Source organism: Necator americanus, chromosome II (genome assembly GCF_031761385.1).
Source record: "Necator americanus strain Aroian chromosome II, whole genome shotgun sequence".
Lineage (NCBI taxonomy): Eukaryota > Metazoa > Nematoda > Chromadorea > Rhabditida > Ancylostomatidae > Necator > Necator americanus.
The window spans coordinates 16,483,438-16,553,867 of NC_087372.1; the positions used below are offsets into that span (position 1 = coordinate 16,483,438).

The window sequence follows — 70,430 nt, forward strand, 5'->3', positions numbered from 1 at the left end:
TGCCTTTTAAATCTAGGTTTGCATACTTAAATTCTGAACCATTTTTTTCTTGTGTAATTGGGCATAATTGGGATCTTTTGTAGTTGTTCAAGAAAATCCTTCTCACTAATCCAATAGTTTCTCCTGATTTTCTTAGCATCTCGCCAAAGATTTGAGATTACGAGATTATTATTACTTTTTGGTTTTTTAGTTCGCTTCGTTCTATCGAAAATGCTTCGCGCTATCGATCCGAAATCTCATTTTAACTATCTCAAAAAATGAGATTACGAGAATTGCCCCAACTTTCGTATAGCTGGTTTGGTTTGCCTTCTTATCCATCAAAATGGATAAGATCCTTCTTTTTCAACCCCCATCAAATTCCCACAAAACAAAATTTTAGAGGCGTTCTAGGAGCACAACAAATGACAACACTAACGGAAAAGGATTTCATTGGTATTTGTTGACTACTTACTTCTTTTGTTGTTGTAAAGACAGGATGGCTTTCAGTAGCACTCATATTCTACTCTCTTGTATATTAACACTCAGTCAATATTTTCTCTTGCGACAAGTGAGATGACAGCTCACAGTCGCCGCCTAGGTATATAATTACGGAGAAATATCCCCAGTACAAGCGCGGAATTAAATGCATTACGTTAATCGTGAGTTTTTTTGTCCCGTTGTATTCCAAACAACCGAAGTATATGGTCCAATGAATAATAGTTTATATACAAACGTCAAACTGGTTGCAAGATCAGATGCATTAGGTAACCGCTGGATGCGGGTTAGAGTCCGCCCATTCCGCGAGTAGGATAAGAATCCATAGAACATAGAACAATAGGCAAAATACGTTCTTGGAAGCTCCTTTTCGGTTTTTTTAAACAGACTATAATTCTTTTTCCGTGCAATTCTGCACGACTAAGATAACTTCATAGTCGTAGATGCATCAAAATCCTTTTTCTGTAGGCATAATCGCCGATCATCGTCCTATCGACAGGAGGGCAGTGCTCTTTTCCACCGAAGCTGTAGTGAATCTGGCCGAGATGGAGCATTAATATTCATAGTGACACAAGCCGCAAGGAACTTGTAAGGCATTTTTTTCTGAGTGTCGTGAAGCAAGAATCGATTGGGATCGTTTTCCGTGGCACAACGAAAGCTCTTACTCTACTCCCGCGTTACTAAAGGAGTGAAAATGGGGATCGTGCGTTACGATCAGATGGAATTGTGAACATGACGTTGGTAGCTAACTGTGCAATTTAACTAACAGAAACGGGAAAAAGAGTTCATCTCCAGATGAATTATGAGAATCTTCGCAATTCGTCTAGACAAACCCACTGTTTTCTCTGTTTGACTTCTATTGTGAGGATGGAACGACTTCTGGGAGATTGAGAAAGCACATGGATCAACTCAAAGAAGCATCCTTATCAGCAACGCCGACACTACTCTCGACCTCACCATCGCCCCGAAGGACAATAGTCGTCGTTACGAAGTGTTTGTGAGAATGTTGAGTGAACTACAACCAAAAAGCTACAACAATGGTGCCAAAATAAGTACCCAGCCACTGTCGCCCATCAAAAAGAAGGTAGAGAACCGCCCACTACCATAGACAGAAACTAATGGATCTACATTTAATAGCAAAGAATAGAAGGAAGAAGACTACTTCAATCTTAATATCATAGTTTTGAAAATAAACCTTCGCGCTCTAGTCGTCTCTCAAACGAATGCAACACAGTTCCTTTCCCACACAAACAGGTTCATCCTTGCGGGACCGTATGTAGTCGTGATGACGTTTCCTTTAACATGAAACGAAAATTTGAGGCGGATTCTGCCGCTGTTCGTGCGTATTTTGCTGTAGTTTTATTTCGAAGTCATTGTTTATTTTATTCTGCCTTCTTACGCCTCATCTGAATGAGTAAAATGGACAGTTTAGGATTTTGTCCTCGGTAAAGTTGCTGTTTATCTGTTGTGGTGTCATCACTATTATTCTTGCAGTTTTCTTGCCATTACATTGTCATTTCAGCGTTTTTTTTTTCAAAAACTTTCCCATTGTCACACAATCACGGGGGCATTCTTCACAGTGCATTTCGTGCGCCTTTTCGCAACAGTCGTCAGTGATCTTACTATTTTATGTTGCATTCGGTAGAACCATGCGAAGATGAATATGATGGAGTGCAATAGAGGTAGAACGAAGGAGTTTTCTTTCAGTCAACTAGAGCCGATATCACCTCCATACTCTCTTTGTTAGTTTTCGCTGTTTTCTCTTGTTTATTGTGCTCCAACGTTTCTTGGGCATTGATGTTCTAAGTCATCAAAAAGAATTAATTGGACGTTTCTCGTGTCTGTTCAAAACAGTCATTCACTCTTCACTCACAAATCCAAACCACTCAACTGCACTTTGTTTTCTGGAAATTCTTTCTTCCTTTCTTCTTTTCGCAGCTTTAGCCTACATGTCATATATCCTTCAAGACAGGCTTAGGTTTTAGGGCGCCGACTAACTAACTTAGTTATTCACTTCCAGAAATAGGTGCGCGGTTGAGTGCCTTCCCCCACCTACACTGCTCGTCGAATTCTCTTGGAGTAATAACCGTTCTAGTAATTTTTTGAAGAGTCCTTTTTTTTATGACGTAAGCAGTTTTTAAAGAATGTGGCGACCACGAATTTGGCGTGGCATGGATTTCCGTTGGAGTATACCTATAGAGGGTCGTAGATTATGAATACAGGGGTGGTTCCATTTCTTTGTTTATACGTACCATTTTTCAGCACTATGCCTACTATCACTTTTCGAACTATCACTCAATTGTCTTTCACGATGGATCTCGAGCCTTCCTTAACGGTGCGTGCTTATGCCGTAATTTAGAGCTAACTCTTATGGCTATCAAAACACTTGAATTAGAGTTTTGATAGATGATACAGTGTTCCCGTGACATATAACGCTAAGATTTTTGTTGTTGATTTTGCTTTCACTTTCATTTCTGCACGCCTGTCTAACAAATCGCGGCTGCGAGCATGGTTTAGATGTTTGATTCAGGTTGCTGAGGTTAAGAAAAAAATTGCTGAGGAAAAGGGTGACGACTATGCAGTGGAGCTCCAAAAACTGATCTACAATGGAAAAGTTGGATTTTCGATGTTCTTAATTATCCAAACTCAATTTTTTTCCTTCGAATGGTTAGTTTAGATTCTTGAAGATGTCATGACGATTGAGCAAATCGATATCGATCCTAATAAGTTTGTGGTTGTTATGTTGTCAAGGGTAAGCGCTTTTTTCGGCAGTATTGTTACCTTTTCTCAGGTGTTTTGAAGTTGCAGATTGTCATGTTGACAATTTTGCACATTTATCAAAATGGCCTGAAGCCCGGTGCAATTGTGAAAGCAGCTGCCATTAGAGTGGCGTTGGTGAATTAGTGGGTTGCGATCAAAGAGGGACCCGCTTGTGCTATTGCATCAGGGTTCAGGTCGTTTCAGCCCAGCTATATACACAAAATGATTGTTCTATTTTTCTGTAAAGATTAGAATTTTCAACTGCTGAAAATGTTCTTTTATTCAGTGTCTTGCAGATGTGTTCGGAATACTGGTAGAGGGCCTGAATGATTCATAGATTAAAGGCATCACCCCACGAATCTGAGCTAGTACGGATTTCAGGTGGAGTATTCATATATACGGGATCGTAGATTAAGGAGGGGGGGGATTCCGTCTATTTCTTTCTAAATGTGGTAAAAAACAGTCCGGAAAATAACGGCTTCGAGCGTTCCATCGTGCTATTTTCCACAACGAGTTCGACTGGAGCGCGCCAGCCGTGTGCACACGCCGCATTTTCCGGGCCTTTTTTTACGCCAAATAGCAAGAAATGGACGGAATCACCCACCTCTCCATAATCTACATATACGAATACTCCACCTGAAATCCTTACCACCTCAGATTCATGGGGTGATGCCTTTAAGGGACTAGAGGGAGGGATAAGAGATTTATTCTCTTGTTTGACTTTTATTTTTATCGTAAGAAGATGTGAAAGCGAGTTATAAATCAGTATGAGGAAAGTTGTACTTTTGCAAATATGCGTTCAAATTGTTTAAATTTCGAATTTTTCCTTGTTTTGTCGTTTTCTGCTGCCAAAATTTTTTCGCTCCTTCCCAGCTCTATATCTTGATTAAAACTTCATATTGTTGTTTTTTTTTCTGAAGAAATCTTACTTCTAGAGGAAGGCACCTGAGTCAGCGCCTGTCCCCGCTGTCGCGCCTGAGCCTGTTTGCGCCCAGACTCCAACAGTTACTCCTTTATCTGACTCAGGGGCTAGCACAGATGTAAACAAACAAAGCAGTCCATCTGGACCCGTTGCACCGGCGCCTGTTGTACTGCCTGATTCTGTTGATGAACCCAACCCTCCTGCAACGACAACCCAGGCGCCACCAACGCAGGCAACACTGACACATCAATGTAAGTTCTGGAGAATTTCTTTCATTGATGTTCTTTTGTATCTTTCCTGAATTCCCTCCGACATTTCTCCCTTTTTGATTTTTTTCTTGGAAGATTCGCATCTAGTTGTTTGTTTCTGAATAATTCATAGGGGCGAGTTTTGAGCAACTGCAGTAGTTTTCCACGGCGTGCGCAGTCGATGGTTAGAAATAGCAGAAAGCCAAACCAATGGCTGCGGGCATAGGTACGATAGAGTGTAGCCGGACTTTTCTCGAGGTGAAGAGTTAACAGTTCACCTCCTCCTCAAACTTCTCAGTGAAGGAGAGATTGTTTATGGGGTCTCTGTTTTTGAAATTTCAACTCCTTTCTGTACAACTGTGCTCATCTTCATTAAGGTCTACGTGATGAAATTTCGCGCACTCTGCCTTCGCATCCATTTTTGATTCAATTTTTTTTTGAAAATAGAAGGCGGTCATTATTACATTAATTATTTAAAGTACATCATGGAAAGGCAAGAAATTCCTTGCAACATAAATGTTTGCATACGAAAAAAATCCTCTGTTTCCGTAACTGTCGAGTCAACAGGGTTCACGAAATAATCTGGTTACATGAAAATACAAGGGTAGAGATAAGGACACGTAGTTGCTTGCTTCTAAATCTCTCATTCTATACAATTACTACACTTTTGGCTTAAACGCAACGGATCACGAAATTGGGTGTGTTAGATAGATAGAGGAAGGGGTGTAGATTAGGGAGTCTGGTGCAACTAAGACTGTTTTTGCGCCTTTTTCTTTTTCTTTTCTTTCTTTTTACTGGGGATTACTGAACGTTATCACGCTCTCAGTCGTGAAGAACGTACCTACTCTTGTCTTTTCATGAAGGGATCTCAACATGGTCAGTTTCGTGGTATGCTGTCAAATTCAAATAATTAACGCTTCAAACACTGATTTTTGCATTATTCACATTCCTTATAATTACAGATTCTTAAAGATCACTGGTTGAGGAAATTTTTCAGTCACATTATTAGTCATATATCCGCGATATTGTTGAAGATGGTTAAAAACATCATACTAGGACGGTTTTAATAAGTGAATATGTTATTAAGCTGTCCCGCAGTCATGTCGCTGCAAGTTAGAGTTTTGGCTATGTTTCTAACCTACTGCAAATTACGACAGTTTGCTCCTCACTTTTCTGACGTAGGCCACCGTGGAACGTCGAACTGTTTTGTTCACAATTCCTGTGTTTTGAATGTTTACATAACGTTCATAGTTTCATTTTCGGGAAGCTGTGACCAGATTAGCATGGTCTTCCAATAACTTTTATGTTATTGCTTTTTGTTACGGCTGCATTGTGTATTGCACTGGATTTTTTCTTAATAAACAAGCGAATGAAAATATAACAGTTTTCAACAGATTAAGCAGCGTGAAGAGAATAGTTACTAACAATTGTATTGTTATAGACGAAAGAATAAAGGAAAAGGTGCTTGGCGTTGATCAACCCTCTGGTAAGGTTGCCCTGTATTGAGTCTGTGTTCTTATCTTCATTGGAGCAGTAAAAGGCTTTCTCGACCTATATCGTGTCGTGCTATGTCTTCTTGATATTTGAGTTCACCTATCTCACCTGTGCTCCCGCTGTTTATCGATTTGCTCGAGCGCGCAACAACACGAGCATTCGGATATATTCCTTCCGTTGAGCGTGAATGGGTCATCAGAAACCCATCCGTTCCTCATAAACATCGTCTTGTCTAGATTCAGATGAAGACTTACATCAAATTCGGCCAGCATCCGTTTCGCCTGATTGATGCTTGATATTATCAAAACGATGTCATCAGCGAAACGAAGGTGGTGTAAATGCCGGCTCTCAGCTTTCACTCCCGTGTTATCCCATTCCAATCCTCGAATCGCGTTGTCGAGAGTGGTACTGAATATTTTGAGTGAAATTGTTACCCTGACGAACCCCTTTCTTCACGTCGATTATGACATGATTGGTTAATGGGGAATTTTTTTTTTGAGAAGTTGCTATACAATTCACATAGAACTTTATATGGAGAAGAGACCTTTTGGTTGTCCAAGGTCTCCACGACCGCTTCTGTCTCAACTGTACCGAAGTGTTTCTTCAAGTCGATGAAAGTGAGACACAACGGCATCTTTTACTCTCGTGATGCTTGTATGAGTTTTGAACCGTGTGCATGTGGTTGTACTGAAGCCTTTTTGAAACCCTGCTTGCTCGTTTGGCCGTCCTTCATGTGATGCTCTTTCTATCCTGTTTAGGATCACTCTTGTGGAGAGCTTGCGGATAACAAACAGTAAGCAAATTGAGCGATAGATGCCGATGTCTTGTAGGTCTCCCTTCTTCTTCTATGCAAGAACACGGCCTTGCTGGTCTTCCACTGTTTGGAACCTTGCATTCCGACAGGTGACGTATAAAGAGCCTCGCCAGGGTGTTGACGAGTACTGGCGGAAGATTCTTTCTTGCCTGCGGCTGGTGCAGCTCCACGTTGACATATCAGCTCTAGTGTTTCCGGAGACATTCGTTTCTCGGTGGTTTTATTCATATTTGTTCATATTCGTCGTCGATTCATTACGTCTATTAAGCCTACAAAAGAATCGAAGAGTTCGCAATCGATAATGGTTCCTGGAGTTCGATTTGTGAACTTCGCGGCTTTTTCTCCTCTCCGTATGAAAGAAAATCTGCCTCGAAGAAGGCGATGGTTCGATCTTGTGCGAAACTTCAGTACAACAGCGACATCTGTCAGGCAATTTCTTTTACTGACGATGATGACGTCAACTTCATTATGGTACCCTCAATCGGGTGGCTTCCAGGTTCGGCATAGAGAGGAGGATTTCTGGAATTGCGAGTTCCCATTGATGGTCTTATTCGTCACGGAAACGTAAGCTCGGAAAAGTTCTCCCCTGGTCATTCCATTGAAGGCCGTGGGTTTCGATATGAAGTTTTTCAGGATTGCGAAAGGAATGCTCCCCTCGATAAAAGCAAAAACAACGATGGCGAAGTTGGAACCCAAGGTGGCTTGGAAAACTGGTGTACGCTGGCTATGCGCCTCACCTACACCTGTTCCCAAGCTCTAAAGTCGCGCACATGTGATCCGTTGACACCTTACCTATTCTCGGACTCTCAGATTGTTCTAAGATCTAGCGAACAAAATGAACTACTCACTGCCCGACAGATGCGAATGGTCTCTTGCGGAGTTTTCCGTCCACTGTAAATGCTCTACTTTCGAAATCGGAAAAAAATTGACCAAAGCGTAAGCGACGAAGATTGTCAAAGCTGACGTTCGACCACATCTTCTTATTCGAAGACGTCCTATTCGGGCCGTAAGTTGTTCGTAAGAGTCGATGTTCTTTGACATACTCGCGTTGACAAGGACGCCAACTCCACCAACACCTCTACTTTCGCATGTTCCTAAGAACAGTTCTTCTCCAGTTTCATATATGGCGTTGAGAGGGTGGCATCGTCTCGTCTTCGATCAGTCCGATGACGTCATACTTAATCTTATTGGTATGCATCATCAGATCTTGGATGGCCGCTTCCGATGCAAACGTACGTGCGTTATAAGTACAGATAGATATAGATATAGATAGTCGTCCTAGTCCCTTTCCTTTTCGGTAGCCTACATGACTCCTCCAATCCCGTCTTTCCTAGTACTATGCTTTCCTCCAGAATCAAGAGACTTTTTTCTTTTACTGTGACATGCGTAAAATTTTAAAACCCATGGGCAGGTTGGAGGCCTTTAGTCCTTTGGTGAAAAATGAATTTTGGGGGATGTTCGTTTCCTTCTCGTACCTTCCCGTAGTGGACAAGCGGAGGTTTTTTGTTGGAGGCGACTCCAAACCCCTCCTTTGCACCTCCCAGTCACTTGATTGCTGGCCTTCGGCCGGACCGACGTGCCAGTTACAATAGTACTATGAGCCGATCCTGGCAAAGCAGAAACAGGAAGTCCATCCCTGAGTTTATCTGCGTCACAAGGCAAGTACAAGGTCGGTTTTAGTTCGTGATTAGTCCCCTAGGAACACTCCACGTAGCTTCGCGACTAACCGGCTGTGATCCCTTTAATGAAGGTGATCCGTGGGATATTTGACTTACTTGACTTAATCGGTAGTCAGGTATTACGGTTTGAGTGTGTCTTCCTCAAATATATCAGAGCAGATCCTGTTCGTTCTTTTTTTATGGCTCCCATAGGATCTGTACGTCCGTTGCTATTGCATAAACCGACCACGGGGACTTGGTCAATGAGTTGAATGCCGAATTGACTTTGCTGCATCTTTGCTAAACATCTCTCTCGTGGCTACTGTCGTTTTTCAGCATATGGTCCAAATAACAGAACTCATCAGTAGGTTTGTTCAATAGGTTGTCATTTCAGCCAGATTCCCGTTGACGGTCTCGAGGAAAACAACTTCTGCTTGCATTTATCACGACGGAGTCGCAGTCCTTAGATTGCAGCTAATGTCGATGCAAGGTTAACAACAGTTATAAGTTATAACTCCGCGCTGCTTGAAGCGAACCAGTTACCACATTAGCGGTGTACTCGAGATCCACCAGGGGACGTGCAGACGGTGCTAAAACGACATCGGCAGGGACACTGCTTAAATGTTCTTCGCATCATGTCATTGATGGCAAAGTTGAACAGAAAAGGTCCTGCCACGGCCCCTTTTCTCCCTCCGGTTTCCACTTCGAACGCCGTAGCACATAACTGGTTTCCTAACCGCGGCAGTTGTTGTTCTGTTTATATCGTTTATTAGGCGTACGGATTTTGCTGGAACTCCATCGGCGCGAATGACCTTGAGAAGATGGCCTCGATGAGGAGAGTCGAAAGCGATTTCGAATTCCGAAAAAGCTGTAAAGGCTTTGAATAACGCTGCCACGCTTCAGTCACAATAAACATTTGATCAATAGTCGATCGACCAGGGCGAAGGCGGTCTGGTTCGTCGGTTTCGTGGTTTCTTCGCGATGTTTGACTATCCGATCCAAGATGATCCACTTCAAAACCTTCCACATTACACGCAGCAGTGATATTCCTAGGTAATTCCTGGATTCCGTGACGGATAACTTCTTGTGGAGGAGAATTATGATAGCGGTTTCAGGGTCAGGTATCCCTTCATCAATCCATATTGAACAGAAAGAGACAGAAATTTGAGCATTTATGCGCTAATTCCATCATCTCGCCAGATTTTCCGATCTTCATTTTCTGGGTACAAATCAGAACCTCCGTCTTCATGTTGGTTCTTCGCTGACCGCATTTTTTGAACGCTAACGAAGTCAGGGACAGCTTTTCCTCGCCCATCCAGCAAGGAGTTAGGATGTGCTTTCCAAATGGACAGCGTTGTCTCCCCCACAGCGGCTCCGTTGGCAGTGTTTAGATCAAGCAAAAACCTTTTCATCTTGTCGAGAAGAGCCTATACTCTGGCTTAGCAGAGTATAGGCTCTTCTCGGGTCCTTGTCCTCCTACGCCTCTTCAAACTACTTCGCTCTTGACGTCCATTCGTTCTCACGACCACGTTTGGGCTGACGACGCAACCTCCTTCTCAGGTGCTTCTCTTGGCTGAAGGCATCAGTAGTGCGGACTACACACAGATTCCACTCACTTCTTGGTTCGTAATCCAATATTGATCGACTCATTGGCGGGCCTTCATTCTTCATATTCATCGTTTTCAGACATCCCAAGTCGAGCAATCGAATAGGAAGGTTTCGAAAAATCGACCTGTAATCATTGTCTCATCACTTACCGACTCTTACAGCGGCCCTACGTTTGTATATATTAGATTGTAATTTTTGTATATATTAGGTTGGCTGCTTATTTTCTTTACCCGCATACCCTTACCAGTCCCAGAGATTCTTATTCACACATTAATGAACATCCCTCAATTATTCACGCTTATCACGGTGTTCCATTTTTTGGGAAATTTCCTGGGACCTGAGACAGAGAGACTGATACTCAAAGAACAACTCAAAAGCGCCTTTAAGACCATTGAAGGAGTTGAACAGTTTTCGCTACAGGGTATGCTTAAATGTCCAGAACAAGTGGTAGTCTGATGTTGCGAGGCTTGGAAATAAGGTGGATGAAGGACCGTATCCCAGCCCAGAGCCTAAGTTGGCGGTGAGTGGTCAAAGCGCCTCTTTTCTCTTGCGGTGGCCAACTTGGGGTTGCCCCGTTTGCACTTCGGCGTCGACCGTTGGTTGCAGGACAGCAGTTCCACCACAGCATCCCCTGCGAGCCCGACGCGTACATGTCCCGTGTGTGGCAGATTTTCTGAAGAGAAGTTCCCTCTGTCGATGACGTCGATCCATTAGCATTGCAACAGTATTGTAGTATTGAAACATCAATTTTTTCAAGGTATAAAAACAACTGGCCTCTTTAATACATATATACATATATGTTTATATATATATTTATATATATATACATATATATATACATATACATGTATATATACATACATATATATATACATATACATGTATACATACATATATACACATATATACATGTATATACATATATATATATATATATAGTTTCCAGATTTGGATTTCTGTGCATATCAGTTCTCAGTTTGCGTTCATCATGCCTCTATTTTCAGCATTCACTTCTGATCAGGAGTCAGCTATCACCGCCATCCAGGCAATGGGTTATCCTCGCGACCAGGTGCTTTCTCTCTTTACAATGTCAAGTTAACCCTGTCTAGTGCCCCAGTAATGTACTTTCTTTGGCTAGGTCGTTGCTGCACTTCGAGCTGCTTTTTGGAATCCAGATCGTGCTGTTGAGTATCTTTTAAACGGAATTCCAGATGAAGAACAAATGCCTATTGAAGTCGGAGGTGAAGAAGAAGGAAGCGAAAGAGGTTCTCCGCTACTCTTTCATCTTTAACGGCCGTAACGCCGATTAGTGCCTGGTAATCACCACATTGTCAATTAGCGAGTTGGGTGGATACATCTGACGGACGGAATATAGCGAACTTCTTAGGGTCAATAACGAGAACACATAGTAACTACAAACGTATCTGGTTCGGTGTGATGAGAATGATACGACGAGGGGTTTCCTTTTTTATTTGATGCAAGGGGAAAACACGAGCCATACAAAGAAATAGAAGTACCTTCATTTTAGTTTCAGCGTCTATTCGCTAGACAAAATTGAGAGAGTACTTTGTTCCTACAAACTTAGTATACTTAATACTCAGTAACTTAATTCATTTTTTCGATTGAGGTTTTCAATCAAATGACCCTCTTTGACGGAATTCTTTTAATTTTCGATCGGATCGAATTCCTCCTTAACTCGCACCTCGCCCAATTCCTTAGCAAAAACGTTTTTTTTAAGGATAGAATTACAGTTTTACTTTGAAAAATCATTTAGTAATGTTTATCGTTTGCACTTCTATAAGATGGAGTGGGTGTGGCGCAGTCGGTTAGAGGTCCGTTGTAGCCACGATCGAGGGTTCGAAACCATCCTAGAGCAAACCAAACCTTTCATCCCTCCGGGGTCGATAAATTGGTAGAGGACTTGTCTGGGAGGATAAAAACATTGAGTTGATCATTGGCCCCCGCAAGTCATTCTACAGGCCAACACACGCTCCAAATTCTCAACGATTACGGATTGCAGTAAAGCGCGTTGGCGCATCCTAAGTGGATTAATACGCCAGTGACTTTATCCTTTCTGACTTCTCAAGATACGGAGAAAACAGCTTGTGGATAGATTAGTAATTTTTTCGTTTCCAAGAGAAGTAGCTGGCCGGAAGTCGGCTGCTGTTGGGAGCTTTTCATCTTGAGGACTATCTTCAAAATTTCGAGTATGAAGTGTAGTGACGAAATAGAGTATTTGTGCTGTGACGATGACAGTTTTCGGTGACCTATTATCTTCCCTGCGTATCGCCCACATTATAACCAATAATTCTAATTTCATCCCTAATAATCGGATGAAATCAGCGAAAACAAATAAGCGGTCTCACGAATCATTGGTAAAAAATGCAGAAGGTGTTTAAAAAAAAAAACTACCTTTTCGGTCTCACGAATCATTGGTAAAAAATGCAGAAGGTGTTTAAAAAAAAAACTGGAGCGTGCCGCTGTGAAATTTAACAAGGAAAAGGAAAAGATCCACGCTCACAAGAACTGAATTGTAGAGCCTTTTGCTTACCTACTTTGCTTGTCCTCTAACTTTTTTCTGATAAGAAACGGAATTCTCATGGACAGAAAGTTCCAAACATTCCGATATGTTGAAAATGTCATTATTGCCTTCTAACTTTTGAATTCTTAAAGGATGGTCCGTTGCATTCCTCTTGAGAAAAAGGGGAGAAAGCTGAAAAAAAGAAGCAGCGAAAAAGATTGCGTAATTGTGACACCTTCTATGATACAGAGGTGTTCAATAGCAGGTTATTATAACATTTAAGTATGAATGTTGCAGGTGAAAGTGCAGCATCTCAACTAGAAATTCTTCGTCAGTTACCGCAAATGGAGGAACTCCGAAATCTTGTCCGCTCGAATCCTGAGATCCTTCCTTCACTCATTCAAGTAATTCGGATTTTGCTTTCATCAAACATTTTGCCCTGCATTATATGTTTGCCATCTCTTTTCTTTTCTTTTTTCTTTTTTTTTTTGAAGTTTTATGAGTTTTAGCAAATCGCTGCTGTGAATCCGGATTTGATGGAGGTTATCCAGAATAATCAAGACGAATTTCTGCGTATTTTAAATGCCGCTCCCGGCTCTGCTGCTGCTCAGGTATCGTGCAAATGATCGTTTCCATCATAATGAGAAATTACTGAGATTGAGGCTTGAATTTTGCTTCAATATGTCTTGATATGTGCAAAATAGAGATATTGCTTACCATAAAAATTTGGACCTGACAACAACATCCCGGTTGGGTCCCTCAGAAGAGGTAGATTAATTGATGCTTCATATTCGATTCATAATACATTCTGTACTTTTCCTCGCTTTTTCGAGTAATCCTTTCCTTCTGTCTCCTTTTTTGTTAAAGTTTTATGGGCTCCAGCAATTCGTTGCTGTGAATCCAGATTTGATGGAAGTTATCCAGAATAATCAATCAATCGAGGAAAGAATAGTCGGGTTAAAGCGATATGAAGCAGGAGTGCAGTTATACGAGCGGCCGTCCTGGAGCAACGCGGTTTTAAACCGGTCGCAGCGTCCTGCGAGCGGTTTGCTTGGCAATTTGCCAAAGTGACGTGAAGTGGCGTTATTCGGATAGTTAATGGTTGCAATTTTTTGTTTGTTTTCATTTTTTTCCTTTTCTTTCTGGTTTTTTCGTCTTTTAACTTTCTTGTTTCGTATTTTTTATGTTTGCTGTATTTGCTTTTGTTTTGTGGATCTAAACTGTATCTGTATCTTTCTTAACTTATTGTATAGTTTTTGTTCATGTTTTACTTCTGAAATTTGGTTCAAAATTGTATTTATTTCTATGTTAATGTCCTTTTCCTGCTTCTATCTTCTCTCACTTACAAACAAAAAAAACACATTAACAGGGAACTAAATATATGAACAAAAACAGTGCACCAAATTAAGAAGAATACAAATACAATATGCATCTACATAACAAAAATAAATGCAGCAAGCATAACAAAAATACGAAAAAAGAAACCTAAACGACGAAAAAACCAGAAAGAAAAGCAAAAAAAAAATGAACAGAAAAAGTTGCGGCCAATGTCAGCCCCTTCACGTCACTTCACCTGATTTTGGCAAGTTGCCAGGCAGACCGCTCGCAGGCCGCTGCGGTTAAAAGCCGTATTGCTGCGGTGTGACCGCTCGTGTAACTACACTCCCGTTTCATGTAGTTTTGACCTCCTATATGTACTGTCGGCTACAAATCTCATGAATCGCAAGGACTAGTTTCGAAAACCTCTTGTGCGAATTGCTGTTGAATCCGCAAAATCGGCAGCCCTCGCAAGAAGCAACAAAGACAAACTTGTTTTGCCTTCATTTTACTCCTAATGCCTTCATTTCCACTGCTCGACATAACGTTGTTCAAGTACACTTAAAAGATGCAATTTTAGTGCTTATTCTCTACGCGGAGATCTAAAGTTAGCTTGTTAAAACAGATTATACGACAGATTCTGTATCTGTGAAAAATGTGTCGTTTGTCCTCAGTGAAAACAAGGTTGCAATCAGAGGTGGTGAAATATGAGAGAATGGTTGACATGCGCCTTGCATTGATGAAGCTGACACGAGACGAGCCGAACAAATAGCGGAAAAACTTCTCCGAAGTTGACTCCACAGGAAGGTATAGGATGGAAATAATAATATAAAATGTGTTGTGGTATTATGTTAGCGTAAGATCGTTTGAGTCAACCTCTGAAAACGGCAAAACAACCGAAACGTCTAACACTTGGTGGGGGTTCCACCTAAAAACCTACTACACTAGAAGTTGAATGTTAAGATTAACCACAACACGTTGCTTTCACCTGACTGTCATCTTATGAGAACTTGTCGTTCTCTTTTCAGTTGAAGAAGAATTTCACTGATTCAGCGAGTACCAAACTGGACTTCGTTTAGAGGCGTCAGCCCAAGAATCTGACGTGGTATGGATTTCCGGAGGACAAACTTTATTCGTGGTCGTAGATTGCGGAATCAATCTACAACTCCATCTCTAGCTTTTGCCGTGGATTCCCTCACCACGTCAGATTCGTGCTATGCTGACTTTAAAGGCATCACCCCACGAATCTGAGGTGGTGCAGATTTCAGGTGGAGTATTCGTATACGGGATGGGAGACTACGGAGAGGAAGGTGATTCAGTCCATTTCTTGCTAATTGCCGTAAAAAACGGCCCGGAAGATGCGGCGCCGCACAAGACTGGCGCGCTCCAGTCGAACCTCTTGTGCAAAATGGTGCGCCAAAACGAATGAAGCCGTATCTTCCGGGCCGTTTTTTACGGCAATTAGGAAGAAATAGACAGAATCACCCCCCTCTTCGTAGTCTCCCATCCCGTATACGAATACTCCACCTGAAATCTGCACCACCTCAGATTCGTGGGGTGATGCCTTTAAGACAATGTTGCAATCTAACATCTAAAATTACTTCAAAAATCTTCCATCGTCATAGTACACATCTTCGCTACCCTTGCATCTTAATATCCAATCCATTTCCAATTTTTCGACCAGGAGCTGTTTTTTTTTTGTTGTAAAATACTTATCTCCATTTCGACCCACATATAACTGATGTTTATGTTCACTTAGAAATCGTGTGGAAAAAGTTTCCTAAAAGTATTCTTCTGGCGTTCTCCGTTCACAATGAAAACGCTTTAATAATTATGCATAGTAAAAGCAACCATATTGGCTACCACAGAGAATTTAAGTTGAAATTACTGAATTATTTATTTATTTTTCGACTCGAATTATTCCAGAATTTTAGTTTAAATCCAAGTTTCATTTTGTAGCCTGCTGGTGGTGGAGAAACAGGTGCGAACCCGAATCCGTATTCTGGCCGCCATGTGATTGACCTTACAGAACAAGAAGCTGCTGCCATTCAACGTATTAAATCGCTTGGTTTTCGGGTTTCGGATGGACTAATCATTGAGGTGACCGATTTTAGCACTTATTTTGATAAGTTTGAAACGAAGGGATAATTCATTTGATTACTTGTTTTTTTTTCACATTTATAGCAGTTTAAATGCATATCAACTCGCAGATGATTACGTAGGTGATTGAGCGAAACTTCACAACGCAGCTGGGCACTAGTGCGAAAACGCTGCGTCTAGTGTTTGTTGCTCATGATGGAGTTTATTATTAAATTATTATTTCTGGTTTTGACGTATGTATTTATTAGAAGCAAATACTTTGAAACTTGATGTGATATAGAGTTGTCCTCTCCCCTTCTCATTCTTAATGCCTGTAAATTAAATTGTGGATGATATACTTACTTGCTAGTGCTCTTTGTTGTTCATATGATCGGTATGGAGTTTTGCTTTACAATTTTGTAGGCGTACTTGGCATGCGACAAAAACGAGGAAATGGCTATAGACTATATTTTGAACAGAATGAGTGTGAGTTAATACGACTAGTGACGAAATTTTTCCAATAATTCTCGCTTCATGTACTTATTCCGCTTTCAGGAAGACGACATGTGATTATGTGTTGTTGTGGGTCTATGGAATCTTCTCTCGAAACCATTCAATCTCATCTTTTTTGAGATGTAAATGCCATTTTCTTTCCTATAGTTGACGTTTTCGCGTTCGGCACAGTGTTTCTTTGGCGGCACAAGAGTTGCTATTATATTTGGTATGGATGAAGTTGTTCTCTCGTCATCTATGGAGGGCTTCGTTTTGGTGTGCGTTAACTATACTGGTCTTTTTCTTCTCAATGTTTAGAATGCACTGACAAATGTTTATCGATTTGTTGTTCATAATAAATTATAAGAAGTTTCAATTCCTCACTTCTGAACAGATTGTGGTTTGCATTGCCCTTGCCAGTTCTCTTCTTTTTAGTTTTTTGAAGACCTGCTAATAGGCCTTATTGCTGCCCATTTTACTACAGAGTACTAAGCTTATTTACTGGTGTCTTAAGATGGATGCTGATGAGGTCGAAAAAGTACAAAAAGAGAGGAGGGAATACGTGAAAAACATTGGTATAGAATATCGATACGGATGTTATGAGGTGATGCGTTAGCACATTTATTATTTCTGTGCTGTTCTTGCTTTGGAATCGACATTTTGTTTTGAATTTCGCATCTGAGTTCAAAATTTGTCCTGATTCTTGTTCTGTTGTAACTCTATGTCGACTGCCAAATACGTAGTCGGCTCCGAGTTGTGTCGGTCAAACATGTCCAGAACAAAAATATTGCAGTAGTTGTGGCCATTGGATAGCTCCGATGCATTTATTGTTTGGTGCTTTTCATAATTGAAGCACTCATCTTGCCACTATTTCTTTGAATTTTTGCGATCATACAAGAGCGAAGAATACACAAATATGGTTTTGGAGGAGAATAATTCGCATTCACGGTCGGTGCGACAAGTAAATACGCCTCAGGGGTGAAATTAGCAAAAATTGTATGTATAGATGCTGCTGAACGTACTGTGATGCGCTACGTACTGGTGCAGCGATAATCGACGAGCTCTTAGGACATTTCTTTTTTCTGTTTCGGATATCCTAGCGTTAGTATAGTCGGGTTAAACGAAATGACGCTCGGTGCAGCTGCGTAAGCGGCTGATGCTGTGCGGTGGAGCTAGCTGTTGGGACAGACGGAATTATCACGAAATGTAGTGAAGTGGTGCTAGCAAAGATACCTACTGGATGCTAACCGCTGCGCTCCACCGCGCCCCTTCTGGCACGGCCACATGCGCTCTTCTGTTGATCTTCGATTTGTTCCAGTGGACATCCGCAATTTTCACAAACACATGCAATCGGCTTATGCAAGAAAAGCCGTTACGCTTCCACCTTCCATGTAGCAAAAGTTAGTCGATATAAATAATGACGACAATTGCCTGAGGGCCATGCCTGCGAAGTACCAATTACCGTCGCTAGATATTCGGGCTATTACCGTCGCATTCCACATTGCCTAAGTGGGGAAGACGCAAAAAAAAAAGAAATAGATCACTACTAGAAAATATCGTCTACGGATTGCGCATCTCCGTGATCAACATCGTTGATTACTCCTTATGGTTATGTTGTGTCCGTTTCTGTTTTATAGAAAAGAATCCCCTGCTGACCAATCATTGCATGAGGCAATGCTCTACATTTTCCTTACCTTTTCTCACTCTCTATCACCGCTCACAACGGCGTTGTTGAACGTATCGCTCCGTCCCTCCCTTGAAATGTTGTCTTTGAGATTTTATCACATACTCTAGCTCGAAGTTCCCCCTGTACGGTGCAAGTCTGAAGCCTTGAGCGGTCACTTTGCAAGTGGTGTAGCGTGCCGGTCCAGCGACCCAAGTCCTAGGTCCTCTTGATCCTTAAGTGCCCTCAGCAATTCGCAACAAGCGAGCGGAAGGACGATTTTACGCTTTATGTGGTACTAGACATGACCGTGTCTTCCTGTAGGAGTGTTGTCTTCAAAAAGTTTCTATTCGGTGGCACCACTCTGAGACCATTCTTCTGATTTCTTTTTATGTTGTTCTGAATGACTTTGTTGATATGGTCAAGTGGTTTTGCTGTTTACTTTAATTAAGGCGGATTTTTCTTGCAGTTTTGAGTTGATGACTGCTGATTCAAAAGCTGTTACGTATGTGGTTCCCCTTACACATAACTGAGAGTTCGTTTTATGACGGTTTTGAAGTTGGGCTAGACGCTACGAAGTCGATTGCCAATTAAAATTGCCTTCATTTGCATGTATCCATCTACTTAAGCGTTTCGAAATGTTCTCACCGATTGAAATACTTCACAACGAAATCCGCTGACTTTGGCTAGTGCGTTGCTGAGTGGTCGATGCTATATTATAGACGATGCCGCTGAAGCTGCAAACGTCGCCAGAGCATGAAGGAAAAGCTTGAACACTTTTTTCGTGCACGAGCTCCTTGCATCATTATGCGAACCCGCGGGGCATCGAATGTCAGAACGATTTGTAGCTGCGCCCATATCATACTGCGTCAAGTCGGTTGGTCACATTCGCCTTCGCACAGGGATCTGTGGCGTCTCTCACCCCAATAAAAAAAGGATGCGCAGTACAAAGCTTTTCCTAATGTGCCAAAATTGGCTAATTATAGTCGGGTCAAAACGACATGGAGGACGAGTCTAGTTACACGAGTGCTCGAAGTGGAGCAACGTTGTTTTTTTTTTACCGCAATCTGCCAAAATGACGTGAAGTGATGTAATCCGGATAGATATTGGTCCCTATCTTTTGTTTGCTTTCATTCTTTTGCTTTTCTTTCTGGTTTTTTCCTCTTGTAGATTTCTTTTTCTTTCGTATTTTTGTTGTTTGCTGTATTTGCTTTTGGTATGAAGATCTATATTGCATTTGTATTGTTCTAATGTTATTGTATTGTTTTTGTTCGTGAATTTAGTTTCATGTTAATGTTCGTTTTTGTTTGTAAGGGAGAGAGGGTAGGCGAAGAAACACAAACAGGGACAGAAAAGAAAAAGAGAAAAAAAAAGAACCTAACATAGAAACAATTACAATTTTGAACCAAATTTCAAAAACAACACATGAATAAAAACAATACAATAAGATAGAAACAATACAGATGAATTGTAGATCTACAAAACGAAAGCGCAAACATAAAAAACACGAAACAAGAAACTTATAGGACGAAAAAACCAGAAAGAAAAACAAAAAAAAAGTGAAAGCAAACAAAAAAGTTGCGGCAATTACTTGTCCGAATGATGTGACTTCACGTCACTTTGGCAAACTGTCAAGCAAACCGCTCAGGACCCTGCAATCAGTTGAAAATCGCGTTGCTCCAGCGCGATCGCTCGTGTAACTAGACCCACGCTTCATGTCGTTTTGACCCGGTTATACTCTGCGATATTTGCCCACCCGCGTCCTAGTTTTTAGCTCCTAATGCGATGATAATTGAATAGGAGTCGTAGTTAAGCAAAGAAAGCAAGTTGAAATACTTGAAGGAGCAAAGGTTAGAAGCTCTAAATAAAAATTCTTGCACATGTTGGTTTCATGATCAATTTCAAGATTCAGTTTGTTGTTCTAATTTTAGATGTACTTTCATTCTGGTGACCAAATTAGTGTTGTCTTCTTAGGAATTTCGACACGATTCCGCTTTTTACTTTAGTTTTCTAAGCCGTTGTTTTCAATTTTACGTACATGTATGAATGATGAAAATATTCTTTGATTCAATAGCGCCTTCTCGCTCATCTTTCCGTCATAAGCCAGAAATCTGTCGCAGAGACATATTTAATGTGCTGGTTTGAGGGGAGCTGAGTCTGGTTTGCAGTTTTGTAGTTTCTTTCAAAGTGAGCTGCACTTTCCCCTTGCAATAACTTTATGAAGCTACCTTTTTTCAAGAAACTAAAAACTGTTACAAAAAGCAAGAACAAAAGTGTAATGGAGTGAAAACATCAGGAAGGTTTTTTTTTCTCGAAGTTTTAGCTTCTAAACTTCTTTTTTTTCGGCGTTTGCATGGTGTAGCCGCAGGGCGAACACCGCATGAGACAGCCTATGACAGGGCCTTGCAGCGCTGGAGAGTAAATAGAGATTACAAAAACCTTGGCGATAGCTATGCTTGCCTGTTTATGACGGCCTTTTGGGTGGGAAAACATACCTTTGAGAAACATGGAACCACTCTATTCGAAGCAATTTGCTGCGGCGGCGTTTCTGTTGTGTGAGAGCGGCGTTTCGAGAAAAATAGTCGACACCATTTTTGGTGGCCTAGTGAAGAGAAGAATGAAATCTAAAAAGCGAGGTTTCTTCACATTTAATTTAACACTTGTCTTGTGGAATCTGTAGCGTATGTTCTATTAACTTGGACTGTCTATAGTTCTAGTTCTGTGATTCCATTTCGGTAAATCTTGCAATTCCCTGCTTTGCGAAGCGTCTATTGTACATTATTTTATTCCCAATTTTTACTCACAATGGGATATTGTGTAAATCCTGCTTCTGTATGCAAAGCTCTATTCTTCTAAAGGGACCGTATCATGATTTCGACGTAGTGCGGAAACCACGGCGAAAACCTAGAGTTTGTATTGTAGATTACAAAAACTAGAATGGTTCCACTCATATTTCCTCAATCGTCATTAAAAAAGCGTGGGAACAATTTCAGTTCCGATGAGGTGCGTTAAAACGCGCCCCTTTGTTCATGCTTCGGTCCCCTCAGCAGTCTGTTCATTGCTTTTACTTGAATAGGCTGATGAGAAAACCTCAGTAATCTTGGAGCGCTCGCGCGTCGACTACGCTTGCGCAAGAGTGGCGCGTTGTCACTGACTTCGTAGAAAGGAACAGAAACAGGAAAAATCGTGTTACGCTTTCTTTATGCAATGATGCGGAGAGACTGTTAAGGAGACTTCAGCGATCATCGACCGTTCGCTCATGGACGCGATGTGTGTGGTTGAGTGCGCCTTTTCACGTAACTTGTAATACAAGCGGCTATTTACTGTAATCTTTTAAAGTTTCGAACGTGCAAGGAATGAAGTATCATTTCTGCTAGTATAATTCAAACATCCAATCTGTAAATTAGGATTATTCAGTTTTAAGCCACACCTGCGGTAAGTTTTGAACCTTAAAATAGAGCAGCTTTTCCAGGAAAAAAAGATGTATTAAATGATATTAGTTTTGGAAAATTCTTCATAATTCAAACGTACATCACGGCTCCGTCTGCAACTATGGGAGGCTACTGTGATTTGAAAGGAAATGAATAAGTGACTAGAAAAATGATTGCCAATCAACATTCTTCAATAAGATTACCTCTTTTTATTCTCGAAGTTATGTTGAACTTCTCTAGATTCTCTAGATTGTAGATGCAAATAATCAAAATAGGAAAAATAGGATTAACTTATGCAACTGCAAGTAGAACTAAATCAAATGCGTAGTCAAGTAAAATAGGGACGCTATCGATAAAGGATAAAGTATAAAGTTTCTGGTGTTAATCAATCCGCTTGGGATGCGCCCCCACGTTCACTTCAATTCAGAATCGTTTGAGGTTCACGAACGTGTAACTGGCCTATAGAATGACTTGCGGTGGCTAGCCGATGTGTCAAGTCAGTGTTTTTATCCTCCCAGACAAGTCTGGTACCAGTTTACATCACACTATCGATAGAATTCAGGAAAGGTTTTAGAATGACTCCTAGGAACTACATAGATATTAGAAGTTATCTTTTCTGGTTGTTTGTTCATACTACAGTTTTTCACATACACAAACAAAGCATGCGAAAAGGTACCTCAAGCTAGGAAGTTAACACTGCCGGTGATCAGGGAAATTACTGTATGCCTCGTCTTAATTATCCAAGTTGGAAGTGAGTTTTCAGAGTTTTTTATGCGTAACATAAAAGGTAAGGGCTTACATTTTTGAGATTTAAAAAAATCACAAAAATAAATAAATAAATAAATAAATAAATATATATATATATAGTCTAAATATAAATATATAAGAGAGTTTATCAGATAAAAATGTTGCAAGCTGAATAGGGGGAACAGTTTTAAAAAAGGTGAACGATATTCACTAGGACATTTTTTATTTTTGATAATAGTGCGCATTTTCACGACAGTGGTATCGGATGCTTTGACATCAGAGATAGTAGGGATAGATTCGAATTCGAATCTATCCTTATTGGAGGATTCGAATGAAAGTTCGCAACAAAAGCTCATGTCTTTACTCATACATCATAAGGTAATGTGTCATGTCCAGGGATCTGAAAAAAAAAATGTGACATTCTGGTTTGTTATAAACAATATCACATTTTATCGCAATCAGGAGGGTACACTGTTCTCAGTGTGCTAATAAATGGAAATTCTGGCACGTGGTGCGCAGCATACTCCCAATCTTACATTCTCACGAAGGCGTAGTGTTTCTAAAGTCGAGGCACGGCTGATTCGCTTTGTCATGTGCGGAGAAAGATGATTCTTAAAGTTTTTTTTCAAAGTAGCTAATAAAAACAAATTCCAGGAGAAACGTCCTGATTCATGTCAACTGCTTGGTGAGTATATGGAAGCACTAGAGCAGAATTTCAAAGCTGCTTATACACTGTTCAAGCAAAATTGTGAAGAAAGGAGGTACCCTAAAAGTTGCTACAAGTATGGCATGTATCTTCTTGCTGGCAAAGGTTCGGAATTTCATGGATTTTCTTACCTTTATTTCAGACGATTCTTACACTCAGTTAATCCTCAGATTATGTGCTAAATGAACGCAGGTTTTTTTTGTTTGATCTGAGCAAACTCCTTTCTACTCGTTTCGTTGGATGGCACTTAATGAGAAAACACATGGCTGGTAGATCGAAGCTTACCGGCGGAGTAGACATCCCCTTTCTGCTTTCTATTTCTCCTTTCCTCTTTTCATGGACTCCTGTGCAGAGAAGAGCGGGTTTCCGCTTTTCACTCTTTTTTCTTTTTGCTCTCCGTGCATGTGAGTTTGTAAAGGGCATGGAGGCTCCCCTTCCTGTTTCCACCGTTCCCCACACCTTTTTTAACTGTTCGGTTTTGAGTTAAATTCTTGTTCTTTTGTTTTCCCTGCTTCACGTATATCCACAAAGCAGGTGCACTTCCAACTTGGGTAATTAAGACGAGGCATACAGTAATTTCCCTGATCACCGGAAGTGTTAACTTCCTAGCTTGAGGTACCTTTTCGCATGCTTTGTTTGTGTATGTGAAAAACTGTAGTATGAACAAACAACCAGAAAAGATAACTTCTCTATAGTAGGGCTTGTAGAGGTTGTTTGCATATGCGATGTAATTTGCTGTTCTTTGAAAGGGGACGAACAGCAATGGGACGTCAAGAACGCTGATTCAATTGTTCAAGTACACGGTACACATGATCTTTGAACGTTCATGGGAATTCGTGCCTGACGGATAAAGAAATTTTTGTTCTATGAGCTACTATGGTGTTAAATATTGATTTCGTAGCATTAGCAGTGTTCTTGACATTATTGTTCTTTCTTTTTTACCTCAGTTAAAATAAGTTGTTTTTCAGAGTGTGCTCCAAATTTAACTAAAATGATAGAACCGATGGAAATCGCCTGTGATGGGAACATCAGACAAGGATGCAGGTCAATCTGATTATCTTTTCCTCCGTCTTCCTTATGCTACCTCCAGCTGATTTAATATGCCTTGTGTAGATATCTGTCCTTGGTTCACTGGAATGGAGAGAAGCATCGCCCAGCCGATTCTAAGAAAGCAGAGAAATACATGGCGAAGTTGGTAGCATAGTTTTAGATTTCGACACTTGTTTCTGTTTATTCGCAAATATCGGGTTTAGAGCTTGTGAGCTTGAAGACGGTGAAGCTTGCTGGTTACTCAGTACATGGTACATGGGTAACAAAGAGAAATTTCGAGCTGGACCGAAAGGTGAAGTAAAGGTACTTTGCTTGTCGCGTTTTTTCTTTTTATTTTTTTGTTACAACGGTCGTTCTGATGTCCATATCTTACTTACTTAGATACTTAGATGGCCCGTCTTCACTGGACGTGCGGGCCCCAGCATCACTTCCACTCGTTTCGTTCCCTCGCCATTGTCATCCAAGATGTTCTCAAGCTTCGTGAGTGATGTTGACGAGATCCTTGAGCCGTTTCCAGCTGAGCTCTCAGCTAGTCCATCCGTGCAGCGAACACGTCACCCTATCTCGTTGGCGGTCTCCCTCGGGGGCGTTTAGCGTCCTTTGTGATCCACTCTAGCGTTCTTTTAGTCCATCTGTCGTCGATTCTTCTCATGATGTGATTGGCCCATCTATGTTTTGCTTTCGATACATATTCCGCTGGGTCGCGAAAACGGGACATTCCTCTTAAGTCGGAGCTACGAAGACCGGCAAGGTGTTGTGTGCACCGGTTAAACTTCAGGAGACATCTCTCAAGGGCTCTGTGGGTAGTAAGTAGCTCCCTAGACGTGGTCGCGGTGTCTCCCCACGTCTCCGCTGCGTAACAGAGCGCTGGAAGGACTGTCGAGTCGAACAGATGGGCACGAAGATCTTGGTCCGTCAGTTGGTCCGTAGCTTCCCTGACGGCTGCGAATGTTGCCCATGCTGCTCTCATTCTTCTATTCAATTCTTCCTTCAAGTCGTTTTCCATGTTCATAGAACGTCCGAGGTATACGTATGACGGAGTTTCCACGATTAGGGAGCCTTCAAGTTGTACTCCTCCGTCCTCGCAATGGGCGTTCTTCATGAATTGTGTCTTCTTTCTGTTTATTCGTAGTCCTATTCTCTTCCCTGCTTCGTTCAATTCGTTGAGCATCGTTTCTGCTTCATTGGTACTGCTCGAAAAGAGAACGATGTCGTCCGCGAAAAGAAGGTTCGAAAGAAATCTTCCATCAACACGTATGCCCCTTTCTTCCCAGGGTAGTGATTTCATTATCTATTGCTATGCAGCCGTGAACAGCTTCGGCGATATAGTATCGCCCTGTCGCACCCCCTTTCCAATGGGTATGGTGAGAGAGCGGTGGAAAAGCTGTATCCTAGTCGTGCATCGATCGTAGCAATTGGCTAATGTCCTCACATACGACGCATCCACGCCTTGATCGACCAGCGCTGACAGTATTGCATTCGTTTCTACGCTGTCAAAGGCTTTCTCATACTCGACGAAGGTTAGAACAAGAGGCAGGCGGTATTCCCGGCAAACCTCTGTGACCCTCGACACGGTCTGGATGTGGTCCAAGCAGCTGAACCCCTGGCGAAATCCAGCTTGTTCTTGAGGCTGGGCTTCATCCAGCGTCCTAGATATGCGCGTGAGGATGATCTTGGTGAATACTTTGTATAACACGCTCAGCATGCATATCGGACGGTAGTTCCGAAGGTCCTCTCGGTCATCTTTCTTATGGATAAGAACGGTTCGCGAGGTCTTCGCTGGTCTGGGATCCTTTCTTTCTGAAGATAGGCTGTCATGTGCGCTGCTGAGATTACATGAAGCGGATGGCCGCAAGCCCGAAGAAAGTCTGCTGATATAAAATCAGGTCCTGGGGCTGTGCCAGGTTTCATGCTCTTGATAGCGACTCGCACTTCCGAAGGGAGAATCCGTGGTGGAGCTTCGCCAGTGGGGATGATTGGGCTTGACACAGAAGTTGATGGACGGAAAAGGCTCGAGTAGGACCTCTCCGTAATGATTTCCATCTCACGACGAGAAGACGTGCGAGTCCCGTCTTCGCTCAGCAAGGTTGTTAGCGGAATATATTCGCGGAGATCCCTGCGGCACTTCTTTAGACTCGTTCTTCTTGTCTATATCCTATTTGCTAATTAGTCCTCTTCATACTTCTTAGAATGTTGCAAGAACGTTTTTAGGAAAGTTACAAATAGTTTTGAAAACATCAGTGTGCTTCAATTTGATCGTTTTTCATTTTCACGCATTCTAAAACGTCGTACAAAATGCTTTGTTTGTAGTAGAAATAGAGCATCGGTGTTCCTTCATGTTTTGCATGGACATTCTTAGCGATAGGCGAGAAGTGAATATTGTCGTGCTGTGCACGTATAATTGCGGGAAGTTTTGTCTGTATGCATACCTGGCAGTGTACGATGAAGCTGTTATTTTTCGATAACGAAAACGCAGGAGAAATATGAAAATGGTTTAGAAAAATACAACAAAATTTCTTTTTCCAACAGTTTCAAACAAAATTTTCTTTTCTTCTACGAAAGATTGCAACTTTAGTAAATCAGAACAGGGGTGTTCACTCTGAGTACTAATCCACGTATATAGTAGGGTCCAAACGAGATGAAGACGAGTGCAGTTACGTAAGCGGCTGCGCTCGAAAAGGTGTGACAAACACAGCGGTTATGATAGAGGGAGGACCATTGCCAGGATCATTCTTCGCTGCAGTTCGCGATGGTCCCATCTCGATTCCAATTTTCTCCACCCGCTTACGCAGTTGCACGCTGCTTTATGTCGTTTGGTCTCTACTATAATTGTTGTTCTATAGGAGAAGGGGGAATCCCCTTTGAGGCTATCAAAATCTGCTTATGGGTCAGGTTCAACGTCTTTTCCACCCTTGAGAGATGTGTACGCCATTTGAATGTCTGCGTTTTTCTTCTTGTTCATTTAATTATTGGTGCTATAATTCAGTTCAGAAAAAGTTTAGGAGCTTGACCGGTCATCGCTCGGATCTCTAGATCGAGATATGTACAAAGCCTTGACTTACGGCATTAAAGCATGTGAGCTGGACGTACCTCAAAGCTGTGCCAACGTTGCTCGGTGATTTTAATGAAGTTATTTTCTTAGCATTTGGCAAAATCTCCGGCGAAATTTCTCTATATTAGCTTACCGGTAGCTTCTAGAATGTATAAACTCGGAGATGGTATACAACAAAATCTGGATGAAGCCAAGAAGTTCGTTGATAAAGCCCGTGAGATCATGGAAGCAATGAAGAGCAGGGAGCAGACCCCCGGCTTTACGGGGTGAAAACAGATGTAGTTTTAGGCGATATAGTTCGGTTACTGATGAGATTTTCTCAACGATTGTCTATACATTTTCTTCAGTTGTAGGTGCATAACCAAATGCTCACAAATGTACATTTTTATTAACTTTCATAAATATTTTTAGGCTCTTTGTAAATTATTTATCAGAAGCAGTCCAATTTGAGTGAATGTAAAATTCGTTGTTTTTCGAAGAGCACAATTTTTACATCTTCAAAGCCGAATGTTAAGCAGAAGGCTCATATTGCTAACGCTGTCTAAATCTACCGTTTGTAGTTCTGGCCTGCTTGCGAATGCCAAAGACAATTGCAATCTACTCGACTACGTAAACGCAGCACTTCCTATTTGCATATAAAGGTAACATACCACAAAACTTGACGATACAGTAGAATCACTAATTCTTCGACAGAAGACGAAAAAGACGTGGATCTGGGCATTTTTCGTCTCTCCTTCATAACATGCCCCAACTTTATCCCTGTTGTAAAATCTATATAAGAATAGATTTGCGTGTGCGTGCTCTATCGATAGGATATATTTAGAACTCTTAAAACTTACCACTGAAATAGTTCTCGAAAAATTACCATTACACATTTGCAAGGCTGAGTCCGAGATAATTGCGCCCCAAGGACGTGTGATTTTTGGCACGAACATATTTCTCGAAAAGTAATATGATAGCTGTAATAGCTATAATATTATAACAGCTGTAATATCATAACTTTGAGGATGTTTAAAAATTGACTAAAGCAACATGTTTCAACTTCAGGAACGATCGACATTAGTAGCTAAGTAGTTATTTTCTTACAAAACCTGCAAGAAAACTATTGGCTGTAGGATGACCTTGTCTGTTGATTTTCTAGCTCAACAGGATTTTCCGTTTTTTGCTGCTAAAGTTAAAACTTCGTTATTTTGCTTTGCTTACTGTGATTTTGGGGGCGGGTGTAGTGTAGCGGTTAGAGGTTCCGCTGCTTGCACGATCGATCGGACGTTCGAATCCGCCCTAGTGCTCACCAAGCCCTTCATCCCTCCGGGGTCGATAAATTGGTACCAGACTTATCTGGGAGGATAAAAACATTGACTTGATACATTGGCTATCCACCGCAAGTCATTGTATAGGCCAGATACACGTTCGTGAACCTCAAACGATTCCGAATTAAAGTGAACGTGGGGGCTAAGCGCATTGATTGACACCAGAAACTTCATCCTTTTTCATCCACTGTGATTTTTGGCAGTTCGTAAATCGCTAACAAATTAGGTTTGCCATCTCTCAGGACAATGTAATCGAGAGCAGTCTTTGTCCCATGGATTACTCCCATTTTTCCTATAGTATGCCTCAGCCGCGTTCTCTTGGAACCTGCAAAGATGAAAACTTCTTATGTGATTTTACAAATAACTTTTTTTTTCAACGATCTATCAAATATCAAGTGGATATGTTTAATCAAGGGAAAGGGATTTATTGAATGATGATAATTTCAAAAAATTCTGTATAATCCAAATTTTGGTCACAAACTCCTTCAGCCTCTATGGAGGATTATTGTTTTCTGGGCACGCCGACCCATCAGATACTTCGCGCCACCATCGAGCTGGGGCTGTGCTACCGCACTGATTACTACATTTGGAAAGAGTGGAATAACTACAGGGAAGGATGCTTTTTTACGGGATGGAGTTCTTCGAAAATGTCTGCTTCATTTTTTGAAAGTCTTAATAGTCTTTGGAAATCCTTGAAATTGAATCGAGCTGGGGCTGTATTGAAAATTGAAGATTCTGATGATGTAAGTGATAGACTTTCATCATCAGAATCTTCAATTTCCGTTTTACTAAGTTCATTGACTTGATCGTTGACTTAATTCTGAATCCACGTTTTGGTAATTGTGTTTAGATGTGTGAGAGGGTCCAATCCGATCAATTTCCCTAATTGTCCTAAAAACGGCGTTCGTGCGTGATCTACAGCCCTTACCTTATTTAATCTATTTGATTTGAGTATTCCCTTATTCAATTTACAGTCCTAATCTCATGATTGATTTCGTGGAGCGACTTCAACATCGTCAAATTTCGTACTATGGTATCTTTAAGTAAAGGGAAAGATCTAGAGCATACGGTTAGCATGTTTTCAGAGCTGTTGCTGAAGCGCCAATGACACTCCATGACTTGAGCTCCTTCGCTCTGTTTTGCCAGGCGCTGTCTTTACCGCTCTCTTGACTTACTTGACTTAATCGGCGGGCTGATGTCATCGCCTGACGCGATTACCCGCATCTTCGCCGAGGTGTGCCGTCCTTGAACACAGCTCTGCCCAACCTTCTTGATCTTCTGCGAGAGCTTGCACAGAATCAATCCATTCGTTGCTATTCCATATTCTGCGAAACCTTACGTCTCGCCTGAACTGCCTATGTGCCGAGTGTCCTCAGGTCCTCTTTCATCACCTCAATCCAGAACTTCTGTTTTCGGCCAGGTGGCTTCTTCCAGCTCGAACCCGACAAACTTCTCAGAACTTGTTGAACAAGGCGATCTGCCGGTCTCCTTAATATATGACCAAAGAAGCGAAGACGATTTACTTTAGCCGCTTTCGAAGGCGGTGCAAGATGTTGATATCTTCCACGTGTCATCCGCCGGTAAACCACATCAAATTCTGCGTAAAGGTCTTCATTGTGGCATACCCTAAGCCAAAAGTAGCCAAGTAGCCGTCTAAGCAGCTTTCGTTCCGTGCAGTCAAGCCTCTTCATAACCGTTGATGGTGCTGCCCAAGTCGCCGATCCGTACATCATGATGGGGCGAATTGCGGATAGGTAGACTCGCAACTTGACTTCGTTGGTGATGGGGGTCGACCACAGACATTTCGTTAAGGAGTTAAATGCAGAAGTGGCCTTAGCGCATCTTTGCTGAACATCTCTCTCGTAGCTGCCGTTGTTCTTCAGCATACAGCCCAGGTAACAGAACTCATCGACGAGTTCTGTTGTCCGTCCGCCCTGATTCCCGCTCGAGGTCTCGAAGAGATCCACATCTGCTTGCATTTGTCAGGGCGTAGACGTAGTGACGTAGTCCATAGGCTGCAGCCAGCTTCGATACAAAGGTTGACAACAGGTAGAAGTTTCGTACTGCTTTCCGCGAATATAACAACATCGTCATCGTACACGAGGTCAGTCAAGGGGCACCCTGATGGTGCTAAGACAATGTCGGCAGGACACTGGTCGACTGTTCTTCGCATAATCTCGTCGATGGCGAAAGGCGGAAAGGTCCTACCACTGCTCCTTGTCTTGCTCCAGTTACCACTTCAAACGGTGTTGTACATCCGGCTGGTGTTCGAATTGCAGCAGTTGTTCGTTGATTCATGTCATCAAGCAAGCGAACGAACTTTCCTGGTACTTCATCGGCGCGAAGCGCGTTGAGAAGACGGCCTCGGTGAGCAGAGTCGAACGCGGCTTCAAAGTCCAGAAACACTAGTTGCATTGCCTTCGAATACCGCTGCCAGATTTCGATCACTCTCCTGACGATGAGCATCTGGTCAGTCGTAGATCGGCCAAGACGAAAGTCAGCTTGCTCGTCACGCGTTGTTTCTTCGCGATCTTTAATAGCGTGTCTCCACGAATCAGGTATCCTTTCGTCTATCCATATTGAACGGATGATCTTTTTCATCTCATGAATCCCAGACGGAGGAAGATATTTTAGCATTTCTGCGCTAATCCCGTCGTCTCCACCAGATTTTCCATTCTTCATTTTCTGAATACAGACCAGGACCTCCGACTCGGTCGGTGGCTCCTCGTTAACCGCATATGTCGGTCTATGAACGTGTTCGAGTTCAGGAGCTGACGGTGCTAGCTGGTTCAGCAAGGTCTTGAAGTGTTCCTTCCAAATTGGAAGGGTTGCTTCACCGACAGTTACTCCATTAGCAGTGTTGAGGACAGAACATCTTTTTATTTTGCCGCTATACTGTTTTAGTAGAGCGTAGGCTTTCCGCGGGTTCCTGTCCTCCCACACCTTCTCAAACTCCATCGCTCTTGCCGTCCACTCGTTATCGCGGTCTTGTTGCAATTGACGACGCAGCTTTATTCTAAGACGCTTTTCCTGGTTGAAGTCACCAGCGCTGCGCGCGACACATACAAAATTGTATGTGGATTTTGTTTCCGCAGATGCAAAGGCAAACTTCTTCCGCGGCAATAGAACCGGGAGCGTTTCCATTGCAGCGACCTGGATGCACTTTGTGAAGGAATCCGCATCGCTAAGCTTCTTCCTGGTCCGTACTCCAACATGAATAGACACACGTTGGCGGAATTTTCTTCTGTATTCATCGTCTTTCAGACCTGCCATGTCGATTTTCGGTTGAAGAGGGACTCCTCAGTTTCTCTTGTGGAACCGTATCTTGAAGCTGAGAAGAACTGGACGGTGGTCAGAGTCGAACGCGACGTCCCAAACAGCACTAGATTTTTGGATATCTGACTGAGGAATGTTCCTCGCCAGAACGTAGTCGAGCTGAAGTTTAAGAGTCCTCATCTTCCGCTTGCGCTGCTCTTCAGGCGTTAAAAGGGTTGACCCCTACCACGTGAGCTGATGGCGTCGATGATTCCTCTTAAACGTGGAACCGATAATGAGGCCCGTCTGTTCGCACAAGTCGCCTAGACGGTCACCGTTGTCCGACGTGCGCTCCGCTGCATAGCACCATTTTCCTAGCACATCGGATTGCTGTTCGAGTCCCATCTTCGCATTTGCGTCGATTCCGACAATGACCACCTGCTGGCTTGGTATTTTAGACATCAATGCATTGAGTTCATCATAGAAGGCGTCCTTACTGTTGTCCTCAGCGGTTTCCGTAGGTGCGTGGGCACTTACGATCCTGAGTTTACGTCCTCTGCGATCCCGCAGTCGTAGAAAGCCGCATCAAGACGACGTTGAGCCAAATTCCTCCACCAGGTTCTTGTAATCGTTCCTCACAGCTATCGCGCAGCCACCTACTTTGTTCTCATCAGCATCGCCGCAGTATATGGTGTAATTTTCGATGCTGATGACGGGCCGATCCCTCATGCGTGTTTCCTGCAGTGCAGCAAAAGGCACACAGAGATATCGCAGAAGTCTGGATAGAGCGGCTTGTTGGAGTTCACTCGATAGTGTTCGGCAGTTCAGCGTGACGAAACGAATGGTTGTTGCCAAAGATTCCAAGCTCCTTTCAGGCAGTTGACCTTTCAGGTTATGGGCTTTGGCAGTGTGCTGGACGACAGCACCTTTTTGCAATGTATGGGAAGCTTTCGCCGCATGACAGTGCGGGTTATATAGCTCGTACGTTCCCAATGCGTACACTCGAACGCCTGATTGCGTTTAGTTAAAGCAGGGCCACCACGTGCCCGTAGCAGTCAGACTCGTATACGCGGCTCCACCGCTCTCTATAAAACGAAATGTAAAATTAGGATTGACATACTTGCTTCCAATGGAGCATAATTATACCTTGGTTTTGAGAAGGAAAAAGAACTCGATACTTCCAAGTTTCTTTTTCAAGTATTTAATGGAACCGCCATGTATGCATGTCTTTATTTCGAGACTTCAGTAGTAGCTCATAATCTTTTGAAGTTCGTATTGCTTCCGGTACTTCATCTAGAGAATGTTTCATGTTCCATAATGTAGTCATCATACCCTACTTTATTCCTCCCCTCTCCATTTATTATTCAAGTATTCCTTTCTTGGGCTGGTGTACGTAGTTTTTGAAAGGTTCGGTCGTGACTGGAACTGCCCTAGTGCCAATCAAGCCCTTCATCCCTCCGAGGTCGATAAATTGGTTCCAAACTTGTCTGGGGGATAAAAACACTAACCTATGGGTTTGTCCCGGTAAGCCTTTGCGGGGCTTCATATGTGTTCATAAACCTCATGCGATTGTAGGTTGAAGTGGAACGCAAAGGCGCCTTAGGGATTGATTGGCACTGTGTGCTTTATCCTTTTTTCTTTCTCTCGCTTTCGATCTAACGGGTTGTATTCCCGCTCAAAGGAGATGATAAGGACTGGTTAGTGATGCTTATGGATTCTTGGAACAAAGGATGGAGGGGAAAGATTGCCAATGGAGACGATAAAATCTCTTGAGAACCTAACGACAAATGCATAAGTAACAAAGGGAGAACGCTACTAGAGGATTCGCTGACCTTCTCGAAGGTTGACGAGTACGACTGTGCTGAGGCTCCTTCATTCTCCCCCGCAATAATTGAAAGTTCCTCGTTGTATTGTCAGAAAAGTATAAATCAGCATCTCAGCATCGCTTCGTTCGAAGATTAAAGGCGTAGACGCAATTCGAGATTTGGTCGCTTTTTATCGGTTGTCGTATCGTGCGAAGTCTGAGACGCGGAACCTAATGCTGTTTTGGCATAAATTCAGCATTGCTTAACGGACGAATAGAATCTCATCTGTAAAAAGCAGTTTTTGCCACAGGTAGTTGATAACTTATTTGGGAGGAGACGACTTTGTGATTTCTCCAAATGGTGGAAATTCTTTGTTTCGGAGAATATGAATTGCTAACCGAATTCTAAAATTTCACAAAACCGGCGCCTGTATCACAGCAAGGGTCCCCGGTATGAAGTAAATCCAGTTTCGTAGGAACTCAGAACCGGTGAAGAACTCGCAGTCAAAAGTGAGAGTCACTAAATTGGTGTTCCCACAATCATTATTTGCCTCCATTTTTTCACACTTTTTGCTAAGACGCAAACATAAAATGTTTCTACTCTTAATTACAATATATCATCAACGATCAGGTTTCTATTCCGCAACTCCCACTGTTAAACTTATTGCTAGTTTTATGAGCATATAAAGAGCTGTCAAGTTTGATCCGGAGAATCAATTGCATCGGACGGTTTTTCATCTGTTTTTAGTCTATCGTCCCTAAAATTCTCTGAAGTGGATCGATCTATATTTTATTTGGAGGTGTACTATGTTCTCGTTTTGACGTACCATGTAGCCTATATTTGGCTGAAGTAGGTCGTTTCTTCTAGGTGATTCTCTTCAATGCATTAAATCAAAAAGAAAAAAATTGGGAATGTTTACCTGTAGGAATGAAAAGGTGTGCAGAGAAGATGGAGATGGCCTTCAGAAACGTGCTTCAGTAAACAATTTTGCCAAAGGAGTATAGCAAATGGAACTGCAGATGAGCTTCAGTACTTGGGTAGGACCACGTGGCGTGTTACTACTTAGGTTATAAGGAGTCATACATTAAATTCCGTTTACAGCTCAGATACTTCCTTTAACCTTTACTTCCTTTCTGTGCACTGGATATTGAACAATAAAGATTCTTCTACCTTCTGAATGAGAAGTGCAAGTCAGTTAACCCCTCGAGTTTGAGCAAATGATACCTATGAGATTAGCCTTGATCCAACTGTTTGCCATAGTGCGTTACCACGTTGCTAGAGGCAGACGAAGTTCGTGGTTCAGTTTTGTTCCACATTAGAGGCATCACTCCACGAATCTGAGGTGGTATGGATTTCAGGTGGAGTATTCGTATGCGGGATAGTAGATTATGGGGACGAGAGTGATTCCGTCCATTCCTTCCTAATCGCCGTAAAAAACGGCCCGGAAGATACGGCTTCGAGCGTTTCGGCGCGCTACTTCCTACAACGAGTTCGACTGGAGCGCGCCATCATTGTGCGGCGCCGCTTCTTTCGGGCCGTTTTTTTACGGCAATTAGGAAGAAATGGACGAAATCACCCTCCTCTCCATAATCTACTATCCCTTATAAGACTGCTCCACCTGAAATCTGCACCACCTCAGATTCGTGGAGTGATGTCTTTAAATATTGAAACTCATGGCTGAAGTGGCGATGGATGTTTCTTGTGCCAGAATCTGTGTCGAACACATTTCCTTATCCTAACGAGGTGAAAATAACTAGGAGCTGCTACTAGTGCTTTCCGGTGTTACCTGAATGGTTTTCTGGCCTCTATTCGGAACCTGTGAAATTTCAAAGTTTTTAGAGTGTTGTAAATCAATAAAAGCTTGAAGTTTTTGATCTTCCTGAGAAGACGACGTGAGATTTACTCCACAGAGTTGCAGAGGGAAATGGATCGCTCTCGGATTCTGTCAAAATCATTTCTGTAGGCAGTATCTCATGTATATAGTTGGGTCAAAACGACATGAAGCACGGACCGTTACGCAAGTGACCGCGCTCGGAAGCGGTGTGGTCGAGACAGCGGTTGAAATCGAGGTGGGATCATGGCGAACTGCAGAGGTGAGCAGTGAGGGTCCTTACGCGATCCCAACCGCTGCGCTCCACCGCTCCGCTTTGAGCGCAGCCGCTTGCGCAAATGTCCGTGCTTCATGTCGTATTGACCCGACTGTATAACACCATAGCTACCGTAGATTTAAAATCTACTGGCACGCTACGTTTCTATAACCCGGAGGAATGAGGTACAGTCAATGTTTTTCAATAAATCTGAGAGCGCACATATAGTCCGCTCCACAGGTATACGTTTCTGTTATTTGTTCGTTGTTTTACAGATAAACGAGTTTTGCTGCAGACTGAAGCATAGTATATGTACATCGTGAAAGGCATTTCATTTTGTATTTTTTTATCGTACACAGCGAGCTGTGGTCTTTCGTTTAATTTTTGCTATGTGATATTTCCGAATGTTGGCATACTTTTATTCTAGATCCTGTTATAATCACATATAATGCACTGAGATCGATCGAGATCGTTTGTGAGAACTTCACTACACTTCATAACATATTGTCCAGCTTAATGATTGCTTTTCGAGCACTGGTTTCTTTTAAAAAAAATCACCTATTCATTGTCGATTATGCTTGCTTACTCACTATCCAACCAACACATGAGATTCTGATTGATGATGATAAAGCTCTTTCGAGGATGCTATTCAAGATATTACGAACATAAATTTCGGCTGCCCCAGCAGTGTTAGAAGAATAATGAACGTAAAAATTGAAATGCTGGAAATAGTCGTTTGTCCACTGTAAAATTCAGCGGTATGGTGACTCTACGGTGACCGAAAATGGCAGATTTTGGTTGGAGATACACGTGCGGATTCAAGCGGAATGGAAGTTCCCCGTTCAAATGCGTTGAAAGAAGCTCCTGAAAAAAACTAGAGTGAGTTTCTCTTCTTTAAATTATCCTTTTCTTTGAAACTGTCTCTAAAAAAACCCTTTGCTAACGCACAATCGATTAGTAGGGAAATAAAGTCGAACAGACCTCGATACGAGCTCGGTTATCGCCAAAAAGTCTGTGTATACGGCGAGCTACGTCCTTCATTTCTTCAAAATCGGTGTGCAAATTGTTTATCTTAAACGATTGCTATGAGGTAATGAGAAAGATTAGAGACTTTTTTATTTTTCGCTTGAACGTGTTCAGGTGACGCTAGCAGGGTTTAGTCATGCAAAAGGTGTGCAAGGTCAGTCACACGCGGCTTAACCACACAAGTCACTGATAAGGCATTCCTATTGCAACGGAATGTGTGGAATGTGTTGACTCTTTTGAAAGCCACCTCGCTTGCAAGTGAAAGCCATCACAGCTCACCTGAAGATCGATCATCTCGTATTTTGCTGCCCATCTGTAGTAACCATCCAGACTGGATTGATCGAAAGAGAGCTCAACTATCCGTAGCTTCATTGAGAGTTCCAGACGTAGGTACGGTATACGATGATGGGCGGCGCGATTTTGAAATGAGAGTACGGTATGAAGTGTAATGTGAAGTATTGCAGAGTCACGATTTCGGAACTCGATATATGGCGGTGTGATCACTTGGCTGTCCAGGCGACCTGCATTGGCGGTATTAGTTTCCAAAAAACCATGGAAGACTTTTCCGACATACCTGATCCATTTGCTACCCGACCTAGGTTCACTAGCGAACCGAGACAGCTGTCATCTTGGGTACACTGGGTTCTCAGCGCTTTCTCGATGTCAGGAATCATGTGAAGGTGAAAGAAGACATTTCCATTTTTTACCAAGTCGCCAAGCATTTCGTTGACGTATTCCTCAGTCAAAGAAACGGACGCCGTCTCGAACTCGGACGCCTGTAACAGAGCGGATAACTTTAAAGCGACGAAAGGCGAGGCGGTTCTCTGAGTGATATCGGCCCTTATCTAGTAAGCGTAGTTCTTGCGTTTTGAACGAAGATGTATTCTTACTTGAGATTCCTTAACGCTGTTAGATATGATCGATCGCTTTTCCCTCGGGTTGCTCCGCTTGAACGAAATTTTCAAGCCTTTGGCGTCAAATCTCCAAGCCCCTTTCTCATGTTGAACAACACATGAAGTACCGATGGGCTCCTTGAAATTATACATTAAGAAGAACTCAGTGATTAGATGTTGGCGTTCCTTACCGTTTGCTGAGCAATTTCCTCTACTGAAGCGAGTGTAAGGGCAGTAGTGGTTATTTCTTCAATAAAATGCAGAAGGGCTGGACAAACCTTTTCTTGAAACCTTTCCTGAATCCGCTTCCTGAAAAATTAGTTGGTTTAAGACATTCCACAAATACACGTATGGTCAGTCATTCATCTTCGTAGGCATATTTGACTTTTCTAAACGATAGAATTCGAGTATGTGATTCCCTTTTGAAGCTAAAACGATGGCTGCTGGCAACATGCAGCTCTTAAAAGTTGACTCTAATCTTAGGTTTTTTGAGTCAGTGAGCTAAATGTAATTTTTACAGTGCGTGCTCTGCTACTGGGAAAAAAAGCTGGAAAATTTTGAGAGCATCTCAAGTGAGAAGTAATAACTTACCGGAATAAGTGCAGTATAAAATCAACAAAGGAAAAATGGTGTATTTTTAGTAAGCTTGTAGTGAAATGTAATTGTTTTGAGCAAATACATACTGTAGAAGGTCGAGGATTTGCGTTGGCATTGCTGGAGTAAGCTGCACGAGCACATCCTCTAACGCTACATGGCATTTCTCCTGTGTGACCTTAATTACCACATTCTCAGAACATCATACCTCCTTTGAAAATTCAATTCTCGACGAATCGCGGACACACATGGCCCACCTTAACCTTGCCGTTGATTTCCTCAAAATTGACATCCAAATTAATTCGGATGCCCTCCAGGAAGGCTTCAAATTGTCCCTCCCTTGTGGTTTTGTAGACGGCGGAGTAGAGACCAAGGTAACGCATTCCACCGCCATGAGTTGAAAATCGAAATTTGGAACCACCCATATGCTTTAAACATGTCTTTTAGGCGAGAAAATGTGCAATTACTCAGGATTCACTGGCGAATACACACTTCGGCTTCGAGCCTTGGCGCTAGGAATTCGACGATTTGTATGGAATCAACATTGATGTCCATGCCATGATACGAGGTCCGCATCGTGTGTGGGCGATGGCGCATAGCATCATGTCGGATTGTCTGTACCAGTTGCTGAAATGTACCAATAAAATGCAACAACACACATACAGAATCAAAATTGCTAACAATAAAGTTGATCTCCTCCACTCGATATATGACGTCCTATTTATAACTGCTTTCTCATTTAAAAAAAGGATGAAACTGACGATGTTGTGATCTCTCTACGAATGGGTGAAAATAGGGACATAGTTCTGGAATATGAGCTTGATCACCCTCAATTCCCCTAAGTAGTCTAGAAAAGTCGTGCGAAGCAGTCTTGTGTAGCGCTGTTACTTGTTACAGGAAACAGAACGACTGCGCAAGTGGAGCATCTGCTACTTGTTTGCTTTATATTAGACTAGCTTGAACGTCCGGTTAAAACCGGACTTCAGGCTTTTTTTCTGTTCGCTTCGTTCGCTTTCATCGATCAATGAGAAATAACATTTTTGTAAAATTAGAATAACTTTTTTTCTATCAACTCTTCCTTAATTTTTTTTAACCCGAAAATTTAAGCATAGATGAAAGATTTCCCCTAAACGCTCAATTCTATATTTGAAGAATATGTTTCTTTCAAACCTTCACAATTTGGAAACATCATTTGAAGTAGTTCGAGTTTTCTCTGTTCTCAACTATTAGCAAAGAATGATATGCTAACATGAGGACGTGAATATCATTATCGTAGTGATAAAAATAACATTCTACGTCAGATCGCGTAAACTGTTGGCTACTATGTATTGCATTTAAGCATCTGTGTTTCCTCTTTCTGAAGAAAAGATGTTGCCAGCATCAAGAGACATGCTGGAAAGTAGATATCCGAAGGAACCGTAGAAACGCATTCTACTGCATTGGGACTCCCGCGCACCAATCCGACACAGTGGAACTCATTTCTCTCTCTATAGCTTCATGGCACCATTCCGACCCCGTAGGACCCGTCGCACCCCACTTTACAGCTATCTGGCTCCGGGGCACGGATTCGATGCCACAGGACCCGTCCCACCCAATTTTACCGCGTTGGGGCTCCAGCGCACCAAACCGACGCCATGGTATCCGTCTCCCTCTCTTATCGGGATTTCTTGACTGAGACACACACATACACAGACGCACACATGTGACTGAATAAGCCCGTTATTATACAGGATGATAGTTTGCAAATTTGGAAGATTACATCCACATCCACAAAAGTTTATTTTTTATATGAGAGAAATTAACTTGCCTTATCAAAGACAACAGACATTCCAGTATACTCTTGGAAAATGGGTGGAGTGCTCAACCATCAGGTGCATGGCGATGGTTCGGCACCTCACCGGTGCAGAGTTTAGTCATTTATTATATAGCATGATTGGTAACAGGTAGGAGACGTCGTACGTCACCAGAGTTGCCCGCGTTCTATTGCGTAGTAAACTGCATCGTCAGAAGCGCAAAAAGCTGCTTCAAATGTCTTTTTCTATTCGTTTATACTCCAACCTTATTACTCTAACCTACTAACCATAACAAGCAACGTGGGACACCGGTGCAACCAATGCTGTTTTACACTTTTTCGGATTACCAGATGAAATCGACGTTTATCGACAAGAGAAGTTGGGCCACTGCTCCCTTCCAGCAAGGGCGTAGCGAGTCTGGCCTAGATAGCGCACCCAACAACTGTATTGATATTTTTTGTGTCACAAGGCGCAACCTTCCGTCCAGAACTCGTACCCTGCTCTCGTATCACTAGACGAGTGAAGACGGGGATAGTATAGTTTAGTCAAAACGTCGTGAAGGACGGTGCAAGTGCAGTGGCGGCTGCTCCTGAAGCGGAGCGTAGCGGTTAGGATCGAGTGATGACCCTTGCTAGTACCATCCACTGCTGCAGTTCACGATGGTCCAACGTCGATTCCAACCGCTATCTCCACAGCTCCGCTCCAAATGCAGCCGTGTACCTGCACATTTCATTTCACCTCATTTTGACTCGACTATAGTTTAATACATTCGTGGTGTAAATATACTCACGGACGACAGTAGTATTTGCTCTAATAACATCCAATACATGAAATTAGAAACCAAGCGTAAGTGCAATAAGAGATGGGGATTTACAAGACGAGGTAACATGTTTTTTTTTAAATCTAAAATCGCACCAACCTCGAAGATGTACTTGATCCCATTCGGGAAAATTCTTAGAGTAATATCTCCGCTGCCTTGTTGTGGAACTGTTGGTTTCGCTGTAATCTTTTGCATGTTATTAATGTCGTATTCATCCTCAGAGAATTCGGTCATCTCTTCTTTCAGTTGAGCTGCGAGTTTTTGCAGCAATCTCTGGGAAATTTCAGTTCCTTTGCTACGGAGCGGATCGAACTCCTTCCTCACATTAAATGCAGTAACAATGAGGAGAATGTGCGCAAGTTCAACAATAAGCACTCGCATTTTCTGAAATCTTCGTCAGTATTAACGAAACTAAATAACGGGCAAACAAAGGTTATACGAAATGTGTGCACTTGCGCTCACCCATGTAAAACACTAGAACAAGGGTGGGGATGTGGACGGTGTTGGTTGTAAATTACGAACATCGAATAATCACAATGACGCAAATCACAGTAAAATAAGAGTTGCGGAGCGAATGCACCAGCTACGTCGCGTTATCACTACGCTATCACAAGCAATGAGGCTTGTGATTGTCGTAGTACGATAACATCTTAGTGGTTGAATCTAAGGACAATATAAAACAAAGACACGCATAAATCAAACAATTTTTACATGACAACGTGATTCCCTGGAGTTCGTATTACAGTCGTCGCGTCATGCAAATGATTATAACACGGAAAATATTTCCTCTGGTGATCCAATAAAAAGGGACGTGTGAAAAAGCATTGGTTGCAGCGGTGTCCTCAACGATGTAGCTCACTACGGTAAGTACGTGAAAAATTTGTGTTATATCGTTTTATTGCGGACATTCGATGACTTCAGAAGTTGTGTCGTAGGGACACGGGTACAACAACGCTATTTTTCACGTTTTTTCTCCTTGGGTGCTAGACGTCACCGAGCGTGATGATGCTCGTGCATATCAATCACACATCGCCCTCCATCCAGTTGTAGAGAGATCACCAGCACTGTCAATTTCTCTACGATTCTTCTAATTAGAACGATTATGTAACCTGGTAGAAGTTTAAGAATGTGTATTTTTACCAAAGCCTTATCTCTCAAAAAAATCTCATCTCTTTTTTGTAGTCAGATCTTACGAACAACACTGGAGGAAGTTATTGAGACTGTGAATTCAGGTGAAGTAGATCCCCTCGGGTTTGAGTGATAGGAGAGCCTTAAAGTAGTGAATATAGAAATCTCATTTAGAGTTAATGTATTTTCTTTTCAGCCCAATATATAATATTAAGCACAAGTAACCCTTAAGCTCATTTTCTACTACCGATCCAAAAGGGAATAAAGGTTGCTAGAAAGGGCGTGTCCCAGCAACAACGCGATGTAACAGATGCCGACCATCATCAATGAATAGGATTTAACAAGTCTGCAGTGGAAATGATGATGGCCTGATATTGCAAGACTTCCTGCTATCGTCTGCGAATATGAGGAGCTACGAAGAAAATCAGGAAATTTTCAGTATGGATTGGAAGGATGAAGTCTACGTATAGGATGAACCACTTAACAACTGATTGTTAAAATGCTAGTATTCCAACTATTTTTCTAGTAATGAGTTTTTTGAAGCTGCTAAGGAATCTATTCATCCAGTGCGTTCAATTCTGAACGGTGGTTTAATCTGGTGTGCTCATGTAATGAATACCAAGACTGATTTACAATACATTCAAACTTAAGAAATATTCTCTCCAAACTTTTGTTCCTGTAAAATAACCTTAGGCATGCTGTAAGATCAACTACGTTGTCTGCAAGACAGAAAGGAAATAAGAGATTATCTTTCACGATTCTTATTAACTCCAACAGGTCAGATGAAGATGTCATGCGGTAATTGCAAAGAGAAATTCATCACTTGGTATCTATGTGGGGAGAATAATCAGAAGTTGTTCGTTTGAGCAGGGTTGCGGTGAACAAACAAATGTAAGTGTGACACTACAGTGCGAATGAACATGGATACGGCGGGAAATGTTCAAGAGCCCGCCTAGTCTGTTTTGCATCACATTCCATACCGTATCCTTCAGCAGGTTTCTTTCTCAACGGAAGTGATTCATTACGACGTTAACCACAAAATACCTCGACCCGGCATCTATCATCTTCAATATGCGATTACCGCGTATATGAAAAACAAGACAATGTACGAAGTGAATACGAAGAACGGAATAGAATTGGACGACTAGGATCGGATTATGAAAATCCAGCCACCCCAAAATGACGACGTTGTAGCATTTGAAAGGAACAGTGCCTCCCCAGTAAGCATTTTAGAGTCTGTAGTCTAAAGTTTGCTTTGAAAATTTAGGAGTGACATAATAAGGAACGACTTCCGCTCGGATTTACGAGCTCCCTTCTGAATTTATTCGAGGACTCAACACGTAATGACAGCTCCAGTGTACTCTTGCGCTTTTGAATCCTCTTTTATTCTGGAGAATGTTTACTGGAACTCTTCGATGCAGGTGATGACATTCCCGCATACAATGTGAAGAGAATGCCAAAAAGCGAGCTGCGCAATCAGTTGGAGATATGAATTCATATGTTGAATAGTTTGCGCATGTCTTCGACGGCAGGGTCCATGACAAGGTATTTTGTGCATCAGAACCTGCGATGTCGCCAGAAAGCTTCTCCTACAAGAATGTTCGTCTAGGAGATAACAATGCCGGACGTTGTTCAACATTTAACGAAAGAGAAGTGTGTGAGACGCAGTCGACTGAGTGATGTTGAACCGGTTTTTCTTCTATTTTTATGCTTAAGCGGTTTACACCGTGTGCGTTGAAGTTAACGTTTATGGGACTATCATGAATTCAAATGTTGATCAGCCTATGTGCCAAGTAGGACGGTTTCAGTAACTGGCGCATTTTCGTATGAAATGATGAGAGAACTCCTTCAACCAGAATTAGGCTAAATTGAAAATGAGTTCTGGAGGAAACATAATATTTGTGATATTGACATTGCACATAGAAACATGTATTCAAAATACACAAATTGCGTAACTCTCGTAACTTCTTAAATATTTACATTATGTTGGGAAAACCAAGCAGTTCATAGATGATATCAGAGAAATGTTTTAGTTCACTTCATTATGATTATCATGTAATCTTGAAATTTAGTGATTTGTATTTAGTAAATTAGCGTATACGGTCAATTCGAATGCATTTTGGTTGTGAAATGATAGCAGCACAACTGACATGGGCGAAAACACTCTAAAACGTCATATTTAATGCTAGACCAGTACTAAATCCCATCAGAACACCAATCCAGTTTGTCCTATGTGCTTTTCCGAAATCAGGCGGATTGGAACATATCGAAGCGATCGTTTCTCTTGTTTTAAACTAAAAGCGTTATGCGAGTGTACGACTAACTGTTGTGCAGCCGGTGAAACTACAAACAACATATCCTTGAACGGTGTTGATCCTTCTTTCGTTTTTGGGACTTGATTTCTGCTTCTGTACTTTTGAAAGTCTCTGCCGAAAGGAAGAAGAACCTGCTATTTATACCGTAAATCATAGATCGTACTAGTACCGCTTGTTCTGAAGGTAAATGAAGAGTCGAACGCATGGATTATGTGTTGTTCGGTTAAAGAAAGTTTTTTAATACGTGTATAGAAATATGTCTTTGCTTCGGAAAGTATAACTGACTGCAAGAGCACAAGAGAAGCCTCACTCAGTGAAAAATTCCTTAGAAGATTGGCCGGTGCACAAACACTCAAAAGGTCACATCGATGAAATTTCCGGTGCGCCTTGATCCACACCCCTTCATCGTCTTTTCCTTATCTTTCTAGTGTTGATTAATAAAGATGCGATTCCTGCTGATAAACGTTAACAGAGAATGGTGTAACAAGAGCTGATCGTTTCCTGTACCATGTGAAGATTCCTGTCGTACGATATGATGACTTGCACAGAAGGAACCTGTGCATTCTCACCGATGTCGTAGAAAAAATCTATCAAACTTACAGTATAACATATTACTGATTACGTTTTGAACAACAATAGGACAGCGAAATGTCGTCAAACGGCAATCAAAAGAGGACTGAAACAAAAAAGTCAGAATGAGCAGGTTGTTGTTGAAATACGGTCACAGCAAAAGAAGTTTTTTCTGGCAGTAACATGTATGAGAAAATACCGGATTTAATCATAATAGTATAATCGGAAGCTCCCTGCAGTCAGCTTCTGTAGAGGCTGTAAAAAAGGATTGAACACTGTGGTTTTCCGGTATTTTATGTGTAATACTTGTGCTAGTTATTGTTTATGAAATTAAGGGATCCATCTATCAACTTTAGACCTCTCACCGAAATTGCGAAAATAAGTCGTGATGATCTTGATGATGATGCTGGTGCTGATTCGATACTCTCAGAGTTCACTAATCGCACTGCAGTCTCGTGACGTCACATATCAAACCGCGAAAACAAGGTGCCCCCGAACCGGATTTCTCAGCAGACGTTGTTCTGCTTTGTTTTCTTTTATACATTCCGAGAAATGATGGTCACGTGACGCACCTAAATGCAAATCGCAGCACAATGTCAGTGGTCGCGTGGGAAGTAATCGAAAAAACACGCTCAGACGCTATGATCGATGTGCGCTGATGAACCCTCGGACTCGAAGACCGGGAAGTTTGGCACTTCTGACTGATTGGCTGCTAAATATATCGTTCCGTTTACGCAGAGCGCTCGGCCTCGCTGCGATTCCGTTGTCGTCGATTGTCTAGAAACCACACAGTCGTTTCGCTTCCTTTGGGATCGGCATCTTGGAACAGGGAAAAGGTTTAGAGAACTGAAGTGAATGGGTCTCTGTCAACGAAACTGCATGCCTGGAACATGTAGAAAAACAGCAATGCCGCACTTCTTTTTCCGTTCGTTGGGCACTGCGTTGAAAATCTGGCAGATTCGTCCTATTGCGTTATGTAGATAGGAGAGAGCAGGTGACTCTCAGGGACAAAGAGAAGGTGGATTTATCTGGAGTGTTTTGTAATATAACAATCTAAATGTGTTGCATCACTTTACATCGATAGCAACCTTGCCAACTCTACATCCAGATCTTTCGGAACTATTTCTAAAAGTACGTACATCTTTATTTCTGATACTACACACATCGCAAAGTCAACGTCGACAGTGGGAAGTACTCAACCGTGCGAGTTCCAGATTGTCCTTCAGCAAATGATTCTTGTTTCAAAACTATCCGTTCTTTCATCTATGTTTGAGGACATAGTATGATGAAATCGCAGTGATCACAACTGATTTCGGGATCATGTCGAATGGCTCTGCAACGATTCTGTGCTGCCCCCGCCATCATTGCTCCATCATTAGCTCGTATGGTGTGGTTACTGATAATACTCATTCACTCAGGATGTTTCGGGGATGCTAAAGGAAGTCGCTGGTCCGGCAACGGTCATTGTCCACACTATAATGCTACTCAATTGGTTACCGTATCCATTAATCGGCCATTTGTCACGACTTTTCGCAACCTCCGTTAGCATTTTCTGTGAATAACAGCGCAAGATGGGGAATTTACAGCCCTCAGTCTGGACTAGCTGATCTGGCCGTATCATGCTTTATATAAGAGGAATCAAGTTGACATGGGAACATAATTACCATGTTCTCTCCGTTCTGTACTTCTGCATTCGAATTGGATGGGCGTTTTCTTATGTTTATCGGTGGAGATCAAAGCTGTTGGAGTATCCACGAGGTGCATTTGAAGGTCACTTGGATCGATGCAGACTACTAAAGTATTTATTTATTTATTTATTTATTTATTGAAAACACGTGCAGGTGTGCCATAAAACAAAAAAAAAACAAGATGGAACAGAGCTCACTAGAATTTCGCCTGAATTTTACATAACAAGGAAATTAAAATCTAAATTAAAAAAATATGTTTGGATAACTGTGACCATAACAGTATCACAGCGGTCTTTCATACTCTAACAAGACACTTCTCTCAAATTTTTCGGTTAGGTTTTCGGTTTCGGCTCATAGTTAAAAGTGAGTATGCCTGTAACGTTGTGTCAGACCTATCCCTTTTGAGCTGACGAATTCAGTTGATGGGAAACAAAAACATGGAGGTTAAAACACTCATGGTCGCAGCATGATCTACAATTGTTCATATTTCTTCGAAGAACTGTACAGGGATACCCCCACACAGCAAAACCGTTGAAGGTTCTGAGAGATTCATCTGAACTATGTTTGCGTTTGTAAGAAATGTTTGTAAGAAATTCACTGTTTGTTAGAAAAACTCTGTGAAGGCATCCAGTAACACTGCATGCGCGCACCATAATTAGAGCACACATAGTTTACATTTGACCGGTCAACAAGACATTTCTCGAATGTCATTTCGCACCGTTTCTCCAATTCGTCTTCAAATCTAGCGCAGTGAAAAAAGGAAACCAGGAAATAAGTTGGATAATTGTGCTCTTTCTTACTCGAAAGTACGTACAACTTTTGTTACTTTGTACAGTAAGTTTCTTCTCTTTAACGTGGTTCCTGTTGCAGTCGTGCTCATCTTCTAAATGTCGAATAAGTTCTGTACCTTCAGGAAGTATTTATATCCATTTTCAAGATAGATGTCTCATTGGGTTCTCTCGCGACGCTACTGACCAACTCTCATAAACAGACATTCCTGACAATCACCAACGAGTGCTAGCACAGCAGTTCCGTATTGAATGCTGAAGTAAATCAGTTAGGAAGTGAGGTCGGGTAAAAACGACTCAAAACAAAAGGTCAAAAGGTCAAAACTGGCTCAAAGTGGCGCGGTTGAGCAGGTGGTTGCAAGCGGAGCAGATTGCAATGACGCAGCTATCGAGGATACGCCGATCAAAACCGGTACCTTCACCTCGCACGAAAGCACGGCTGCTTACGCTATACCAAGTATCAATCGTTTGGAACCGAATGCACTGAGTTGAAGCATACTACGGTTTCGGTTTGCTTCTGTAAACTCACATTAGATTATCTTTTTTGTACTTTTTTGTATCTTGTTAGCAGAAAGAAAAAATAATAGTAAAAGAACAATTGAATCTCATTTCCAAAATATTTGTTAGGAGTTGTGTCTACCCTTTGTATCCAGGCGCACACAAACCGCACCAGCTAACCGAACTGTCGTAAATTAACCATTTGAAAAGTAAGCGAATAGCTGAAGAATATTAAGAAGTAAAATCTTGTCAGTTGTTCAATGTGAAACTTCATTTGTACATCTCAAACGTTCTCGTGTCTTGAGATCTCGACATACTTCTGTTTATACTATGTAGCGACAACATTCAAAAATCTGATCAATAACAGGTTGTGTAGGAGGACCGAAGAATCGAATTCCGTAGTTCCTTAACAAAATTGTGGGTCAAATTCTCTCTGAAATGCAGTTTAGTTTGTTAATTTCTCGAATACGCATCATCTCCTTCAAGGATTACGGACCGCGAGAGTTGAGCGCAAGTGAATAGAGTCCTTTGATGTTACCTGACTCTAAGCGAATGTGAAAATAGAGAAGAAAACCTCAAAACCTCATACAACTTCTGTCTGAGATGATAAATTTACATTTACATGGAAACATATCGCCCTAGTAGAGCTCGCGTAATAATGCTTATCAAGGAACGCTTGAATTACAATATTACCAGGTGCCCTGGAAATTATTTCGCACAACTGAGAGAGCTAGCAATGGGTCAACGACTGGCACCAGTATTGGGGATCTCCTTCATCAGCATATTTGAAGAACTTGTGCTGTGGTGTACACCAATAATGTATTGCAGATGCACCGATGACTGTTGCATCATAACATCAACAGAGTCTCAAATGGACGAGTGTTTTCGAATACTCAACCCTCAATCGCAATGCGTAAGACTCATACGAAAAACCCCGAAATTCCCCTACCTTAACAATTTAATGTTTCAAATGGCATTATTAGAGTAAAGTGGTGTCGCAGAGAAAAGTAATATATAAAGTGAAGGTAATATACGAGATTGAGTGCTTGAAGTGCGGTGCAACTTACATTGGGAAAACCGGAAGGAATCTTGGAATGAGGATTTGCGAACATATAGTAGGAAAACGGCGTAGAAGTTCGTTAACACCTCATGGACATGAGGCCCAAACCGGAAACGGTTATGATGTGAAATATAAAAGATTCCTAAAAGAAACCCTTCAATTAGTAATAGTATTGAATGGCTGTCGATAACGAATGAGTTCTTGCCACGAGTACCGGTCAGTGACTGTTTGGTATTGTTTGTAGATTAAATCATTGCCGTCGCGTGTGATGTGATCCACTCACAGCAGTGCTCATTCGCTGGAACGCTGAGCAGTTGCAAGTGCGTGCTACCATCTGCCGCATATCCGGTGGAACAATACGTGAGACTATTTGCAAAGTATATGGCCTCCGTTTCTGCTACCGTGAACGATTATCGAAACGTTGACCCAGGGCAGTGTGGCACTTGACGGAATAAACGTAGGATTGTTACGGTAAATTTCTATATATCCCTCCGAAAACAGCGAAAAAGGCGTCAGACAAATAAAGGTCCAGTCTAAAAAAAACTTCATTTCTACAGATCTTTGAGACAATAATCATAACGATAATTTTACTATATTTATTTTTCATATCAGTACTGGAGAGGTATTTTAATGGTATGGTCTATTACGTCACTAAATTTAACAATTTCTTAACGTTCAGTTGTGATGACTTTTTTTTAAAAAAAATAAGATTAAACTCTTGAAAATATTTCCGACAGATTTACGACTGCATCATTCACCATCATTAGAGAAAAAGGAAGACTGCAAACCGCCAAGGACATTTCACCTAACATGAGATTCACGTGATTAACATCTGCTTTAATTTCATTCAGTGCAGATGAGCAGATATTTTCAAGGAAAAGACAACTGTCATTTGTAGTTGAACTCAATTCGTTTGACAACTCATCTTTTTGTGGGCGAACTCAAAGAACAAAGGTCTTCTTCCATAACGCGATTTCGTCCAAATGGAACACCTTGCACCAGGTAGTCATTTCAGAATACGTTCGATTTCGTTCACCTGATCATCGTTCAACTACTAAGTAGGGTGAGGCTCAAAGTGTGTCGTAAAAACTTTGCTCAGGCATTTCCTCAATGGGCGTCGTGAAATCGCATATTATATCGTTAAGCCCTTCCTTAAAGATATTTTACTCTTCGTCAGAGTTCTATGTGTGCTCTAGGAAAGTTGAGCGCTGGAGCGTTCAGCTCAGTTCCCTTAATCCAGCAGTAATCAAACATACACCTGAAAATTTTTCAATACTACCTCTGCCGCTGGGAACGATAGACATTATATGGGAATAACATTTTTCTTGGTAGCACTTCATTTAGTTTCGATTGCAGTTTTCTGATAGGCTCATCTAGTGATCTGCGGGTTGGATATGATCATTGCATGATTATCTTATCTTTGATCTTTTATTATTTTATTTTTATCTTTGTTATACAGTAAGCTAGCCAGTACCTTACTCGAGGACCGAAGACACCATTCTTTGAATGGTGAAGGTTGTGTTTTCGAATGCAGTGCAGGAAAATGTTGCGTGGAAAGATATTTTGGACCCTTTGCCCAACCTCTGAGTAGAAGAACCATTCCAGTGATACTCATTATTGGCGCAGAAGCGAATTTCGCTCATGAACTCTTGAAAATCGGGGTGGTTTCCAAAAGGTAGTAGGCCAAATCCAAGAGATCATTATGTGATATCACGTTTATCATCGCTGAGGTAACGTTGTTTAACAATGTTTAACCGAACAATCTAATTAACGTTTTTCCGTGCAGACAAAAAAAATCTTTTTCTTATGTTATCAATAGCAACTATGCAAATTTTACTTGTTCTTCGTGAAACGATGAAACAATTTCTTAGCGCTCGAGTTTGTTGCATCAGAATTGCTTCGCTGAGTTGTGCCTCCTAATAATGGTTCACATTTGCTCTGCAGGATGTGACCATTTATCGGATGTTGCTTGTTTTTCAAGCGAATAACTTGAGAGGAAACTGTTAACTTGAAAGAAGGAAATCCAGAGTTTCCTTTACCGTGATAATAAAATGTTATATGTGAATGAGTACATCATCCACGCCAACGTAAAATTTCCGTCTGTTTTTTTTTGTTGGAAAGGTGTTAGCTTGCAAAATCCGTAATGTCATAAAAATGTTTCTGCAGAGTTTATATACAAGCGAGATAGATCTTTGCGCTTGTTACCAAATAAATCCTTCCATTGGAAATTGAGTGTGTAGGGTATTGTTCAGCCACAAAGATCGACCACAGAACCTTTCTTCATCGGTTTATACTTTGTAATTATAATTAGATGTCATAGTAGAACAAAGTACGAAACCGCTTGAGCGCTTTTCTGGCATCAAATGCTGGAACAAAAATAAAATAAGCGAACACACAGACGATGAGACGTGACATCAATTATTTGAGTGAGTCATAGATAGGGACCAGAAAAAGTGAAAGGAGAATAATGCAGATCCTACCAGGATGGACCAGGATCATCTATCATGGCGACGGGCAATGACTAGTTAGAACAGGTAATGAAGAAGTATGGTTTCATGCACGAATAAGGTAATTCACGAAAAATAGTCCGTTCGAACTGAACTTGCAACTCAACAGACACTGACCACATTCGTAGGGTTATTCTTTTTATACCTTCACAGCCAGGTGATGAGGAGAAATGTAAGAGAGTTGAAAGCTAATTTTTAATAAAATATCATGTTATATAATAACGCGCTTAGTCCGTGTGTGTATGTGTGTGTTTGTCTGTGTGTCACGAAAATACTCCACAATGATGCAAAACTAAGCACCGGTGAGGTGCCAAACCATCGCCTTGCACCTGATAGGCGAGCACTCTACCTTTTCACCACCGTCCAAATACATATAAATATATGTATTTGATAAAGCAAGTTAGGTTCCGTCATATGTTAGTGAGGTCTTTTATGTGAGTGTATACTTCCAGATTTGCAAACTATCATACTGTATAACAACGGGCGTATTCTGTCGTGTGCGTCTGTGCATGTGTGTGTGTGTGTGTGTGTGTGTGTGTGTGTGTGTGTGTGTGTGTGTGTGTGTGTGTGTGTGTGTGTGTGTGTGTGTGTGTGTGTGTGTGTGTGTGTGTGTGTGTGTGTGTGTGTGTGTGTGTGTGTGTGTGTGTGTGTGTGTGTGTGTCTCAGTCACGAAATTCCAAAAAAAAGAGGGAGACGGAAACCATGGCGTCGGTTTGGAGCGCTGGAGCCTCAACGCGGTAAAATTGGCTGAGACGGGTCCTACGGCGTCGAAATTGTGCCCCGGACCAGACAGCTATAAAATGGGGTGGGACGGGTCCCACAGGGTCGGAATGGTGCGCCGGTGCCAGAAAGCTATAGAGGAGAGACGGGTTCCACTGCGTCGGATTGGTGAGCGGGAGCTCCAACGCGGTAGAATGGGTTTCTATAGTTCCTTCACATATTTATTTCCCAGCATGTCTCTTGATGCTGGCAACATCCTTTCTTCAGAAAGAGAAAACACAGGTGCGAACGGTTGCTTAAATGCAATACATAGTAGCCAAGAATTACGCGATCTGACGTAGAACGTCACTTTTATCATTACGGTGGTGATATTCACGTCATTTCATGCTAGCGCATCGTTCTTTGGTAATAATTGAGAACGGAGAAAACTCATACTTCGAATAATGTTTCCAATTATGCAGGTTTGAGAGAAACACAAATGTAGAAGTTGGATTGCTCCCCAAATGTAGAACTGACACTTTTGGGGAAAAACAATAAAATCTTTCATCTCTGCTTAAATTTTGAGGTAAAAAAATTGAAGAAAGCATCGATAGAAGTAAAGCAATTCTGCTTTTTCAAAAAATATCGCTAGTGTTATTTGTCATTGATCGGTGAAGGCGAGCGAAGCGAACATAAAAAAAAAGCCTGAAATCCATCTTTAGCCGGACGTTTAGGCAGGTATTATATAAACGAACAAATGAAATAGTAAATGAAATATATAATAGTAGTAAAAGAAAAATATATTATAAAACAAAAAATAATAATATAAAATAAAAAATAATAAGAAATAAATTATAATTCAACTGAAGTTTAAAGACTTCGATTATGTAAGTCGTCGGATATTCACCTCAACTGCTTCTTAGAAGATGCACTGATGGCTTGTTACTATGGTATCCTCACGAGAACACATATCCAAAGTCTAATAGGGCAAAATCCACACGAATACCTTTTATAACCACTAATCTCTAGGTCACATACATTTGCTATCATTTATGCAGTTCCACCAACTCTTTCGCTTTGGACGTAGCCACCTTTGTTCATTATGATAAAACGTCCTAAAGCGCTTTTAATCTAAACGTGGTTGTTTAAGAGCATGATTGAAATTTCTTTGCGTAATGCATAACTACTCAGCTATGTAACTTAAAAACTGTCATTTTTTGCTTCAGTTCGCGGAACTATGGTGGAACCAAAGGATCAAAAAAGCTAAAGATTTGCGAATTCTACTAGCCAGCGATCACATTCAGTTGCAAGCATTTTTCTGGAACAAGGGCCTACAATCTAAAAAGAAGGATTAGGCGGTCTATGACTAATAATATTACCAGTTCACAATATTCTGATACACGTTGAGAGCGGCTCCCAACGCTATAATGTTATATTCATGAAATGACTGCTATTGATCCTCGCAACCTAAGGTCTAAAGGTTGTTGTTGGTTTCAGGTCCAGCTGCTATACGGAAACGATTGGTGAAGCTAGTAGAGATCGCTATCGTTCTGGTCAGTTGAGACTTCCTTCAACTCTGCCGCTTGAAAGTTTCCATCAGCTATTTGAGCACGTGCCAAGTTGCAAGACTGGAAGTTTTATCGGTGTTCGTTGGCAAGTGCTTGAAGATTGGAAATAATGGAATAAAGTTATAGTACCGATCGATTAAGTAGCAAATTGTTTTTTGAGAGAAATTTATAATTCTACTACGATTTTCATGACGGTTATTCGCTGTCTCAGTATTGAAAGAATAAAAATGTTTGAAGATTGTCATCCTGAATGTTTTCTCCTTCTTAAGCAGTGCTTTGCTGGAAACCAGCCACATAACCAGGACTTGTGAACCTCTGCAGATTAAGAATGACCGTTACAACTGAAGTAATAGCATTCCTGTGTTTGTTCCACCGACGAAACCGGCTTCGGGGATTTTTTTGGTAGCGTGTGTAAATCATGTGAATATCCGCTGGCTACGGTGCACCAGATTGATGGAAATGTGGGAACCGAGAAGAGCATACGAAAAAAATTATAAACACAGTCTTCGCTCAGACGAACATTCAGTGACATTCAGTTCGAGAAAGGACACTTTTCCTTAGAATATGAGAAACATATTCTGAGAAAAACTGTCCTGATCACACAAAACTGATTATACACAGGGTCAAGCGTATAGTTGAGAAAAATCCCTCCCAAAACCGACCCCCTCATCTCGTTCCTTACCAGTATAGCTGCTCACACAGCAATCAAAATTTGGGTATGATAAAAAGAATTCAAAAAACAAATAAGCGCTTAATAAATAAATTAAAATAATGCGATATAATAAATAAATAATAAATTATTTTAAAAAGATGCTGCTGTAATGCTACAAGTAAAACAAAATATATATCGTAATACAGCGATATTAATAGAATAAATAATAACTAATAATAATTATAATGGATGCGTGTGAAGAGAATCCGGAAGGAATTTCGAGCATGCCCCAGTCATGCCTCGTCAGAGCAATTAGCGATGGTGCGTGTCCTGAAGAGATTCACTTTCGTTAGCACCTAAATAGCTGACTCTGCTTACCTACCGCTAATCATACGCTGCATCACCGGCTAGGATCTAATTCACTATCTACTAAATTGTTTTGGAGAATCAGACACATTCACTGCAATTTTGTGACGTGAGGTGATCTTAATTTTGTAATCGTACCAGAAGCAAGAGAAATCTTCACGTGAAATATGAGATAAGGATGTATCTAATAGCTTCAAATTACTTGCATTAAAATTTTCGTTAGAACGGAACATTCCAGGTTTCAAAAGTAACGGTAATGAGAATTATCGTTATCCTGTAACTCCCAAGCTTTTTTGTGGCCCAATTTATTTTCGGACAGAGGAATCCTCTGTATCTCTGACTGCTTGGAACTTACAGGAAGAAAAAGAGTTCGAATTTTCCTCAGTTCGATATCGATATATATAGTTCGAATTCGATAAAGCTCTCCTCAGGAGAAAGGGTAATATTTATAAGAAAAGGGAAATATCGTGGTTCGATTCGAGAAGTTCGATCGATCCTCGCTGGAACCATTATTTTTGGAAAACGAAAAAACAGCTAGAAAAGAAGGAGAACACCTTTCAAAACAATTTTCACACTATTTCCAATTATTAACAAACAATTTTACTCATCGACAATGGGAATGAACGGATGAGAGTTCGATCCCCTCCAGAATTTTGATTTTTGCAAAACCGAAAAAAAAAATCACTGAGGAGAACATTTCACCGACAGTTTTTTTTTTGAAAATGAATTCAGAGCACTGTTTGCCACATACGAGTGTTATACAGAGGTCATCTTAGCGATTAGAACCAGGCTTTAATTGGAAATTACAGCTGGACTGGTCGGATTTTGTTACCTAAACATGAATAACTCACTAACAAAGAGACGTAGGAAGATAAAGCTAAACATGAATAACTCACTAAACAATAAACATAAATAACTCACTAACGAAGAAAAGTAGGAAGATAAAGCTGACTGCGTTGTGTAGAGGAAGATTTGCGCTACAAAATGGTTAAAAATCTTTTGCAGGGACCGTCTGGTTTTTTTGAAACCTAGTTCAGAAAAAGTTGAGAAATTCACCATTTTCCTCAACTAGCCTTTGAAGATGAAAACCACCTATAAAAAAGTAAAAACAAGTTATGATAGCAAAAATCTTCCTCTACAACACACTTTAAACTGAATTCGTATTTATAAACTAGTAACTAGTAACTAGTGAGCTGAGTTATGGAAATTTGTTTGAAGTCACACAGATTTTGACGTATTGCCGAAAGTCTGAGATTTCGCTCTCTCTCCCGTTGCGAGGATACGATGGCTGATGAAAAATTCGATTCTATATTTGGATAGAGCATCAAGAAAAACCCTAAACTGCAAATTTTGGCCTTTGTAGGTGTTCTGGTTCTCTCAAAAGCTAGTTGAGAAAACTTGAAAATTTGAGGCAAAAATTGGGATTTTTCTCAACTTGGTTTCAAAAAGACTAGAAAAGCTAAAGGTACCAAACTATGTAGAAATATAGAAGAAATCCCTCTCTACAGATCGCAGCCAAATTTATTGCATAAAATTCACTTTGGGCGTAGATATTCAGAAACTCGTGGAGCTTAATTTGTACTAATTTTAACCCTAATTGCTCATGTAGATGCCTTTTTTTTTCTCGCTCAGCACCAAAATTGCTTTTTCAGGTTTTCAACAGAGGACGTAATGGCCAATTAACAGATGTCCTTATCAAAGTCTTTGTAATCGAGCATACATAAGCGATCTATAGGGAAAGGTCACGCATAATTCACTTTATCTGCACTACACTTACCAACTTGAGCCAGCGTACTTGCTTTTAATTGCAGCTATGCTTCTACTTTTATTTAGTGCTCTTACACTTCTGTTAGCTTCTGAAGATCTTGTTTGTCATCCGTTCCTAAGCGAATTTTCGACGCTGCGTTCCCGTACAACTGCGGATCTTCAATGTATTGAATTGGCTGTGACGAAGAGTGCCGAAGCACTGTGCTAGCTATGAAGATTGCCTTTTATGGTCTCTTAGTACTCAATACGAACTCACCTCTGGTTAGTTTCATTTCTTTCATATAAGTTAGTAACATACAATTTTGTAGTGTTTAGACTTGATGGGTTTGACAACAAGTCGATTTTTTGAAGGACTCAAAACTTTTACGTAGTTAATTGCATTTAAAATAATTGGTTTTCTATTTTATCACCTCCGTAACATTATCACGTTATTTATTATGCATCACATTTATTCAAGATTTCAATTGTTTGTGCTAATTCAAAAGTAACCGAGAGGCTTGTTTATAGAAATCTTGATATTTTAGAAAGAATACTATTGTCACTGGCGCGTTTCCTTTGTTTACGAGCTTCTTCTTTCTTCTTTCTGAAGGCTTCCCTTTTCGTTTAAGTGATGGGGACTACCTTACCACCTTGCACGTACGACGACATATGATTTTCCACGGTTTGTGCCACCGAAGCGACTCCGACGTCATCAAGCATAAGTTAGAGCAGCAGATAAAGCTAATTCGTCCATCTTCAAGATTAGCTCAAAAGTGCAATAGTTTCATTACCAGAATTATGAAGAATATATTTTTTAAAAGTCATTTCATGCTTTGTGTACCCTCTTTTTAGCTTAACTATTTATGCTACAATAGTCTTCCTCAACTGCAACCGCGAGTCTTCTTCAATCGTTTATTCAAATATCAAACAAATTTATTTTGAACTCAAGTACTGAATATGCATCATTGAAGTTTTTTCTTTTTTGATACAACTCTTCCATTTTTTAGTCGCAGATATCGGGACCTGAAAAAAAAACCTTAGAATACGTTTCAGTTGTGAATATATTCTGATGTGCGGTGAAAACGTGCCATTCACTGCTGATCCTCCTTCAAGTTACAGCACTACGTCTGAAAAAAGCAGTTTTCACTTCTGTTTTTCTGCTGAATGTTGTATACCTAAATTACAATAAATTTTGTACGCCTTAATATATGTTTATTTTAAATCGACAACCCCGTCTTCCTTTTCTCTATGCTGCTTACATTTTTTTTCTGATTTTCCGACCCCTAGTTTAATTTTTTCTTAATTTTTCGACCCCCCCTGATCCGACACCCTTCTTACGACCTCTTGTTGAGAAAATCTCAACACAAGCTTGAATCTGATTATACATTGCTGTATTCGGTACTCATTATGAGATTTTCGTCATTGGGAGTGTATGAAAATTGTTTCTAGAAAGACAGAATCAAACAATACAAGCGTTTTTAATGTCATCACGTGTGGCATTTTTTTTTTGACGAACGAGCAGCTCAACGAGAGGGTACGTTCAATATGCCAGAAGTATGATTTGCAGTAACTGTCTGATTATTTCAGCGCTCGTTTTTCTAGGAAAATTACCAGGTCAAATCTGACCTCCAGTACGGTGCAATATGACCCGTTACCTCATCGCAAGTGATGGTATGTTAGAAATTGCGTGCCGCATGTTTACAAGACCAAAACTAGATGGTCACGATTGCTGAAGGCATCAAGATCATTGCTATGTGACTGCTCGAGAATCGGCCGAATTTCTCCGTCTGGAAAGGGATTCGTATCTCATCATCTATCTCGTTATCTCAAATTCAATATAAACATTCAACATATTATACTGTGCAGATGGGACAGAAATGTCCACACAAAATTAGCTCTTAGGGCACGTTGCACTTGCAACCAAAATTCATGCTGAATTCAGATTGCTTTTCACTTAGAGAACTTTGTTTATTGTGATCCAAACAATTACGCATCACCTAACTAAGTGATGAATGACCTTGATAAATCCGCTAATAACGCAGCAATGCGTTTGGAAGCGATTCAAATCATTTGAGTTTCATGAACGCGTGTGTGCTCTACACAATGGCTTCCGAGGTCCAGCTATGTATCAAGTCAGTGTTCCCATGACCTCAAACAAATGTGGTGTAATTTATCGAACACGGGGCTTTGCAGCAGAAAATTTTACCGATGAGGTGCATTCTCCCACACAATAACAAATGCACCAGATGTTCGCGCAATTTTCGCAAAATCGCACATTCGCATTATATTCGTCTTTGTCTATGTCAGTTATAGAAATGTGCACAACATGTATTTATTATAGAAAGAACCACCTGTGAATTTTATGAAAATTAACATGCTTTTACATTTGCATAGAGGGGATGTTCTCAATTCAGCAGTTCAACTCTTCATCCTCTTCTTATCAGCCTGTCGTACATAGATTAAAGAGAACTATAAGCTATTATTGAAACTTCTTGTGAAGTCGACGAGAGCTACCACTCTTATTAGCCACTGAAAGATTTTCGCTTTCAAGCTTGGCAATCACCAATTTACTATTTAAGGTCGGTGTCGAAAGTGTTGTGTAAGAATGATGCGTGCGTTGTCCCCTCGGCGTAGTAGAGACGGTGTCGAACTGCGGTGCACAGCAAAGGTGCGTCCTCTGGCAGGGTCTCCCAAGCTCAAAAGGAGTTTGACACATCCGACATTGCAACTACCCGGAATCGGAAGCCTAGTTAAGAGTAAATCCCTGCTAAGAATCACCACCGTCTTTGCGAAAATCCCTGATCCGTATAGGTTGGGTGACGGTCTGTGGTGAAAGTTAAGCTCGCCACGGTAGGGCCGTTTAGTTTGGGGAAAAGTCTTCTTGCAATTTTAGCATATACAGTGGCTCAGTACCAGGACGCAGATGTCATGCTCAGGACGTCTTCGATTCTGAACCAATGCAGCACATGCACTACTCCACTAATTACTTTCTTGGGAAGAAAGGGGCATACGTGTTGATGGAAGATTCCTCTCAAACCTTCGTTTTGCGGACGGCATTGTTCTCTTTTCGAGAAGTACCAATGAAGCAAAGATGATGCTCAAGGAATTCAACGGAAGAGAATAGGATAGCGAATGAGCAAGGAAGAGACTAGGATTGCGAATAAACCGAAAGAAGACACACTTCATGCAGAACATCTACTACTACGGGAATGCAAGAGCACAACTGGAAGGCTTCCAAAGCGTACAAAGTTCGGCATATTTCTACCTCGGACGTTCTATGAATAAACGTTTTAAAGAAGAACTCAATAGAACTCGCTTTAACGACAACCGTTGGACCACTCGCAGTGGTCCAACGGTTGTCATTAAAGCGCATCACGTGTCTGGCCCATTTTATTTTACTTTCCTTGGCAAACGCGGCGCATCGATAATCATCGATTGCTGACGTAGGAGAGAACTTCGAATCCCGTCCCTCACTTCCGTGAAACGGGATACTCCTAGCATCACTCTCTCAATTACGCGTTCAATGACGCTCACCGCGTTTTCTTCTTTGCCCAGGTTTCCGAAGCATAGGTCAAAGCAGGAAGCGCGGTGGTGTTGAAGAGGTGAGCACGGTGCCGGGTGTTCCTGGTCTTCTTCACTACATCCTCGATGCTCTTGCATGCTCCCCAAGCCGTTCGTCTCCTCCTGCCCAGATCGGGGGTCAGGTCGTTCATCATGTTCAATTCCCGACCCAGATAAACATAGCTGGTGCATTCGAGTATGTTCGTTCCGTTGAGCGTGAATAGGGCATCAGAGACCCATCCATTACGCATGAGCATTGCTTTTTGTAGATTCAGCTGAAGACCGATGCATCCAGATGTTTCGTCGAAATCGGTCAGCATTCGTTCCGCTTGGCTGATGTTAGGTGTTATCAGTACGATGTCATCAGCAAAGCGCCAATGGTGTAGCTGCCGATCATCAACCTTCACTCCCATGTCGTCTTTCATTCATTTCTTCCATTCCAGCTTTCGCATTGCGTTCTCGAGGGTGGCTGTGAATAGTGCTCGGTAGAACTTCTCGAGGTACATGTAGAAAGCTTCGACTTCTTCTTCGTAGCTTGATGTTAAAGCGCGAGCGACGACAATTTTCAAAGATGGCGTTGGACCACATCTTCTCATCCGGGTCGCAAGTTGTTCGAAAGAGTCGATGTTCTTTGCCATACTCGTGTTGACGAGGACGCCAACTCCACCAACACCTCTACTGTCGCATGTTCCTAAGAACAGTTCTTCTCCAGTTTCATATACGGCGTTGAGAGGGTGATGTCGTCTCGTCTCGGTCAGTCCGATGACGTCGTACTTGATCTTCTTGGCTTGCATCATCAAATCCTCGATGGCCGCTTCCGATGCAAGCGTACGTGCGTTATAAGTACAGATCGATATCCTAGTCGTTTACCGTTTCGGTAGCCTATATGACTCCTGCAACCCCGTCCTACCTGGCGCTACCGTACCAGGCTTTCCTCCGGAATCAGGAGACTCTTTTCTATTACTGTGTTTTGCATAAAATTTAAAACCCATAGGCAGGTTGCAAGCCTCTGGTCCCATGAGTTTTTGGGAGAACTTCCGTCTCCCAAAAAGTTCTCCCGGAGTGGACATGTGGAGGTTATTTGTTGGAGGCGACTCCAAACCGCCTCCCTTGCACCTCCCAGTCACTTGATTGCAGGCTTTTGGCCGGACCGACGTGCGGGATACAAGGATGTCATGAGTCAGTCCTGGCTCGGCAGAAACAGGGAGTCCATCCCCTGAATCCACCTGCGTCTCTGGGCAAGCACAAGGTCGCTTTTGGTCCGCGATTAGCCCCCTATCCGCCACCGGGATCCGGGACGCTCCACGTAGCCTCGCGACTAACCGGCTGTGATCCCTCTAGTGAGGGAGATCCGTGGAAGGCGTAGATGGGCCGGTCATATTTTGAGAATAATCGACGATAGACGGGCTAAGAGAACGCTGAAGTGGAGATACTAAACGCCCTGAAGGGAGCCCGCCAACGAGATGGGGTGATGAACTTGCTGCACAGATGGATCAGCTGAGAGCTCAGCTGGATGCGGCTCAAGGAACTCTTCAATGCCACTCACGAAACTTGAGAATATCTTGAATGGTAATGGTGAGGGAACGAAGCGAGTGGGGAAGTCGCTGGGCCCGCATGTCCAGTGAAGACGGGCCATTTAAGAATCCAAGTAAGTGTTGGAAAAGAGAGAGAGGAAGACGACGTTGCAACGGCAGCAATTTCTGAGGAGAGAAATATTATTCCTGCTGAAGACAGCATGAGTATTTACGACGTACGGAGGTAGGAACTCTGGTAGCATTTTCCGGATAGGCTGCAACTGAACATAGCGTAAGAGCCGGAGTACAGCGATAACGCTGTGCTTCATAAACCCATGTTTCATTGCCTCATTCGTGCGTTGTTCGCGATGACACAGACTAAATGTAGGTTGAAAACTTCTATGTTAGGTTTGTGTATATTTATGTTTACGGTATCATTCATGGACTGGCCACTGGAGTTATTCATTAAAATGACAGTTACAAGTCGTCGAAGTTGATAAAGGAACCTTTCAAAAGCGTAGTTCTCACCGTGATTTACTTGACTTAATCGGCGGGCTGATGTCATCGCCTGACGCGATTACCCGCATCTTCGGCGAGGTGTGCCGCCCTTGAACACAGCTCTGCCTAACCTTCTCGATCTTCCGCGAGAGCTTGCACAGAATCAGTCCATTCGCCGCTATCATATTCTGCGAAACCTTACGTCTCGCCTGAACTGCCTATCCACGCCGAGTGTCCTCAGGTCCTGTTTCACCACCTCAGTCCAGAACTTCAGTTCTCGGGCTGGTGGGTTCTTCAAGCTCGAACCCGACAAACTTCTCAGAACTTGTTGAACAAGGCGATCTGCCGGTCTCCTTAATCTATGACCAAAGAAGCGAAGAAGATTTACTTTATCCACTTTTGATGGTGGTGCAAGATGTTGATGTCTTCCACGTGTCATCAGTCAGTATACCACATCAATTTCTGCGTAAAGATCTTCAGTGTGGCATACCCTAAGTCAAAAGTCCAAGTAGCCGTCTAAGCAGCTTTCGTTCCGTGCAATCAAGCCTCACCATCACCGTAGATGGAGCTGCCCAAGTCTCCGATCCGTACATCATGATGGGGTGAGTTGCGGATAGGTAGACTCGCTTGGCTTCGTCGGTGATGGGAGTCAACCACAGACATTTCGTTAAGGAGTTAAATGCAGAAGTGGCCTTAGCGCATCTTTGCTGAACATCTCTCTCGTAGCTGCCGTTGTTCTTCAGCATACAGCCCAGGTAACAGAACTCATCGACGAGTTCTATCAGTTGTCCGTCCACCCTGATTCCCGTTCGAGGTCTCGAAGAGATCCACATCTGCTTGCATTTGTCAGGGCGTAGACGTAGTGACGTAGTCCATAGGCTGCAGCCAGCTTCGATACAAAGGTTGACAACATGTTGAAGTTTCGTATTGCTTTCCGCGAATATAACAACATCGTCGGCGTACTCGAGGTCAGTCAAGGGGCACGCTGATGGTGCTAAGACAATGTAGGCAGGACACTGGTCGACTGTTCTTCGCATAATCTCGTCGATGGCGAAAGGCGGAAAGGTCCTACCACTGCTCCTTGTCTTGCTCCAGTTACCACTTCAAACGGTGTTGTACATCCGGCTGGTGTTCGAACTGCAGCAGTTGTTCGTTGATTCATGTCATCAAGCAAGCGAACGAACTTTCCTGGTACTCCATCGGCGCGGAGCGCGTTGAGAAGACGGCCTTGGTGAGGAGAGTCGAACGCGGCTTCAAAGTCCAGAAACACTAGTTGCATTGGCTTCGAATACCGCTGCCAGATTTCGATCACTCTCCTGACGATGAGCATCTGGTCAATCGTAGATCGGCCAGGACGAAAGCCAGCTTGCTCGTCGCGCGTTGTTTCTTCGCGATCTTTAATGAGTCGGTCCAGGATAATGCACTCCAATACCTTGCACATAACACGCAGCAAAGAAATTCTTCGATAATTCCCGGGGTCCGTGACGGATAACTTCTTGTGGAGGGGAGTTATGATAGCGTGTCTCCCCGAATCAGGTATCCTTTCGTCTATCCATATTGAACGGATGATCTTTTTCATCTCATGAATCCCAGACGGAGGAAGATATTTTAGCATTTCTGCGCTAATCCCGTCGTCTCCACCAGATTTTCCATTCTTCATTTTCTGAATACAGACCAGGACCTCCGACTCGGTCGGTGGCTCCTCGTTAACCGCATATGTCGGTCTATGAACGTGTTCGAGTTCAGGAGCTGACGGTGCTAGCTGGTTCAGCAAGGTCTTGAAGTGTTCCTTCCAAATTGGGAGGGTTGCTTCACCGACAGCTACTTCATTGGTAGTGTTGAGGACAGGGGAACATCTTTTCATTTTGCCGCTTTACTGTTTTAGTAGAGCATAGGTGTACCGCGGGTTCCTGTCCTCCCACGCCTTCTCAAACTCCATCGCTTTTGACGTGCACTCGCTATCGCGATCTTGTTGCAGTTGACGACGCAGCTTCCTTCTAAGATGCTTTTCCTGGTTGAAGTCACCAGCACTGCACGCGACATATACAGAATTATACGTGAATTTTGTTTTCGCAGATGCAAAGGCAAACTTCTTCCGCGGCAATAGAACCGGGAGCGTTTCCCTTGCAGCGTCCTGGATGCACTTTGTGAAGGAAGCTGCATCGCTAAGCTTCTTCCTTGTCCGTACTCCAACATGAATAGACACACGTTGGCGGAATCCGACACCCATAATAACATGTTGCGCCAATCCTCTTCATCGGAGACGCAGCATAACGCATACCCTAAAAACTGTCTTTATGTACTAGATTTTTCTAAATAATGACAAGAAAACATACTCGGAATCCAGCATTGGTCGCTATAAGATACTTGTCGTTGGTCACCGACCTGACACATGACGGGATTTCCAGTCTGTTTAGAAGGCCTGTGCTGCAATATGCCCATATGCCTATAAAACGAAGGATGGGTATGCATAATACCGATATGTCCTACAACCAGAGGATATCGAAATGAAAAATGTAGTACTTCACTTTGTTGGCACTCACTTATCTTCGTCTTGCTGTTGAGACCTACTAGATATACTTCGCTCTTTTAAGTCCAATTCAAGTTTGCCGTTTTCGATCTAAAAAGAGAGCGACTAAGATAATTATATTAGAAGTACAATGCTGATTAAGTTGCTTCTTACCTCTTTATCGATTACGAATTTGTGAAATGAATGATGTTGTGTGATGCATGCGGGAGATACTTCTGACAACCTCTCCCGCACTCTTTCTATGATTTCTCCGCTCGATCTTCACGTAGGTAGTGCGCCTTGAATCTCGTAGCAACACATATTCTCCCTGATTGTTTCAAAGTTCTCGCATTTTGAACATCTGCACCATTCTTGCGTCCCCAGCCTTTCTTCTTGTTGTCTTGTCTAGTTTTGTTTCAAAAAGCAGACAATAACTGAATGGAGATACATTTGCTAATACGCCAACTGTGAATAAGTAATAAAGTTTTCTTCATGCACTTCTGCTATTCTTCCTGTCTGTCGAAGTGATTTCGGTTACTATCCAAAATCATGTGTCGGAGGTCATACTATGCATCTTTTCCTTCCTTAGCTTTCTTTGCATCCCACCTGTTGCCCTTCTCGTTCTCCCATCGTTCGTTCGAGAAATTCGTTCTTTCAAAAATGATATCGAATATTTCTGGTTCCGAATTATCCATGGAAACTAGACAAGGGATTCCGCTACTTCCTTCCATATTAAAAAGCTTCTGGAATGCTATGCTGCAAAAAAATTGCTTGAGGAACGTGTAAGATCAACAACGTCAGCTACGAAAGAGGTCAATTTTTAAAATGGTGAGGTGGTGAATTTGTATGAGGTTGTAAATGTCGTGAAGAAGGACAAATCCTCCAAAAATTGGGTTAACAAGTAGTGGGGATGATGCGGAAAAAGGAAGAATGAGTTCAAATGTAATTTATGAGTATATTTAGTCTATTTGTTAATTAATTTACCTATATATATTTATATATAATCTACCAGTCTGAATGTCCCGCTAAAGCCGGAATTCAGACTTTCTGTGATTTTAGCATCGCTTCTTTTTATTATAAATTAAGGCGAAAGATTACAGAGTTTTCCTTCTAGACCCGTCAATTCTACATTTGGAGAATATTTAACCCAACAGTTATCACAGAATGATGTTTTAAAATAAAATCACGCAAACAACATCATCATACTGATAAAGATAAGTTCCACATCAGATCATGTAAACTGCTGGGTACTATTTAAGCAGCCGTTTGTGTCGGTGTTTCCACTTTTTGAGGAAGGCATGCTACCAAGTTGAGGCGAACATGCAAAGAAATAGATACGTGGAGGATCCATAGAGGTGTAATACAACACGTACAGTGGCCATGGATATGAAACGATAGCAACGTCTAATTTAGCTTTCGCGACATCCATATGAAGCTATTGTGCACCAATCTGACGCCGGCGGACCTGTCGCACCCCCTTCCATAGGTATCTGGCGCCGGCGCACCAATCCGACGCCGGTGGACCCCTCTCACACCATTTTGTAGCCATCTGGCGCTGGCGCACAAATCCGACGCCGGTGGACACGTCGCACCCCAGATTATAGCTATCTGGCGCCGGCGCACTAATCCGACGCCGGTGAACCCGTGGCACCCCATATTATAGCTATCTGGCGCCGGTGCACCAATTCGACGCAGGTGGATCCGTGGCAACCCCTTCTAAAGGTATCTGACGCCGGTGGACCCGTCGCACCCCATATTATAGCTATCTAGCGCCGGTGCACCAATTCGACGCCGGTGAACCCGTGGCACCCCATATTATAGCTATCTGGCGCCGGTGCACCAATTCGACGCAGGTGGATCCGTGGCAATCCCTTCTAAAGGTATCTGACGCCGGTGGATCCGTCTCAGCCCATTTTGTAGCTGTCTGGCTCCGGCGCACCAACTCGACGCCGGTGGACCCGTCGCAGCCCACCTTGTAGCTATCTGGCGCCGGCGCACCAATCCGACGCCGGTGAACCCGTGGCACCCCATATTATAGCTATCTAGCGCCGGTGCACCAATTCGACGCCGGTGAACCCGTGGCACCCCATATTATAGCTATCTGGCGCCGGTGCACCAATTCGACGCAGGTGGATCCGTGGCAATCCCTTCTAAAGGTATCTGACGCCGGTGGATCCGTCTCAGCCCATTTTGTAGCTGTCTGGCTCCGGCGCACCAACTCGACGCCGGTGGACTCGTCGCAGCCCACCTTGTAGCTATCTGGCGCCGGCGCACCCATCAGACGCCGGTGGACCCGTCGCACCCCACAATACAGCTATTTTTCGCCGGAGCACCAATCCAACACCGGTGGACCCGTCGCATCCCCTTCTATTGGAATCTGGCGCTGGCGCACCAATCCGACGCCGGTGGACCCGTCGCACCCTCTTCTACAGGTATCAGGCACCGGAGCACTAATCCGACGCCGGTGGACCCGTCGCAACCAATTTTATAGCTATCAGATCCCGGCGCACCAATCTGACGCCGCGTGGACCCGTTGCACCCCCTTTTTCGAATTTCGTGACACACAGACAAACACACACACATACACACACGGGGACTAAGCTCGTTATTATATATTATGATCATGATCATGATCATAACCATTATATTGGTTTATATAAATGCATTTGATCTTACAAACATTGCAGAAGCAACGACATCACAATGAAGCAATAAAATCACATGTAAGTTTACTTTCTTGTGATTTTTTTATTTGTGGTTTATGAGTTCACATATTTTTCTCTTATATTCTCGTGCTGAACGTTTCCATACAGATTTCTATTGTGCGGTTTTTCCCGATTGAACGCGATATCTTCAACAATTTTCTTCTTTTTCACGTTTCCTTTGACATCGTTTGCAAAGCCTTCTATCATCCTATGTTATCATATCATATCATCCTATGTTGTCGCATGTAAATGATCATGCAAACCATTTTATGCTCTGAATTGGAAGCTTGGTGCGTACTGGTAACGTTGTAACATTTCGTTTTGGAACAAACATGTAAGTTTGAAAGCGAGTCATCATCTCATTTTGTTCCTAACCAAGTTGGTTGAACTATTGTCTCGGTGTGTGTAGCCTGCACATCCAGGACCGCATCTGACACTAGTCGGATCTTTCGCAAAGTTTGTAATTTGTGCGTTTTTCTGAAAAAGTAAGCTAATAAAATAAGTAAACGCAAGCGAAACCAGGTGAAACAAGAAAAAAAGCAAGTTGGTAGCAAAAGGGAGGCGAAGAGATTGGAAAAATTTCATAAAACAATGAAATACCAAGGCAAAAACAATGAGTATCCTAACAGGGGATCCTCATTGATGTTCGACCGCTCGCATTTGGATGAAGCCCGGATGTCGCGTTGCAATTGATTTCGTGAGTAAATGTGTTGTCGTCCACGCCATTTTTTTGCGACTATTAGGAGAGAATGAGCAGAGGGTCATACCCGTTTCTGTAATCCATTTTTCCTGGAGTTTCCGTACCACATCAAATTCGTGATACGTTGCCTTTAAACAAGGCGCATGGGAATACTCAAATGTATTATTCCACCGTCAAAAAGAAAGTCGTTCTCTGTGACGAATGTTGGAATGTATTTATTATATTGGTGAGCAGAACAGTTGCCATCAATGTGATCCAATGAAAGAGTAGGCAGAGCGTTGTCTGCCGGAGTCGTTATGCCGACTTATACAAGTCGTTATGCCACGAAAATAACCATAACAGCGAACGGTAATTTATACCACACCCCTTATCTATCGTCGGGGTCGATGATGGTGGGAATGAGGGGTGGGGGAGGGACGGTGCGAAGGGGACACTCAACTGCGCGCGCCTTTCTGGAAGCCCCTTTTTTTTCTGGAAGCTCTTACTAACTTTGGCTCTCCATGTCATAAAACCTCTAACAGTTGAATTCTGGAGAACCGAATTAGCTATTCAATTCCAGAAATATGTGAGGACGCAGATGAATTCCTCCTCCCCTCCTATATCAGCACCGGAACGACTACGATTCTGTGATCTTTGCAAATCTGCAATTCTAAAGTGATATAGAGCTGGAGGACATATTGTATATCTGGGGAAAAAGCACAGAATAAGAGTAAGTACGTAATCACACAGCAGGAGTACATAAGAACCAATCAACATGATCACATGAAGGATAAGAATAAAGCAAAAGTGTCTGGCGTTAATCAGTCCGCTCGGGATGCGCCACCGCGTTCATTTCAATTCAGAATCGTTTGAGGTTTACGGATGTGTAGCTGGCCCCTACAATGCCTTGTGGAGGCTAGCCGATGTGTCAAGTCGTTGTTTTGTTCCTCCCAGGTATCTATTCACCGACTCCGCAGGGATGAAAGGCTTGGAGAGCACTAGGGTGGATTTGAACCTCCGATCGATCGTGCAGGCAGCGGAACCTCTAACCGACTGCACTACACCCGTCCTATGAACACATAAACCAAAGAAATCTTTAAGAAGAAAAGTGACTTGGCAGATACTGGAAGACTGAAAAGACGTGGTAACCAAAACCAGAAATATTATTTTGTATGGCGTACGTATTTTCGGGAAAACTACTCAATGCGATTAGGGGATTTTCCGTTGCTTTTAAGTTAGGAGTAGGCTCAGTTTCATACTTGGACAACCATAACAAAATCTCATCGATTAACCTCGTACAAGAATTTCTCGGCTCATTCAGTACGGCTAGAAAGCTGGTGTCTCATCACGGTTTCAACAATTTTCGGATTATCTGTTAAATGAAGAAGTTGTCTACCACTGTGACAACCAGGCAGCCATCGCTATAGTAACCAAAGATAGCACGAAACCGTACGTTCAAATTATTGCGCAACACATTTAAAAACTTAGCGATAATTTACCTACTGAGATAGAATTGGATGGATTTCACGAGAATTCAACACAGAGGCTGACGAAGCCTCCAGAGAGATTGATTTAGATGACTGATGTATAAAACACGAGATTTTTGAAGAACTGCACAGAGTATGGAGGAAGTGTACAATGGACATATTCGGTAGTACTGCTAGTAGAAAATACGAAAGATTCGTTTCTAGGTACCAAACCACTCAGCGATGGCTCATAGTGCTCTCTTGCCACAAGTGGAAAGATGGTGGACCATTTATCTCGACTGGTGAGTTACTGTTCCTTTTCTTATCGCTCAGACTCTGTCGTTTACCAAAGCAAATAGGACTAAGCGAATATTAGGGTTTCCAGTGTGGACCTCACATAGAAAGTCTATTATATTATCCGCAGGTTATCCGCTTTTAAAAGGAGGCTTTCCTTCATTTACTATTGCGCAACACATTTAAAAACTTCAGAATTCAAAAAAAGAATGACTTGATTTCGACTTTGCATTAGCCTCGATCTCTTTCCTAACCCCAACGGGCTTCACCTTTTCCGCTTGTCCAATGGAATTTAAAACGTAGGGTTTGCCGTGATGCTTGGGAGGGAAAGTGGTGTTTAGAATTCAGGTGGACGCGTGCGGACGGATGCGTCCGCCTGTGATTGAGGGGGTGGGTGTGGGATATTCCGGCTTTTTCGTCAGCCCAAGTCTCTCCCACCCATCCTAATTACAAATTTACGGTTTTATTTCAGTACAAATACTAAGCATAAGCTTTGAATTAATAGCAATTACAAACCCTATAATAGATCTGGTTCTCAAGAGTATTAGTCCCTGTCCAAACTAATGGGAATAAGAGGCAGGTAATAGTAATGAATAAGGGCAAATCCAGGGGAGCATCAACAGGATAGGACTGGTTACGCGAATATTATCCATTTGCGTAAACCTGAGCCAAGCTAGTGGTACGGTAACGATACGGGGGCCAACAGGCCCACGAGGCATGTCTCCCATCCACAGGCTCGAGCATCATATTGTTCATAGATATGGATACATTTGACGAAGACAGGGAGCAGAGTACAACCATTAGTAGCGATAAGTGCTTCAGTGGGTGCCGGGATTAGTCAATGTGAATTGTAGGAAACAGCATGGGCGGAGTAGAACAGCCTACCTGGACGGACGGGCCGTGCGCCCAGAATACTGATATCAATGATATGATCTACTACACAACATAGTGGCACACAAAAAGAGGCTATGCTTTTCAGAAATGACAGAGGCTCCTGCAG

At 42.1% G+C, this 70,430-nt stretch overlaps 12 protein-coding genes across 14 annotated transcripts in view; 2 read left to right on the forward strand and 10 right to left on the reverse strand.

The window, feature by feature from the left end:
- Positions 1–2,740: 2,740 nt before the first annotated feature.
- Positions 2,741–16,465, forward strand: RB195_018084 (uncharacterized protein; the record flags this gene model as incomplete). 2 transcript variants are annotated; one of them, XM_064185358.1, is made up of 12 exons in its annotated part: positions 2,741–2,809; positions 3,005–3,088; positions 3,152–3,226; positions 4,170–4,407; positions 10,983–11,047; positions 11,117–11,243; positions 12,797–12,903; positions 13,009–13,110; positions 15,776–15,797; positions 15,846–15,916; positions 16,319–16,381; positions 16,451–16,465. In XM_064185358.1, the coding sequence occupies 12 exons, from the start codon at positions 2,741–2,743 to the stop codon at positions 16,463–16,465; spliced, it is 1,038 nt and encodes a 345-aa protein (XP_064041239.1). The 2 variants fall into 2 exon arrangements, with proteins under 2 accessions (XP_064041239.1, XP_064041238.1); XM_064185357.1 differs by having other exon boundaries at positions 15,776–15,916.
- A 436-nt stretch (positions 16,466–16,901) lies between these two features.
- On the forward strand, positions 16,902–27,306 carry RB195_018085 (uncharacterized protein; the record flags this gene model as incomplete). Its single annotated transcript, XM_064185359.1, has 7 exons — positions 16,902–16,991; positions 22,883–23,039; positions 23,903–23,978; positions 24,048–24,125; positions 24,188–24,287; positions 26,987–27,099; positions 27,183–27,306. 7 exons carry the CDS (start codon positions 16,902–16,904, stop codon positions 27,304–27,306), a joined length of 738 nt encoding a protein of 245 aa, XP_064041240.1.
- Positions 27,307–29,701: 2,395 nt separating this feature from the next.
- On the reverse strand, positions 29,702–30,325 carry RB195_018086 (uncharacterized protein; the record flags this gene model as incomplete). Its single annotated transcript, XM_064185360.1, has 1 exon — positions 29,702–30,325. The coding sequence occupies one exon, from the start codon at positions 30,323–30,325 to the stop codon at positions 29,702–29,704; it is 624 nt and encodes a 207-aa protein (XP_064041241.1).
- A 151-nt stretch (positions 30,326–30,476) lies between these two features.
- RB195_018087 (uncharacterized protein) lies at positions 30,477–31,619 on the reverse strand (the record flags this gene model as incomplete). Its single annotated transcript, XM_064185361.1, has 1 exon — positions 30,477–31,619. The coding sequence occupies one exon, from the start codon at positions 31,617–31,619 to the stop codon at positions 30,477–30,479; it is 1,143 nt and encodes a 380-aa protein (XP_064041242.1).
- Positions 31,620–31,844: 225 nt separating this feature from the next.
- On the reverse strand, positions 31,845–32,330 carry RB195_018088 (uncharacterized protein; the record flags this gene model as incomplete). The annotated part of the gene is made up of 2 exons (XM_064185362.1): positions 31,845–32,142; positions 32,194–32,330. The coding sequence occupies 2 exons, from the start codon at positions 32,328–32,330 to the stop codon at positions 31,845–31,847; spliced, it is 435 nt and encodes a 144-aa protein (XP_064041243.1).
- Positions 32,331–36,183: 3,853 nt separating this feature from the next.
- Positions 36,184–41,000, reverse strand: RB195_018089 (uncharacterized protein; the record flags this gene model as incomplete). Its single annotated transcript, XM_064185363.1, has 10 exons — positions 36,184–36,357; positions 36,475–36,564; positions 36,799–37,040; positions 37,094–37,295; positions 37,410–37,550; positions 37,604–37,721; positions 38,096–38,184; positions 38,264–38,434; positions 38,499–38,633; positions 40,719–41,000. The coding sequence occupies 10 exons, from the start codon at positions 40,998–41,000 to the stop codon at positions 36,184–36,186; spliced, it is 1,644 nt and encodes a 547-aa protein (XP_064041244.1).
- An 18,734-nt stretch (positions 41,001–59,734) lies between these two features.
- RB195_018090 (uncharacterized protein) lies at positions 59,735–60,178 on the reverse strand (the record flags this gene model as incomplete). Of its 2 annotated transcripts, none has more annotated exons than XM_064185365.1 (1): positions 59,735–60,178. In XM_064185365.1, one exon carries the CDS (start codon positions 60,176–60,178, stop codon positions 59,735–59,737), a length of 444 nt encoding a protein of 147 aa, XP_064041245.1. The 2 variants fall into 2 exon arrangements, with proteins under 2 accessions (XP_064041245.1, XP_064041246.1); XM_064185364.1 differs by having other exon boundaries at positions 59,735–60,085.
- Positions 60,179–60,190: 12 nt separating this feature from the next.
- Positions 60,191–60,562, reverse strand: RB195_018091 (uncharacterized protein; the record flags this gene model as incomplete). The annotated part of the gene is made up of 1 exon (XM_064185366.1): positions 60,191–60,562. The coding sequence occupies one exon, from the start codon at positions 60,560–60,562 to the stop codon at positions 60,191–60,193; it is 372 nt and encodes a 123-aa protein (XP_064041247.1).
- Positions 60,563–62,268: 1,706 nt separating this feature from the next.
- Positions 62,269–62,610, reverse strand: RB195_018092 (uncharacterized protein; the record flags this gene model as incomplete). Its single annotated transcript, XM_064185367.1, has 1 exon — positions 62,269–62,610. One exon carries the CDS (start codon positions 62,608–62,610, stop codon positions 62,269–62,271), a length of 342 nt encoding a protein of 113 aa, XP_064041248.1.
- A 161-nt stretch (positions 62,611–62,771) lies between these two features.
- Positions 62,772–63,641, reverse strand: RB195_018093 (uncharacterized protein; the record flags this gene model as incomplete). The annotated part of the gene is made up of 1 exon (XM_064185368.1): positions 62,772–63,641. The coding sequence occupies one exon, from the start codon at positions 63,639–63,641 to the stop codon at positions 62,772–62,774; it is 870 nt and encodes a 289-aa protein (XP_064041249.1).
- Positions 63,642–63,650: 9 nt separating this feature from the next.
- Positions 63,651–64,007, reverse strand: RB195_018094 (uncharacterized protein; the record flags this gene model as incomplete). Its single annotated transcript, XM_064185369.1, has 1 exon — positions 63,651–64,007. One exon carries the CDS (start codon positions 64,005–64,007, stop codon positions 63,651–63,653), a length of 357 nt encoding a protein of 118 aa, XP_064041250.1.
- Positions 63,943–70,430, reverse strand: part of RB195_018095 (uncharacterized protein) — a gene marked incomplete at both ends in the record, with an annotated part of 8,547 nt that continues 2,059 nt past the window's right edge. Inside the window, 3 exons of the mRNA XM_064185370.1 lie at positions 63,943–64,059; positions 64,114–64,204; positions 64,321–64,397. Coding sequence (XP_064041251.1) covers positions 63,943–64,059; positions 64,114–64,204; positions 64,321–64,397 — 285 coding nt within the window. The remainder of the gene's footprint in view (positions 64,060–64,113; positions 64,205–64,320; positions 64,398–70,430) is intronic.